Raw genomic sequence first — 71,846 nt, forward strand, 5'->3', positions numbered from 1 at the left:
TGCAATATGAAGAAAAAAAAATTCTTTCATGTTTGTCTTGATATGAGTGTTTAATGCAAACTTCGAGCTAAATTTTATTTTACCAGTTGATTACCATTGTAAGACACAAAGTCCTGTTCTTTAACAAAGATGTGCCTACTTCCTGTTAATTTCTTTTGACAAAGCTGAATGGCAAAAATGCTTGTTTCTAACTGTATAACTTTTTAACCTTTCAAAACTAAAAACTAAGTAAACATAAAATACTGAACCATCTTGTTTGAAACTGTGTGTTTGCTGTTTTCTAGTGTTATACGTAAGTGGACAAGAACTGTTACGCTCGTTTTAAAAGCAACAGCTATTACAATTATAGAAAAAGCAGCAACGTGACAAAAATGTCAGCAGATTTCCCAGCTGGCCAGGCCGGTGCACCAGCTGTGCTCGCCTGATCCGACTGACCCTTTTCCCCTCGATCTTGTGAACTCTTGCGGCAGAAAAGGAGTTCGAGATGGAACAAACCCTGATCGCGTCTTTTGTGCCCCTGTGGTGATGCGCCTCCTCTCGCATCTTCACTCAGCCTTTCCCTCCTACCACGGATGGGGATTTTCGCTTGGTATGAGTCCCTGCAGCAGGGACCAGTTTTAAACACTGCCGCCCTGCAGTTCTAAACCCTGTCTTCTCTTTCTGTTTAGGGTTTTTTTTTTGTTTGTGCTTGGGGTTTGTTTGTGCTTGGGGGAGAGGGGTTGAGGTGGTTTTTTTTTTGTTTGAGTTTTTGTTGTTCTTTTGTATCCGGCTTTTTTAATGCATTTGGGATTTCTGGAGGGTGGTGGGACTTGTTTTTGGTTTTTTTTGTTTTGGTTTTTTTTTTTGTTTTGTTTTGTTTTTTGGGGCTTTTTTTGTGTGTGTTTAGTTGTGGTGGCGGTTTTTTCCCCGTGTAAAAAGCCGTGCTTGTGAGCCTGGCTCACTGCCCCTTCCCGGCCGGAGCCGCCTCTCCGTGGTGCGTGGCTGCTGTCCCAGGGCGGTCGGCACGGGCGGCGGACATTCCCGCCGTCCCATACCTGTCCCCGGGTGACACTCGAGCACCGCGGGCGGTGGCATTCCCAGGCCCGGCTGTTTTGTCCCCTCCGGCCCGGCTCTCTACCGCTGCCGCCTACGCACAGGAGCGGGGCGGCCGCCGGGCGCCTCACGAGATCCACACGGCCCGGGCGAACTACGGCTCCCGGCTGTCCCTGCCGGGGCCACGGGCACCGCCGCTGCCCTCGCTCCTTCCTCCTCCTGCCCGATTCCTGCCGTGCCGCCCCGCCTTTCCGCTTCCTGGCGCGGCGCTTCCAGCGGGGAGAGGCGGCCGGCGGCAGCGCCAGGTACCGCCGCGGGCCTCCGGGCCCTGCGCGCCGCAGGGACAGCTCAGTGCAGCCGGTCGGGTCAGGTCTGTGTGGGGGAGTGCCGCGCTGTGCTACTGCTTTAGCTTCGAGATGAGCGAGGGGTGATTGTCCTGCTGTGTACTTAAAAGCAAAATTACCTAACTATTTAAAATGCATTCTTCCTAGTTCTCCAGATGGCTTCTTTTGGGTGGAAGAGAAAGATTGGTGAGAAGGTCTCAAAAGCTACTTCTCAGCAGTTCGAAGCAGAAGCTGCGGATGACAAGGATCTGGGTGACGATGGTGATGCTACCTGGGTGCTCGCAGCTAAGAGGAGAAAGGAAGTTCTCTTAGAAGATTGTGTAAGGAAAAGTAAGGAGCTCAAGGATGAAGGTGCAAATTTGGCTGAAAATAGGAGGTACTAATGTTGTCTTACTCTTTTTTCATTGACTGAAAAGCTGCTTCATGATATTTTAATCCTTTCTCTAAACACTAGTAATTTCCTAGTATCTGCATTGATAGTTTCCATAATTTGAAAAGTGATAATTTCTTATATTCTGCCCTTACTGTCTGGTACTAAATAAGTTTTTGTTTTTGGTGGTGTTATCAGCTGTGAAACAAAGTATATATTCCATTCTTATTTTTGCATGTTCTCATAACAGCAACAGCAAAGATTGCCACTTGGGGCATAGTGATCATGAGATTATAGAGTTCTCTATATTTGGTGAAATTAGGGGGAACATCAATAAGACTATTACATTGGACTTCTGGAGCGCAAAGTTTGGCCACTTTAGGAGACTTATCAGAGAGTTCCTTGGGAGGAAGCCCTTAAAAACAAAGGAGCCCAGGAAAGGTGAGCGTGCTTCAAAACAGAAATCTTGAGGACACAGGAACAGGCTGTCCCTGCGTGCTGAAAGATGAGTCGATGAGGCAGACATCCAGGCTGGATGGGAACTTAGGAATTAGAATTAATAATATTCCTAGGAATATAAAAATATCATCTTTGGAAGGTGGGTCAAGTCTCTCTCTCAGGAAGCATTTAAGGGACTTACTAGGGCGTGTAGAAAAAAAAATAGGCAGGTCAAAGCTCAGTTTGAACTTAATTTGGCAGCTTTTGTAAAGGATAATAAAAAAAGTTTTTACAAATATATTAATGGCAAAAAGGAAGGGCAAGACCATCCTTTGTTCTCCACTGGATGTGGGAGGGAACTTTGTTACTGCAGGTGAGGAGAAGGCAGAGGTGCTTAGCACCTTCTTTGCCTCAGTCTTTAGTGGGAAGATGGCTTGTCCTCAGGACAGCTGTCCTCCTGGGCTGGTGGATGGTGTCAGGGAGCAGAATGGTCCTCCTGTTATCCAGGAGGAGGCAGTCAGAGAACTGCTGAGCTGCTTGGATGTTCATGAATCTGTGAGACCAGATGGGATCCATCCCAGGGTGATGTGGGAGCTGGCAGATGAGCTTGCAAAGCTGCTCTCCGTAATTTACCAACCGTCCTGCCTCACTGGTGAGGTTCCAAATATCTGGAAGCTGGACAGAGTGATGCCCATTCACAAAAAAAGTTTGAAGGAGGATCCTGGTAATTATAGACCTGTTAGCCTCTCCTCAGTAGCTGGTAAGGTGATGGAGCAGTTTATATTGAGTGTGATCATGCAGCACTTAGAGGATGGGCAGGGCATCGGACCAGCCAGCATGGGTTTAGGAGGGGTAGGTTGTGTTTGACCATCCTGGTCTCCTTTTATGGCCAAGTGACCTGCCTGGTGGGTGTTGTCTATTTGGACTTCAGCAAGGCCTCTGACACTGTCTCCCACAGCACACTCCTGGAAAAGCTGGCAGCCCACGCCTTGGACAGGAGCACTCTGTGCTGGGTTAGGAACTGGCTGGATGAGCCCAGAGAACGATGGTGAGTGGTGCTGCTGCCAGCTGGCCTCGAGAAGAGGAGACTCAGGGGTGACTTTATCACTCTCTGCCACTCCCTGAAAGGTGGCTGTGGTCAGGTGGGGGTTTGGTCTCTTTCTCCAGGCAGCACTGACAGAACCAGAGGACACAGTCTTAAGCTGCACCAAGGGAAATGTAGGTTGGATGCTAGGAAAAAGTTTTTTATGGAAAGAATGATAAAGTACTGAAATGGTCTGCCCAGGGAGGTGGTGGAGTCACCATGCCTGCATGTATGTAAAAAAGGACTGGATGTGGCACTTGGTGGCATGGTTTAGTTGAGGTGTTAGGGCATGGGTTGGACTCCATGACCTTGAAGGTCTCTTCCAACCCAGTGATTCTGTGATTACAGAGGTTGAAAGATGAAAAACTGACTGGATCTGAAAGATGAAAGGGTAAATAGGATGCAGGGTAGTAAGCCATACCATAAGTAACTCTTTAGCCATTCTGGAAAAAGTCTTTTTTCCCTTACTGAGAGTAAGCCTAGTGTCCTGTGCACAGTGCCCAGGCCAATACTGCCAAGCAGCTGATGCGCTGCTAATCTGCCTAGTGCTTTGTGAAGTCAGGTACAGAGAACTGCTGTGAGTGCCCTCTGAGTACTGGGAGCTTGCCAGTTCTGGAAGGATATTGCAAGAGTGATTCCATTGTCTTCTTTTGCTTCAAGCATAAAGCCCTTTTGGAGTTGAGGTGTGTTAGAAGAGGGAGAGGTGGACTGTAAATTGTGCATCAGCTAGATAATTTGGCCAGATCTTCACTGGAGGGGGAAGAAACAGTTCTGAGAACAGTCCCTTTAAAATCTTCAGAGTTCTTTGACATGTGAATTTTTATCCTTCCTTTACTTTTAAGAGCATCTTTATTGTCCCAGATCAGAGATATTATTTTCCTGGTAGAAATATTACCAAGATGTCAGTAGTTGCTCCTGTGCTGCTAAACTTTTTGTCTTAACAAGTATCATGCTAAAAAAAGTGTTTCCTGGGTGATGTGGAAGAGAGAACAACTTGGAAGTTTAATCCAGGCAAGTTTATATATCATAATAAACATACTGTGAGTATGATTGGGTCTGATTTTAAAAAAAAGTAATAAAGAAATACAAAATCTCTTTGAGAAAAGGCTTATTTTCAAATATTTAAATACAGTTTCCTCTTTTAACTAGTCTTTTAACAGTTTCCTCTTTTAAATAGTGACACTGTTCAGTGAGTGACTTCAGTTGATTCTTTTGTGTTCCTGAGGCATGTAATTTCTGAATAAAATTTTGAAGCCTTTTAAAGTTGGGTTTAAATTAAAACCAAGTTAAACTTAATAAGTTTTAAGCATCCTGCCATTGTATTAATCAATAGATTTCATGCAGTAGTTGCATAAGTGGGTTACATTAATGTTAATAATTGAAAACTCAGAATGTACAAATTAATAGTCAATTAATATCTCTGTTTTTAACACCAGAAATAAATCACAGATTGGTCTACATAAGATAGATCTAATCTATCTTTTTGAAATACAGAGATTGCTAAATATTTTTATCTAATCTTGAATCCTTAGTACATCCTGTAATTATGTATATAAAACAGATTGATTTTTTTTTTTATTTCTGTCTTCAGTTATACATATGCCTCCCTTGTATTTAACTTTGGATGTTGTCTATCTTTTCTCTATGTTCTTTTTTGGTTTTTTTGGTGTATTTTTTAAAGTGCAGTAAGTCTCTTGACAGAGAGAGTGGCAGATATTCTGTTGTAGATGTGGTTTATGTTGGGGGCATACTGAACAGCAGGTAATTTTTGATGCTTTTGATATCTTCACTTGGTCTTAAAAACTGAGTTCTCCATTACGTGTCAGTTAGAAAACAATACAAAAGCTTCACCCATCCATAAGTAGCAATGTAAGCATTTTCTGTGAATTTAGGGAGGACTGTCTCTCATCAGAAGTGCTTATAGGAACTGCTGAGTAAGTCTCAATGGCTTACAACAGGTATGCTAAAGAAATTACCATTCATAACTGAGGCTCAACAGAAATTCCCACTTGAACTTGGAGCTTCCATCTGTTACTCCAGCACACCCTACAGTTCAGGCAGTGATGGTGCTGTTGGGGTACATAACTTTCAGACAGATTTTCTCTTTAAAAAAAAAATTCACATAAGTTTTACTCTTTCTGACAGAAAGTGGTTGCTGTGATTGTGTTCAGGCCTACACCATGTAGGTTTATTTCTTGAAATACGCATTTGTACAGCAAAAGCAGACTCATGTAAATAATTATATACTTAAGGTGGATTGTGTCCTGAAATATCAGAGTGTGCTAATAGTTAAAAAAAAAAATCTGGGTTGGATTGTGTAGCGTTCTAGAAGAAAAGCAAAGACCTAGCACTAGAAAGTAACAAAGGTAGGTTGGTTCTTGGTTGGTGTTAATTGTGGAGTGAAGGGGATCCTAGAAGAAAAACTTGTGAAGAAGCAGGGGACGGAAAAAAAAGAAAGAATGAAAGTAATAAATTAATTTCTTATGGTGGAGAGACTCTGAGGTAACTTACATGGCAGAAATTAGTATAATGAATTTTATAAGCAGACCCACTATTACTTAGCTAGAATAGTCATTACCACATTTATGTTTTATTAGTCTGCTCAGCTTACTTTTTGGGTAAGGGGAGGCAGTGATGGTGTTACAAGCTCCACCATGGTTTTGTTATTGTCTGTGTACACCGTAAAAGCCTGTTTGTGTGGAAAAGTGAGATCTCAGTTTGGTGTTTCACTGGGTTCTCAGTGCTTCTCTGGGGGAGGGAATAAAGAATGAGATTCTCAGGCACCAGAATTTATGCAGCCTGTGTTATTTGCTGTCAAAGTTGGGAGTAGCAGTGGGGGAATGTTTAGGAAGTGGTGAAAACCCTCTGTGGGTTTTCAGCTTTCATGGAACTGTTTGAGGAGTATTTGTACCTGCTGTAATGTGTGTGTGCATGAACCTGGTAAGCTGAGACAGACAAACAGAAGAAAAACAGTGATGAAGATGACAGTTTCTGATCCATATTTTGCATTTTTTGTGGGATGGAAGAAAGATTGAGTCTACCAGAAAAATGTGTTAAACTAAATTGATCATCACAGTGGGGGTGTTACTGTGAAAAACACTGCTAAGGAGATTCTGACCTAGAAATTTGATAAGTAACACAATTTGATCAGTGTTGAAGGCGGCTTGTAAATTGATTCTCTTTTCAGAGCAGCAAGAAAAGGCAGATGTGTGGAAGAAGTATCACATTTGTATGCTCTTTTGATGTGTGAGAAGGAGCAGGGAAACAAATATATACAAACATACACACAGTCTTTTGGGAACAGGCACATGGGGCTATTCTTTAGACTGTCATGTGCAGGGCAGAGAGGCGGCCTTTGATGATCCTTGTGGATCCCTGCCAACAGGGTATTCTGTGATTTCTATAAACAGAGTATTGTCTGGTGCTGGAAAGTATGGAGAATATTCTAGAGGACAATTTTTTTCCTTATAGGAAACTTGAAATACTGGTGAATTATCCATCTTGAGACACCAAATATGGATGTGCTCACATACACTGGAGTTAAAAAAAAAGACAACTGAAAGCAATACCAAAACCCAGCAACCCCAATCGAGTTTGGTGTTTTTTTTTTTTTGGTGTTGGTAGTCCTAAACTGTTTGAAATCCAATGTAAGTTCACATGTTCTGCCTTAGTATTTTGAACACAGGAACTTGCAATTGCAGTGTTATTTGACTGGGAGGGAGGAAAGCCTTTGGCTCTGGCCACACAGTTAAGAAATGGTTGAGGAGCAGGTAAACAGTGAAGTATGATGTCCTTAAACACATGGCATGTGGGAGCTAAAAGCAGGAAGAAAAACTTGTGTCAGACTTGTGTCCTGGGTTGCCTGTCCGTGCAGTGGCTCTGCCAATGTCCCTGTGCTGTTCTCAAGCCTCACACTTCTGTAGCTGCCCAGCAAGTGGCGATAGAACTCTTCTCCAGGGCCCTGAAGAGGTGCAAGTTTTCTGTTGGAAATAGATGCTGCCGGATTAAAATTCTCAATGTTTTGTGGGGTTTTTTTTTCAGTTTTGTCAAATACAAGTTAATACTGCTCTCGCTTCTGATGATGTTTATTGCGCTAAAAAAGTAAAAATTTCCATCTTGATTGGGAAGGTCATGTTTTCAGCTGGAACACTCCTATGTTAGAGCTTCCTCTATATTAAAAAAAACTTCTTTCACTTTGTCATTTGGTGCCTGGATTAGACTGATTAATAATATTTTACTTTTTATTTCCCTTAGCTTTTGCAATAGCAAATTAAACAAGGACATGTCAAAGTGCAGTGACTAGACCAGGTAGCAGGCCAGTTTTCATGAAACTGTTTACTTTTCTAGAGGGATTAATTTTTTTAGAATTGCTTAATTTTCTAATCTTGAAAAGAACGGAACTTTTCTGAAGGGTCATTTTTTCCACATTTTAGCAGCTGAGATTTTTCTCTGATGTGAATGCCAGCATGACTCCCAGATGTGTAGTTAGTGATTCTTTAGCTATATTCACTATAATTGAGTTTGTTTTTCTCACTAGACATTGTAGGTTGTCAGATGATGAGGCACACACCTTTAGAAAGTATGCTTAGTGTAGTGGTAATTTAAGTATTTACTGAAAAAATATGTCTGTCGGGTGGAGCAGATTTTAGCAGTTGCATTTGTTCCATTTACCCATGTGTTTTCAGTTTAGATTATGGTAAGTACTTGATTAAAAATCAGTTATGAATAATAAAATTGTTTTCAGATTATATTGCTAATTCATTTTGATGCAACTAAGATGGCAAAGGATACACAACATCATTGTGTTGAAATTGCCTTTCAAGTTTCAGTCAATAAAACTGATGGTACTTACATAATACCGTGTTAATAAAGAGGTTTCCCAGAAGATCCCAGCAGCTGTTTTTGGCAAAAACATTTCATCAGTTTAATCAGCTGAGTTACATTACAGAGTAGCCTAGAAAAAAGAGGTTGTGTTTGAGAGAAGAGGAATCCAGGGAGAGCAGGTAGCATTTGTTTCAAGTTTTCTCTCTAAACTCAATAGGAGTTTTTCCTGATGAAATCATGAAAAGGTAAGTAAGAGTGCTATGTGGATATGTAGGCAGCCCCTGACAAAATCCAGATCTAAAATGGAAATTTACAAGAGGTGAGGGCAGAGTTGTGTGAGCCACTTGTGTGTCTGAGTATGCAGGGGCAGGGATGAAGCCACAGCCTGTGTGGAGTTGACTCTGGGGAGGGATGTGAAGGGCAGCAAGAAGAAAGGCTTGTACAGATGTATCAGCAACAGAAGGAAAACAAGGAAGAATCTGGGTCTTCTACTGGCGGGGGTGGAGAATCTAGTGACAAAGGATGCAGAGCAAGCACTCACTGTCTGCTTTGCCTTGGTCCTTGCTGTGTTTCGTTCAGGAGCCCCACGTCCAACTGATGACAGGGAAAGTCTGGATCAAGGAAGACTTACCCTTTGTGAGTCAGACTAAAATGTTTAGATGAACCTGATGTATAGGAGTTCATGGTACCTCATGGGGTCCATCTCAGAGTACTGCAGGAGCTGGTTGGTGTCATCACAAAGAATCTGCAACTGCACTTGAAAGGTTTTGACAACAGAGCATGGTTCCTGGGAGCCTGCAGACTGATGGAGAATGGTGTTGATACTGTGCTTTGAGGAGCTGATTGGATTAGATGATCTCTGGAGTTTCATTCCAATCTTGGCCTTTTTGTAGGTATATCTCATTAAAAGTTCAGAATTTAGAACACAGAAGGTAGCTCCTGTGGCTTTTTAAATTTTGATTCACCAGTACAGGTATCTTTGGTGGAATACTTTCGGTGAGGAAACAAAAAAACTGGACTGCCTTCTTACCATCTCTGCTAACTGATCTCATTTAAAGCAAGTATGTGTTTTAAATTTAAAAAATTAAAAGGACTGATTCAGTAGATAGTCTACGAGTCTATGAACTTTAGTGTCTGGCTTCAAGAATAAAGTCTTAAGTTTCTGTTTGGCTGCTGTTACAGTATATTGGCAGCGTTGACTCTTTCATCAGAGTAATCTAAAAGCCCTACAGAGTTTGGATTTTTATGATTAGGTGTAGGAGAAATTGCTGGAAAATGCTTATAATGAAACCTGAAGTATGTAGTAAGTACTCATGCCTACTATTCCTTGTAGGCTGAAAATAACTGTTTAGTATGAGTTTGGATGTAATTTGCATACCAGGTACAATTAGCTTTTATATGTAATGCTTGCATCCTTCAGAGTGAATTACCAGTACCAGTGTTCTGCAGACAAAATGAAAAGTTTTAACATCAGTAATTATTTGATTGAGAGTTTTCTTGGGTCAGTCATGCAAAAGTGCAGAGAACATAAGTAGATTTCACACTGTAAGTCAAATTATACACTGCAAATGGGGGCTTGATTAAAACTGTCAGGAGTTCTAGTCAAAGTACTTGGTCACTTTTTAAAGTTTTTCTGTGTTTAGCATTAGTGTCTGTATTGTGTCTATATAAAACTTCCTAACTGTTACACTTCCTTAGCAATGCTGTACACATCATATGCTCACTAAAGAGACAAAGGGTGTGTAAGCTGGAAGTCCTGGGTGCAGAACACATGAGCTGAAACACAAAAGACTGAACAAGTACAGACTTTGTACCTTTGTTTTTTGGAGAAAGCATGTTACAGCTTCTCTCTTATTAGTCAGAATGTATGGATTTTTTTTCAGGCCTCATAACCTTTCTACAGAATTAAAAAAGTGCAGAGAGTGTTTTGCAGTGTTTAAAACCATCCTGTAAGCTGTTGTGTAAAGTAAGACATTCATTATTTTGTCTAAGTTAATTTTTATTGCTAGCTTTATTTTGTTCATCACTTACTGATGGAGTTGCTGCTTCCTGGTGATGCATCTAGCTGGCCCCTTTCATTGAGAAGGAAGTTCTTTGCAGACTGCCTGAGTAGTTATTCGTGTTTAAGTTGTAATTTATCTTTAAATTAGCTATTTTCTTTTCGTTCTGGGAAATGTTATTTTCCAACATCTGGTTATTATTTGTCAAAGCAGGAGTTCAGTTATGAAATTATTACTAATTTAGTGCAGATTTTTCTGAGAGTGAGTGCAAGAATTGTAGATTATTTAAGCTGTACCCAGAGTTTGAATAGTTTTGAGAGTATTTTTTTGTTAGAATTGTTGTTCCTTGAGGATATTGAAATGTGACACCATACTAGCCATCTGTGTGCATATTTATGTATGTGTGTATTTGTAAACAGAAGCAGAAGGAATATTCCAGCTGTAGACTGTAGAATCATTTATATATGTCTTTATAGATATATTTATATTTTTATTCAGAGAAAGTATAATTTATTTGGAGCCTATGTATGATCCTGTATAGCTTAGGCAGTTGTTGTCAGCCGGGACAAGAATCAGTATTTATTCTAGGTCTCTTCACAGGGTGAGGAGAAAGATGTACAGCCTGTGTGGTGACTGTATACACCTCAGGTGAGGTACCTAAACACAGGTGAAGGCGTGAAAGGAATTGGGCTTATCAGTGCTTTTTTGGAGGTGAAGGAAGGGTAATTTGTGTCACCTGCCTTTGTCTAGAGGGTCTGTTCCTTCTATGCATGAAATGTAATTTACAGAATTTTATAAATGAAAAGCTGTGTTTTTTCACTGGATATGTCTTGTGCAGTGTTTTTTTAAAGCAAATTCTTCAAAAATATGTCTGTTTACTTACCATTTCTGCTCATACTTAAATATGTAGAGAATGCTACTGGAACCAAAGAAGCATAAAAAAAAGGTTCTGATGTGTTTCATCAGTATGTATTAATTTTTCATGTATATGTTAATGTCTCTGTGTAGAGTATTCATTCTATTTTCTATCCTTTCTCTATATATATGAATGAATACTTGTCTCAGATTTTTATAGGCAGTAACTAATAGTTTCTAGATTTTAACATTATTTGCTGGTCCTCTTGTTTTGTCCCATTCCTAACATGCTTTCCTTTTGTTTATGACCCAGTAGGACAGTTGCATCTAATCCCAGAATATCTCTGTGGTACTTCTTAACTATATCACACACTGGACTGTAAATAAATTACATAAAAATATAAATATTGATATTGCATTACTTTTATTTTCGTCACTCATTATGATAATATTCTGCATTTAATTTTTATCACTCACATCATAGCTGTGCTTGAAAAATTAGAATGTGTGAATGCACATGGGCTGGCATATTTCTAGCCTTGTACAGTATACAAAAGTGGAGTAATTAACTCTACAGTTTTTTACTTAATTTGTCTGGCAGTCTGATTTTCCTTGAATCTCATGTTTATATCCACCTGCCAGTTTTTGAGATGTTTTGCCACATGAACTTTTACAACCTTCTGCTGCTTATGAGGGACAATGAGTGTACCTAGCAGAGCGCTACTGGCGCAATTTTTTTTCTCTTGCCAAGTGCTGTGTTGAGGTGAAGTGCTTCAGTGTGAGTGTATCTGACAGCTGGCTTGATTTCTGAAACTGTCTTCATTCCTTTTCTCTTCCTGCATGTTAGTGGAATAAACTGCCAGAGACAGGGATTGTCTTTTAAAATGGGTGACTTGGTGGGAGTAAAGCCAGCACTACTGCCATCCTGCAAAAATCAATTTCTGCTAGCAGGTCAGTGTTGGTAGAAGGCAGGTAGAGGTTTATGTGAGTTCTTGGATGCAAAAGTCTACCTGTCAGGTTAAAGAACATGTTTGAGCTTAGAGATTTTGCCTATAACCTCAGTTAGGAATTCTAATGATGCAGCTTTTAAATGTAGGCATTTATATTATTTATATGCCTAGCATAGTGCAATTTAGCAAAACCTAGTAATTTACATTAATAATCTAAGCAGTTTTTATAGAGAAATACAAACTGGGGCCTTTTGCACTTCCTTCATAGAGTCCCCTGTATTAATTATATCATGTATTATAACATGGATACTGTAAAATGTGGTCATATCTTTTTTTTAAGTGATGGTTTTGTTGTTTGGCTTTTTGTTCAGATCTAGTGTTAAATACATGAAATTGATTTTACTTGAATAATGAGACTTTTGTGTTTAGAAATATTTTTTTCTTAATATTATTTCTCTTCATAGGGGAAGCAGTAGGGAAAAAAATTAAGTGGTTTCCTAATTTAATAACTTTGGCCAGTTGCTCTTTAAGTCTAGTTATTGTTGCTGACAAAGATAATATCCCCCTCCACTGCCCTTGTTTTAACTGTTTCTGTTATTCATGGAAGTTAATTTTGAAATAGTAATTTAGTATCTCTTGCCCAGTCCTTACTGAACATGATGTGTACTCATTGTCAGTATCTTCCAAAATTAAAATGTACTGATTTTAAAGGATTGTAATTGCCCATTTGGTTCAGTGTTTTTCTACAGAAGCAGGATATTGCAGTGTACTTTGTTATAAGGTCTTGGTTCCTGTACACATGTCAGCTTGTCTTATAGTTCCCTAAATGTCCTCCATATCCTGTGGCATATTGTGAAAGTATCCCTAAACTAAAAATGATGCTTGGCAGTAAAGACTTAGAATCAAAACTCTCTATCAACATCTTGTTCAGCCAAGTCTTTTGAAGGGTTAACTCAAAAAGCAAATGGGGAAAATTGAGAGTCGTGTATTCTCAGTTTACATTGTAGAAATATTTGATGTTGTTAATGAATTGACTTCATAACATTAACTACTACCACAAGAATGACTGCTTGGAAGGGTCCTGTAAAGTAACATGTGGACATCAAATTTATAAATATTATTTATTGTGTATCTTGACTTCCTCTATTGTTTTTTGTCCCATTGATTTATTTATGTGGCAGTTAGCAATGCAGTAATTTTGTAGACAGTTGTTAAATAATGTCAGGGCTGAGCTAATCAAAAGCCAGGGTGATGTGTGCCTTCTCCCTAGCTTTGGTTGTTTGGAAGTACCTGGTCAAAGATTGCAGTTTTACCACTGGATAAACTGCAATCTGACTTGGGGGTCAATGTGACCCAGTTCTGCTGCTCTTTCGTTTCCACTACTTTGCCATGGTCCCATTTTTTTTTTGTTTTTACCCTGGGGGAAGCAAACTCAAAGTACCAGTTAGTCACAGCACTGCAGAGGAAGCCTGGCTGGAAAACAGTCTCTTTCTGGTTGCTGCTTCTGATCTGGTTCCTAAATGCTTTTGACAAAATAGCCAGAAAAATGGGAGTGAGTGGCCAAACAGCAGGGGAAGAGGAGAGAAGTTATTTCATTTATGCTATTATGTTGTCTAGCTGTTGTCTGTGTTACGTTGCTGTATTGCCCATAAAATTTGTAATTGTTATCTGTGAATTTGTTTGCACTTGTTACACTTACAAAACACTCATCTGTGTTCAAATGAGTCTTTTTGTCTCACTTCCATCGTTAGATTGTGAACAAGCTACTTCTAATTCCCTAAAGTCACTTAATAGGGATTTTACTAGCAGTTTTCTACAATTTTAGCAGTACAAACTGAAGTACACTTTTTTGATGTGGGGTGGGTGCAGAGAGAGTCCTAACATGACAATATGTTAAAATACATTGTCAAGACTCAGTATTTAGAGTATCATCCTCAATTTTATACTGTTGTTTTTAAATACTGAAATTCAGATGTTTTAGACAGGAACCATACCTTTCCACCTATGAATGCTGTCCAGTACACTTGTAACATATAGTGAAAGAGGTAATGCAAGCCTCCTCTCTTTCTTTTTATTCCTTTTGTTTTTTTGAAGAAGTGAAGTTTGCTATTTTGCAGTCAGTTCAAACTAATTAATAATTTTTACAGGCTGCCATTCTTATAACGAATTGGATATATTTTCGTGCCAGTCTCTGGAGTTTTACTGGCTCTAGCAACTAAATGACAAGTATTAAAGCAATTTTTTGCTTTAATAAATTTTATTAAAGCAAATAATAAAAACATAATAAAAACAAATTTTATTATGTTTTGTCTTTGACCTGTCACCTGGCAGTAGAAATCCAGTGTAGTAGACCATGCATGGCTTAAGCATTTTGTCTTCGGCAAAAATTAGGAAACTACATTTAAACAAAATGCACTTCATAGTTGTGGGTTTTTTTCAGCGACAGTCTTTGGATAAGAGATCTTGGCAGTGAATAATGGATTGTATTCAGCTGGCTCCACAGTCCTGTTTTTACTGTTAAAAATAGGAGACACCTGTTAAATATGTTGAATAGCATAGACTTATGAAAGGAGTCTGCAGCCAGGAGTTCTCTGCAGTAAGCTGTATTTGTCTGGAAGATTTAATACAAACTTTTCTTTTCCTGGGAATTGGCTCTTGTGACGATAAATCCGCCTTCAGTGAATTTGGATGTTGACATAGATGTTTTATGTTGGTTTTATTCTAGGCTGTGAGTGAAAGTAATCTGTTTGCCAGAAGGTTAACCTTTCCTGGTGTTGCTCACATAATTTATTTTCCTGGATATATTTGAAATATTGTATATTTTAAAATAGATTTAAACTGTCATTCAGTTAAGTGTTCCAATTTCCAGTCCTCAAAGAGCATTTTTGATTTGAATTTGATTAATATTTACTGAGACCTCAAAAAGAACTGAAATAGGGGCTTGATAACGAAAAGGTGTACTTATAGCATTCTAGGGGTAGGATCACATGCTGAGATTGAAATGAAAATTTTCTAGTCCAGAAAATAAATTTTGTTTTTGTCAGTGCCTGCTACACCATCTTCCTGTTGCTGTCAAATTAGAAAGTTTTTTTGCAGAGCTCTGAGTATGAAAGTGATAGGATGCTGTTTCCTAAAATGCATTTTTTTATAATGCATTGAGTTTCATTACTATCACAACAGCTGTTTTGATTGATGAAGTAATTCTGCCGTGTGATTCCAGTATAACACTCTCCAGTGCAGTTCTCCAAATGGAGAACTACACCAGGGAGCTGCCTGGTACTTTAAAACAAACTGTTGGACAGGTCATAACCTTGATTAGGCTGTTGATTTGCTTCAAGGAACCAGAGCTTTTAAACTGGTGCAAAGCAGGGACAGGAAAGTAAACTGAGGTAGGTGAGGAGAGTGCAGAACAACTTTTAAGGACTTACCAGAAGGTTGCAGAGTTGTTGGAAAACATTTGCCTTTCAGAAATATGGCAGAATTCTGATAATTCTTGATATCGTGGGTGGAATTGAATGAGTAAGATTTCAGAAATTACTTATTTTTGTAACTGATTTCTTTTGTGAGAAAAGAAAAGAGATTATTTTTCTCCCTTTTCCAAAGTGAGAAGGGAATTGCAAGCAATATTGGAAAAAATTTAGAAGTGCTGTTGGAATAAAGAAAAAAGGAAATTGATACTAAAATTGAACAAAAATAATTAAAATGTCCTAATTAATTTGCGGAATTGCTGTAATAAAAACTAAGGAAGTTTTATACAAATTAATGGTATTATTACATTAAACATTGTGTAAGTATGAAAAATCTTTAACCTGGTCCTTTTTTTCTGCGTAATTTGTTGGTTTTTATTTAATTTAACTGATTGGGAGGGTTAGTTTTGGTCTTTATTCTGATAATGAATTGAGATTGAGAGAGAAAAATCATAAATATTGAGGAAAACTGGGAAAAAACCACCAAGGTGAGGTTGTATATGTTTCAGTTAAAGAGCATTCATTGGTGCTGTTAGAGTTTGTAGAGTCATAAATTCAGGAAAAGGAATTGTAGAGATAGACTTTTGTAAGTCAGACTTAAGTATGTTCATTTTATCAGTGCAATCAACCTCACGTGTAAAGAGTATATGTTAAAGGGCATATTTTTATAATTGAGACACAGGTCTGTTGTCCAGAATGCAGGAAGCTATGAAGTTTTGCTTCCTTTTTGGTGTTTTTTTTTTTTCCCCAGAAGGGAAAAAAACCATTTTCACAACAATCTTTTGTCTGTTGCCCTGTTTGCTCTCTTGAAAGTGTCTTGTGAATCTCTTGGTGGTACTATCTTTCAGAACTCAAAATATTCCTTGTAGATGTTTCCTGCTAGGTGGAACATAGGATTTGAGTCATAAATTAAGACTAAGAGGGAGAACGGATTTTACAAGTTGGAATTCAGAAGCATGGGATAATCTGAACAAGTCACTGAAGTATTCCTATCCAGTAGTCAGCGCAGATAAAAACATCTGATATGTTCATCTTCTGTTGAATCTTTAATGTTTTATTTTGCATTGTGTGCTGTACTGTGGAAAAAACATTGAAATAGACAGTTCCAACAGTTCTTGCTGTTCCTCTTTTGACAGGCATTGCTTTATTGTGCAAAATGACAGTGCCAGCCAAAACCATCAGCCTGGTGGTAGTGCTGGTAGTGAAAAGTTGCTGCTCTTCTTCCACTTTCATGTGGATGAGTTCTTGGTTATTGTGAGATTTAGAACTGTGATAGTTTCCTTAATTCTAGGTAATGACGCCCAGTATCCATACAGTCCGTATATCTATGTATAGTATGTCCTTGCAGACAGATTGTTCTGTTCATTAGACATCTATATTTTACTTATTTCAGGAGACTTCATGGCTATTGCTGACTAGTACTTTGTAGTCATTTGAAATCAGTACTCTCTAGTAGTTTCAGCTGTGTAGGAGGTTTATAGAGCACCTGCCTACTTAACTTAGTGGAATTTTAATGAAAAAATAAAATTGCCTTTCAAGTATGAAAATACATTAGAGAAGTATACATTTCCCCTATCTTTGTATTTTTGTCTGTTTTTGTCTATAACTTTTTGTCATTATTATTCATCAGAAAACATTGTAAAGAGGCTGTAAGTAATAGAAAGAAAGAAAATGAAGCAAAATTACATTATTTAACACAGATGACAAAAGCATGTCAACTAGGTGAGATGGAACTGATCAGATTAAAATATGAACAGACTGTTGTTTTCTTGAATCATCTCTCCCAAAATATTTTGTAATGTTAATACCCTATGTTGAACATCATAATTTGGCAGTAAACAATTTTGAGAAAGATAGAGGAATGCTGGTGTTTTAAGCCCAGCATTTAATAAATTCTTTTGTTTTATTGACTCGAAGCCTTAATTTCTATGTCAGATTTCTGAGAAGTGTTAGGATCATAATGTTAAGTAAGTGAGAACTGCCTGCTATCTGTGGACAAATAATTAAAAGCTTAAAAAGAATAAATATCTTCACAGCTAACAGCGAAAGAATTGACAGCTATCATTATGGCATCTACTACTGTGTGTCTAAAGGGTATCTGAACAAGTGGTTCTCAAGACCAGAATATTGCTTCAAAGGCAGCATAACAGTTTTTTCCTTCTTGCTGCTTTCAGAGGAACTGCTGTTGAAAATATTTTGAAGAACTAAAGCTTTCTATTTAGAATTTCATTCCAGCAATAAAAATGTGTTACTTCTCTGTGAATAGTTAAAATACTACAGCTACTGCAATGTCTAATACTTGATTTATATTAATTTGCAGCTTCTGTTTAGAATACTACAATAGTGAACTGATTTTACTGAAACAATACAATTGATTCTAGTTGGAAGCTTGCAGGGTTAGGATAGTCAGTTCTTACTGCTTAGATAATGAAAATAGCAGGTTGAGGTGTAATAAAAATTGATTTCCTTCTTATATTTTCATGCTGCTCCTGTTTGTCCCTGTGAATTTGGGCTTCCTACAGAGCTCTAATCTGTGAAATGACTTTCAATACCCAATACTAATTACATTAAATTGCAAGTTTGGTCTTTAACAAAGCACTCCACATGTTCATAGATGGTGGGAAAGCATACAGCTTTTAGACCCTGTAGAGGGATTCTTAGGTGTTGTCTTTTTTACTAGCTGTGGTCTAATCTGATACTAATGTTGAACATAAAAGCATTTGTAACTGAATTTTAACTATATGAATGTAATTAATATTTATTCTTTTTAATGTTTGTAAATGAACACTATTTATACAATGTACTAACTGCATGAGAATATTTCTCAGTGGTGTGGAATGTCTTGACAATTGCTGTTCTTAAGCACTCTAATATGACTTCCAGTATGTGCATATAGCTGTTGTTTCCTCTGTATCAGCAAGTCTGTTGTTAGCACTGCCTTTCTAAATAGAAAACAGATATGTACCTAACTTGCAGCTATAGATATTGGAGAAATACAGGTAAAAGGTTTGCCTGTCTATAGAGAAGTTCTTGAATGTTGCTTGCTATCTGGTGGATTAAGATATTTCCTTGTGCATTTTTACACATCTTTGTGTTCTATTTTGTAATTGACAGTTTAGTGTTAATAGAATACAGGCAGAAATGGATTATTTCTTTTGTCTTGTCCTGAAGGTCAAACATTTATCCATACTGCACCTTCAGATTTTTACATGGTAAAAACCTAAATACTTCTCACCACAGTCTGTCTGTTAATAATTCTATAGTTAAGCAGGTATCCAGTCAATGACAGTAGTCACTTCTGATTGAAAGCTTGTGGTTTTGATGACAAAACTAAACCAGAAAAACCACTACTTAACTGAAAGAAGTATAATTTCTTGGAGTTGCTGTCCTGCACTCTGAATAATGCTCTGGTGTCTGAGTTAACAGCTTCTAGCAAGACCTTGAGATATTATTCTCACTTAAAAAGTGCAGTATCAAGTTCTCAGGACTACTGCAAATGATTAGCAGTGTATTTGTAGCCCTTCTGACACTCAGCATGATGTAATCTTATTGCAGGTAAGTAAACTCCTCTGTGTTATATAAGTTTTCTATTAAAGCCATATTTTGAGAGAAAAATATGAAGTAGCAGTGCCAAGTCCAGGATCTGCAGCAAGGTCAGAAACAAAGCTGTAGAATGTCCAGTATATAGAGTTTTGCATATGACTGGTGTCTTTTAACTAAGATTTTTTTCAGTAATATGCAAATTACTTGTTCTGTTTCCCAGAACAAAAAGGGTTTTTTAAAGGAAAAACATGTGCTTTGAACTTGCTTGTTAACCGACTATATAATTCTCTTCAGTCAGAGCTTAAGTAATGGTGTCATTTTTGAAGACTAAAGACAAGTGTAGGCACATGCATGCATGCTTCCCAAAGCCTCCCTTGGGAACAAAGCCCTGAAATTGCACACACTGATGGCCTGGGAATGAAAATTTGCATTTGTGTTGCAAATTTTCTTGTCTGCTTACAGATAAGCGAGGTATCTGAGTGGGGTGGAGCATGAAATAGTGATTGACCAGGTTGTAAAGAATGGGGTAAAGTAAGTCAAAGGCAGCAGAGCCCTCGGCTCACAATTCAGTGTGGAATGTACTTGTGAGAGACATGTTTGCTCACTCCCCATCTCGTCTGTATTTGTTGCTTTAATTATTTACTGTAATGTACCCCATCTTGTCTGTATTTGTTGCTTTAATTATTTACTGTAATGTACTCCATTCCTGTGTCTCAAGAAAGTGATTGTGAAAAAGTAATGAGTAATTTTTTTGAGATTACTTTTTCATATCATGTTTGAGGAAATTCACTGTTATTCCTGTGAGAGAGGCCATGTGTCAGAGATTGTACCAGAGTCCTGATTCTGTGGCTTTTGCTTTAGGGTACTTGATTTTTTTATATTAACTTGTTTATCTTTCTCCAGTATTGTATTTCACAATTTTTCTTTGACAAAGGTAGTTTCCAAACTGCATTTGCCTATGAGATACAGTGATAGAAATGAGCCATATTTACATTTGTGGCTGGAATTAAAATTGGGAAACTGGTGAGTGGAGCTTACATGAAAAATTTGGTCTTGTAGTTCATTGTCATGGTGGATGGTAATTGCTTTTGGCACATGATGAAATGATAATTCCTCTCTGCTTTTCTGTGGAAGTCATTGGGAGAGAGAAGTGTCTGAAATACTTGTGTAGCTATTTAATTTTATGGTATGTTCAGCTGATTCACATGTAACAGAGCTGTGTGCTCACTATATAAACCAGATGTATTTTCATTTTGAACACTGCAAGTGTCCAGGTGTTAATGTCCTGATTTTAAATGGTCTAATGTGTGCAAGAATAGTAACTCTCAATATGTGTGATTTGAAATTATGTGCTTCAGGTATGTTCATGCTGTTTTGCCCCACTGTCAATTCAGAAGAGTTTATCTTCTCAAAGGGTAGCTGCAGTGAGTTTGTTTATGTCTCCTTTACTGTGGGGTAAGACCCACATGTATGGCCTTTGAAGAATTGCATGCACCTCTTGTGTAGCCACATCTAACTGAGACTGTTAAATTAAAACACTTTGTTGAAAGGTTTAGTGGATAATAAAACAGCTGTTTTTTTCTTACCTAATCACAAGTGACCTTTGACACTTTATCACAAAATGGCCATGTTTTTGTGCTGCAGTGAGCATGTTTCACCAATAGTCGTCAGAATTGTCTGACAAAAAATTGGGAAGTTGCTAAAACTTCAGATGAAGCAAGGTAGTAAGGTGTACTAATCCTACGACTGTTATCAGGCTGTATGTGCTGTGGAAATAAATTTTCTATGTGTGTTTAAGCAAACAACTTCTTGTTGCTCATTGATGAACTGTTCTTCTGTAAATGATTCTACTAAGTGCTGTACATCTCCCTCCTCATCCCCACTAGAGGAAGTACTTTACTGTGAAAATCTGTGTTAGAGAAATATTAAGTTTTTAAACCATGTTAAACAAAAAAGCCATGTTACGTTCATTCTCCTTTTTCCTTCTTAGTTTCCACATTTACCTGTTTATATCTTTTCTCCCAGAGTCTAGGCCTGCATCATCTCCCAGGATAAAAAGGGAAGTTTATTCCTGTAATCAACTTCTGCTTTAATTTTCATTTCTGGTTTTGTGTAGTCTATATAATTACTTACTAGTGTTCTTTTCCTCTGGTTTCCAACAAATTCTGAATTTGACCCTGCATAGGTTAAAATTGTTCTAGATGGTATTGCTGGTGGCTACAGACCATTCATGTTCCTCCTCTGTGATCATTTGACAATTAGGCATATTCTTTTTAAAATTTGATGTCCCTTTTTTAGCTTTGTCTGTGTTTTTCCTCATTATCCTGTAACATTTGATTGTGGGACTATCCATCCAAGTCTAAAAGAAATCCCAGGTCTTAGGTGTCTTCATGTCTTCTCCTGACTCCGTATTCCTGTACTCTGCTTCTCTCCTGCGGATATGTCTCATTTTATCTGAATTTGATGCCATCTCCTCTTTTTACTATATTTGCAGATATTTTCAGTGTCGTTCTGATTATGTCCTGTCTCACTCTGTTCCTGAAGCATCAGCCTGTAGCAAGCCTGAGAGTAAAAATATAGAACTCTAAATCCTTCATGAGCTGTGGTGCTGCTTTTTACCATTTTATGTATGTGATTCAAAAATTGATCTCTGTGTAATCTGAATGATAGGTTTTTTACCAAGAAGCCTCAAACATTTTTTTAAATCTGTTTTAATGATCTTATTTAAGAGTTCAAGAGATCCTGTTTTTCCCATGAGTGGTGTTGAAAAAGTTAAGTGCAAGTACGAGATATTTGTTTCAAAAGTTTGGCAAGCTGTAGAAAAAGTGCCAAGTTTCTGCAGCTCCCAGATGGTCAGGAGCACATCTAAAGAGAGCAGTTCCAGTACTTTAGGGGTACTGGAGCTATGGGATTTTATGGCCTGTTAAATAAAAAATGTCTAAATCTATCAGGTCTTTTGTCCTGAAGCCATTGCAGATGTATCCAGTTGTCAGTAATTTATTTCTTTTTCAGGCTTTGCAATAAAGAAGAGCAAATGCTAATTAAATTCTGATTGTAACTGTAAAATAGTTTTTTGTAGTGAAGTATACTACTTGGCTGAAATCACTGGGTAGATAAGTATGCCGTGTCTGGGTACTCACGTAACAGGAACTCTACATTTCAAAGTATTATAGTCTTATCTTAACAATGCTTTGTATTACTGTTTAGGTGCTTAGTTATAATGAACGTATGCATCAGGGTTTTAATTTTTCTGGAAATACTGTTTTCATAACCTATTAAAAACAGGTTATGTGCATTATTAGAATTCTGTGACTTTACTGCTACAATAGATAGATTTTTATAGCCATCCCAGAGATCTAAAAATTAATGGATCTATTTTTTGTCTGTTTATGTTTTGCTTAAAATTGGTTTTCATTTAGCCAAGAGACAATAATACCATAAATCATGATCACTGATTTTGCTAATATCTTAGTGTCATAAAATCCTCGTGAACTCAAGATTTTTCTACTCTGGCTCCTGCTTGAAGCAGGGTCAACTGCAGTGAATTGCTCAGGATGTTGCGAGTTGAGTTTTGAATATCTCCAGTGATGGAGATATGCTTAAACAGAATTTTCTGTGCTTCAGTTTGTGCCTATTGCTTCTTATCTTGTCACTGGGCATGACTGAGAAGAGTCTGATTCCATTTCTGAATGCCTGCCCCACTTCCAAATTGGGTAATTTTGCACCATGGTAAGATTCCTTTGAGCCTCCCCTTAAATGACAGATGCTCCAAGGCCAAAGCAGATGTCATATTTATATCAAAGCTTTCCTTTTCAAAACTACTTCTCCTCACAATGGTGTAGTACAGTGGTAAAGCTGTACAGTTCAGCTCAAAAAAAAGATCCTGGGAAACAGTAAAATTATCTATTTTTAAAATTATTTATTTTGCAACACTACCCGTGTGTTAACTCCCGTCTTATTTCAGCCAAGGTTTATGGTTTTCATAAAACATTTCCTGGAATACTGATTTTATAATCTTATGTTATAGCCCTAGCAATCTTTTTCAGAATGGTGGTTGATATTTAATATAATCTTTTCTGTAATCTTTTCTTTCAGAAGAATAAGATAGAACATTCTTTGATTAATGGACTACCATCATATAAAGAAATTTTCCTAAATTTGCATTTCTGGAGGAAGCAACAGTGACTCATTTTTTCTTAGTAAGGACAGTATCCTTAGTTTCTCCTGGAGCTGCAATAGAAAGATTTTTTTTTTCTGAGTATTTAAAAGAATAGAGAAGACATGTTTTATCAGACCTTTTGAAGAAAATAAGTCCACTGATAAGAAGACAATTTCCCAGGCCTGTGGGTATCTGCAGACTGAAAGCTGATAGTCAGCAGTCCTGTGTAGGTGGAGCCTTTCCTTCACCAGCCCTCTGCTGATGTCTTCTTGGTCTGGGAAGTGATTCTGTCATTCTGTTCTTCCTTCTCTTGGATCACACTTTCTGAGGCTCACAGGCAGAGATACATATTTACTGTTCACACGCAGAAACACATGTAGCATAGTGTTTCTGTGAATGTACTACTTTTTCTCCCTTGTCCATCTTTATTCTCTTGGCAGACTGTTGGCAAATCAGCAGCAAAACCCAGCAGGATTTGGGGGATATTAGCTTATATTTGATCCTTCTTTCAGAGTTAGCAGATTCTTGCTTTGAGTTTTATCACATTCAGATTGGTGCTTTGAGCAATTTTGTTCCCTTCATAGAAGTAAAAACGAAGGTTCCTGAAATGCAGCTTCTTTTCTTACATCTTTTTACTTGCAGAATGCCAGTGCTGGTCTCTCCTCTCTGGTTCCTGATGTTATTACTATAATTTCTCTGTTCTCCAAAAATTTTTTGTAACTAAACTTTTTTTCTGTACTCACAATATTGCACCTTCTGCATGGCCAGGACACCACCTAACTGAGCTGAAGACCCTTATTCATGTAGGCTTTATTTGCAAATCTGTGCTAGGTCTTGAGCTAAACTATAATCTTCTTGTCCCAAAATAGTTCCCACTAAGTAAATAGCAGCATAACGCTTCTATTGAGGCATGTGGAAAATGTCATGATGTTTTCTTTAGGGTGAGCACCTGCCCATGGGACATGAACTGAGATGAAAAATGTGCAGCTGGTGCCTAAACTTGGAGGAAATGTGAAAATTTATTGAAACATCCTTTGCTTAGCATTCAAATATCACACTTATTAGCGTAATTTACAATCTAATAATACCTGAATCATAGTGAGAGTTTGACTTCAGTTGCATTGCTTTTCCAGTCTGTTTTTCTATTCTGAATTGATTCAGAAGTTTCTGAAGTCTTTGTGTGACTTCTCTGGCAAACCTGCAGCTGTAATACAGCCCAGAGGACTGAAAACTAGGGAAAGGAAAGGGAAGGAACAATGGGGAGTAGGGGAAGATAAAAACTGTTTCATATGAAGGGCGTGTGAAAATTGCTGTAGTTTTACCTATACTATATTAAAATTGAAGCATGTGTATCTCCCAAGAGTAACTGTTTTCAGATCTTTGCAGTGTAATTTATATAAATGCAGGCATTCACACACACTTCCATAATAAATGTGGATTTTGAAGTTTAGAGAATATGTGATAACCCCACAGACTCATTAATGTTGATGAAAGGCCACCTTTATTGCTGAAAGTCTGTAATTGCATTTCACTATTCTTATACAGTTCTTCATTGTGGTTCAAGTTTTACCGGTTTGCTCAAGACTACTTTTTATTGGTTTTAGTTAACTCTTCTGTTTTGTTCTTTCTCCTAGGAAAGAGCAACATGGTATATGCTCTCCCAAAAAGTGATTTCAGTATAGCTGTTTACTATCCACTTCCTTCTTACAGTTGTACACCAAAGTTGTTTATATGTCTTTAGAATCTTACATTATCTTACAGTGCAGAAATGTAGGCTTTTAAGAATGGAAAAGAAGTTTTAAATTATGACTGTATCATGGCATGTTGAGTTCAGAATATATTTTTTATGCCTGGCTAAGGGTGATTTTGACAGTGAGGGAAATTGGACTCAGTTCAAGATTTGTAGTTTTAAGTCATTAAGCTTTATCTCAGGTTCCAGTGTTCCAATGTTCACTTGAGGTCGGTTCTGTAGTAATACTTAGTATCCATTTGATCAGAACAGAAAATACCCAGTTCCTGAAAACAGTTCTTATGGGCAAGTAATTAGAAAAATTATTAATGCTAATCATATTCCATGGCACTTTCTTAAGGACAATGTCAGGATATAAAAAGAAATATCCAGTCCCTTTAAATATGCTGACATTGTAATATTGTTTTAACTACAGGTACAGAGAGGCTCTTGTCAAGTGGGATGAAGCACTTCAGTTAACTCCAGAGGATGCTACACTTTATGAGATGAAATCACAGGTAAGACATGACAATTCTTTGCCAGTTTAGAAATTAGAAAAGAAAACATTGTGCTTGTGAGCAAGTACTGGGCAGTGTTATTTAGTTGTTGTGCGCAGGAACTGCAACACAATTTGGGTATTTCATTTTTACCAACTAACAGGGTGTCTTTTAACAGAAATTGGAATAATGCTGTTATCCCAGCCAGCTAGAGTAAACATCTTTGTTGGGTTGGAATTGGATTGCTGCATTGCAGAGAAAAAAATTATATTGGAGGGAGGGATCAAGGAGAGCCTTAGTGTGATAGATTAGCAAATCTGACCATTAAAAATCTGCCTGCTCTTTCTAAAGATTGGGTTTAATACTATCTACTGTCAGTATTAAACATGGGTACTGTGTGCAAATGGTTTGCTTCAATCTGGTTTTGTATTAAGTGTTACATAGATAAATCAGTCGTGTAAAATACTTCATAGTATCTCCTCTAAACCTGCCCTTTTTCAGTTGGAAGCTGTTCCCCCTTGTCCTATCACTACATGCCCTTGTAAAAGTCCCACTCCAGCTTTCTTGTGACTCCCATAGGCACCCTCTGGATTGTAGGAAGCATCTCAAGAGGCCCCATAAGCTGTGCCTCTTGAGTTTCAGCAAATGGTATTGAAAAGCTAATTGTTTGGGAGAGAGGAAAAGAGAAAAAAAAATTGGTGAATGTGTTTTGTAACTTTTAGGAAGTTTGCTGTACTGTTTAGTTTTAAAATCTTTGTAGTTACTCTAATTCTTTATTGTGTAAAACCCCCAATCAGGACGCTAACACCCCTACTTCCCCAAAAAAGAAGCCAAAAAACCCAAACCCCAACAGCCCCCAAGAACCAATGCTGGTTTTTTTCCAAGGTGTGGTGGCTGCTTTCTCTGATGGGTATTACCACATTTGCTCCTCACAGTCATCTTGTCTGGTGAAGAAAGCTTGATTCTGCAAAAGAATTAATAGAATAATCATGACTTCATTTCAAGACAATGCATTCTGAAGGATGCTTTTGCTTTATGTAGCTGCAGAAGGTTTAGCTCTTACTAGGTTATGTTTTTGGTTTGAGAGATTCTTATGGCTTAAGGGTTTTTCTTTAACACATTTTGGGAGAAGTATTTTACACAACCATAAGTGTTAGTGTAAGTGAAAGATCTGTCTAGACTAGTGGAATGGCTGGAAAAGAGCTGCCCAAATGGCATGAACATGTAGCAATACTACTCTCCTGATCCTTTTCCCAGGCTCCAGCAAGCTTTGGCCTGGGACTTCTCTGTGTTTAGAAGTGCTTGAAAATTTTTCTTCAACAAATTTGTTTCAATGCTTTCTGTTCATGTGTCAATTTCTAGTATCTGCAGAGCTATGTATTAAGGAATTTCAAATCCGGATTATGCATTATTGGAAGACACAGGATAATGCAATTCTGCTTTAATTAGCAGCACTCCAGATTGCTCTAAAGGGTGTTAACTTACATAGCTGTTCCTTTATAAGTTTAAGTTTTAACTTTACTAGTAAAGAAGGTCTTCACATCTGCTAGGATGTGAAGATGGTATTGGTAAATTTTATCATAGTTTAAAGTTTTAACTCTGTTTTGAATAAACAGAAAGCTGTTAAAAATTTCAGAGCAGTTCTGCTCAGCAGGATAAATTAGTCAAAAGCTCCCTTGTAACTGTTTTTATTATGGTCTTATGTGAACGCAAGAATTTAAGATAGGTCTCCAAAAGCATTCTGTTTAATTGAAATTACACCAAAAGTAAGTATTTTCACATTGAAAATAGTAGGACAGCTGTGACGTGTGTAAGCTTACCTGGACTGAAGCTATGATGCAGTGAATTATCCAAAGAGGTGAGTGCTACAATGTGGTTCAATCTGTGCTCCAGATGATAGTTCTGAGGGGTTGTTGGTTACTTGGCTCCCCAGTCCCTGTACTTCAGCAAAATGGCAAAGGTGAGTTAGAGACACACAGCTTTTCTGCCGACCAAGAGGAACTGAGAAACAGCTCTGTTACTGTGATTCATCTTGTGAGTTATCTGTTCTTGTCTAATGATACAAGTGGAGAATAATGAAAGCTGAAAAAAAACGCTGAAGGAGCCCAGCCCTCTCTTCTGCCATACCTTTGCTTTCTTTCTGGAAAAAGAGCAATTCTTAGCAGTTGCACCATTTCTTTTTGATTTCACTTTCTTGTATTGTGAGTACTTTGATTGTACTTTCTTGTTACATGTGAATGAGAACACAAGAAAAGCTTGTGTACAAAATACACATTTATAAAACTATTTCTTGAATCTTTTTAATAAAACATGTAATGTTTCAGTTGGTAACGTCTCTTTCATACATGCAAATAATTATTGCAGATTTTTTTTTGCAGTATGACTTATGCTTACTGGAAGCTGTTTAGTAGAATGTGTAATTTGATACCTTTGTATTTCTAAAAGCATTGATGTGAGCTGTAGAAATCCACTTTTGCCAAAACAGAAATGCGTAATTCATTCAAAAAATATTGTGGCCAGTATTCAAGAGATACAGTCTTAGAGCTGACTGTGTTGTTCCAGTCCAGCATACCAGCACAAATACTGCAGCTATTACAGTGTAGCTCAGTGAAAATGTTTTGGAGGAACTGTACAGCAGCGTCAGAAATGCCTGACCAGCTCTGGGTCTGTAAAAATCCCCCTGTCTTGATATGTGTGTCACATACTAGAGGAGGAGATTCATGTTAGGAAAGACTTTGTGCAATATGCAAAGATTCCTTATGGTCTGTATTAATTTTCTATCAGCGAGAAAATGTTATGAAGAAAATCTGTTGGAGAATTAGCATTGGAGGATGAAGTGGATTTTGTTTTGCACAGGCTTGAGTATCTCTTATGCCCTTACATTTATTAGGATAACCTTATGTTGGGTATTTCCTTTCTCAACAGCAAACTTAACATTTTCAATACTGCAGCTCAGATAAATATGATAATGGCACTGTAGGAATCTGTAAATGTTTGTGGTAAGTTCTCAAAGACCTTATTAAAGTATTTTAACAGATGTAGGACAAATGTCTTTCAGTACTTCTGAAGAGCAGAAATAGTGTTTAAAGTTCCTAGTTGTCAAAGTTATTTGAAGTAAGTGTATTTCCAGAAAATCACATGGATCACTGTGGAATTGCTCAATTGCTTAAAAAAACCATAGAATTTGATGAGATTTTTTTCTGTTGCTCTCAGCTACTCTTTGATCCATTTAAAAAGTTTTTTATGGTTTTTGAGAGGTTAGGGGTCCACTTTTCTTTGCATGCAAGATCTGTCACTTTACATACTTGATACTTCATCACCAGCCTTAGCTGTTTCCCCATTGCAAGAGCAATGACTGGAAAGTAAATGTTTATGCTCGTTCATTTCTGCATTTTTGTTGAAAAACAAAAATCTTGAAAAAGACCCAACAACAGCAGCCTAATATAAATAGTATTGTAAGTATATTCAAAGGAATATATAAAGACTGCCTATGTTAATGCAGCCACTAAGACTGCTTGAAATTAATTGTGGACTGAATTTCTTAAATATTGACTGGATTATATTGTTACTGCTTTGAACTACAAAGATGGAGGAGCAGACTTTGGCATACTCTGATTTTTTATCTTAATGTTTGGTGACTGGACCATGTGGGACATTTTTGGATGAAGAGAGATATCAAAAGACTTGATACATTGTGATGTTATACAACAAACTGTCTTGGGAGCCAGACTTGCTGCTGTTTAGTACTACTCCTGAGAATTCACCTGGTTCATGTTGCTTATCTCGTGACACTTGCACCTCAGATCTCAGATAACTATGCAACTATGACAGAATTTTTAAAGTAGTAAAAAGCAAATTTTTATATATATTTTTAGAAACAAGTAAATTCAAATGTAAACTGTCAAGTTAAGTTCCTTTTTATAATTTTTTGGATGTTTTGTCGTCAGCTGTATGAGCATCCAGTTTCCTTCAATGCTACATCCTCAATTTGCATTCATTTAAACAGGACCAGACTATGAGATACGTGTCACTTCTTTGTTTTTGTATACGAAACCCATAATCTTCAAATCATTCCATTTCCCCTCTTCTAAAGGCTATCTTAATGTTGAACTCAGTGAAGAAATAATATCTACTTCTATCTCTCTTCCTACTTAAGAAATTACAAGGTTTCTAAGACATGACCAGACTTAGAATTCCAAGTTTAGATTATAAGAAGCCAGCTAGTAAGTGCTGATTATTTTAAATTTGTTTTTCTTGAATTGGGATGTGTACAGAGAAGAGTAAACTGTCAAAAAATTAGTGTGAACTCCAGAAATCTAAATTGCAATAAAGCATTTCTGTATGGTGCAATGGTAATAGCTTTAGAGCATGAGTAAATGTAAACTACTTATAAGTAGGATGAATTTTATTAATCTGTGTTTTGAAATGGGTTACTGGATGGAAAAAGGAATTGGGTCATTTTCACTTGAAGTGGAATGTATCTATATATAGTGATTCAGCCTCAATCCACTGAGCTCAGTAAAAACCAAAACTTACTCAGATTCATAGCACTTCCAAAATATTGTGGGCAGAACATGATGGATCACTCCGCTGCCTGGATTTCTAATACTTGGTCAGTCTGCTGATGAGAGTTGCTCTGTTTAATTGGTTTTTTGCCACTGAGTTCTTCTAATTCTTCTAATTTATCTTGTATGACTTTTTCTAAAAGTCTGATAAATGAAGTTATTATAGGACATGGATGTTTTTGTTTTAAAACGTGTAATAAAGATAAATTTCTTTGAGTAAAGCAAGTCCTGAAAATCCACTTACTGAATATCTTTAAAAGACATTTCCCTCCAGTCACTTTTGACACATACATATGTGTGTGTGTATGTGTGTGCCCGCAATGAGAGTCTTGAGATATTTTTTCTGCTTCATAAATTTTTTTCCTAATTTTTTTATTAGTTTTAAGAATGTTTTCTAATAGAGTATTATCACTATACATATATATCACTATATATATACGCATCACTTCATATGTACACTGTAAATATATTATGAGAATGTGTGTGTATGTATACACACATACTTGACGTGGCTGCACGTTGAGCATGTGACAGGCACGCTGTGTGACAAGGAGGCTACAGCACATGTGGTTCCTGTTTGGCTTTGTCTTGCCCATGTGTCTGTACCCCAGAAGGACTGAGCACTGCTTGTCAAATCTGTGCACAGGAAATCTTTGTGCTGGCAGTGTTTTTTATTCCTTGTTCAGTGTGGTTTTTTGGGTGTGGAATAGCTGGTTTGCTGGTTCAGTTTCCAAGTAACATACAGAGATGTTTTATTAAAGTGATAATGATATAATTATAATGAGTAGATAATGATTATCTACTCATGATAGATTGGAGCAGAGTAAGCCAAGACGAGGCTGCACACATTTATGTCTGCCATTGTAGGTTCATTTTGATGACCTCTTCACCTGAAAAAAAAAGTGTAGGAAAATAGTGTGCATTAATAAGTATATTCATTATACTGATTGACGACTGTACCTGAGTAATTTTATTAATAACTAAAAAAACTACCTGTGTCGGATAAAAATGCATATACATTCAAATGTGTGTTTGTTTGAATGTACTTGGAGAATCTAATGCCAAAGTTATTAGGAGCAAAGTAATTACTACATGATCTGGAAGAACATTTTTAAAGCAGCTGTTTGTGCTGGTGCACACAATACTCATAAATAGATGAAAGTGGAATAACTGCCTTTATTAGTAAAGTAATAATTCAGTAAACAAACCAGTAAGATTCATTAAATACCACAAATGATTTCCTAAGCACTTGCACAGATGTTTTGTAATTAGTTTGCAGTAGAAAGTACTGGTAGGAAATACGGAGTACTTGGGATACATAAAAATGTTCCTGTAAATGTATACTTGGATTTGTTTTCTCTTATGAGAATAAATACATTAAGACACTAATGTAGAAGATAGCTGATGCAGAATCCCTTCATCTTGGTAGAATGTACGCTTCTCTACTAGTAACAGTTTGCTTCACTTCACACATCTGCTGCAAATAGGGGAAACTGCCCATTGAAATGTAATTCATCTGAAAGTTTTGGAAAACACATAACATTTATCATAGACTTTGATACAAAATGCAGACATTGAGGAAAAAGAGGGAAGATGATATAGTGCTGTAGATTGTTTTTCTGAAGATTTTTTAGATACTTCTGAATTCTAAGGTACAGTCCATTGATGGAATTAAAGTGAAGCCATGAGACTAGTCTTTAGAAAAGTTTAGTCACAGAACAGCAGAAGCATCAATCCAAAGGGTTGTTTAGAAGCCATGTTTGTGATGTTTCTTGGGTTTTTTTCAGTCCAGGGTTGCTTTCTGTATTAAATCTTTGCGTTATCCTTTCCCTCTTCCTCTTTTGTTCAGTGTACTGCTCACCTCTATGCTGTGCATGTACTATTTGTTAATTAGGGTAAATACTCAAGAGCATAACATTTTCTTCTCTACTTCACACTCATATTTATCTATTTAATATATCATAGAACAGTAAGGTTAAATAAATCTTTTTTGAACTTCAGCAATAGTCCTAACATGTTCTAGTATTCATCATAGTTATGGTCAGTTGGGATGAAAGTGGTTGCCCACACATGAGTCTAACTCTTGTGGTTGACATTCTCATCATACTGCAAGAATGCAGTTTTCATTTGTTTCTTACACTGGTATCTATCACCATAGCATGTGGGTGTCTGAAATCATGATCTCAGAGTGATGCAGGTCTTCAGGTGATGTGCCAATCTCATGGTGGTATTGGAAACATAAGGCAAACTTTGAGCCACACTGTGTTTTGCTAACTGTGATTTATTGTCTTAGTTATGGAGATTCAATGCAAGGAGAATAATCCTGTGGTAACTGCTGAGTAACAGAGATTTTCACATTCAGAAACCACTTTTTTCTTTACTTAATGTAGGTGACTTCACGTTTAAGGCTCTGCAGAATGCTTGTTCTCTAAATTCAGCAGTCATTGTTAAGGTCTGTTTCCATGCTGAGTTACAGGGATTGTTTCTATAATTATATCATGTGCACTGCACTGTTTCTGGTAGACTACAGCTCTCTATTAAAAAGAATAAGTGCAGTCCAGGAGTTTTTCAACAGTACTTGCACATTTATTATGTTTAGCTCTCCAGGTGTTTGTCCTTCTGACTATTCTGTTATGCTTCTATAAACTGTGGGGTTTGTTGACAAGGAGAGACCTGTTCAGAAGCAGTTAATCTACTTCTAATGGCATTGCTTAAATAATTTGGGTGAATTATCCTCTAGCATGCCCGTTTCTCTCTGTGGGGATTGACATGAGTCTGGGTGACTATCTGAGGTCAGACAAGCAACTTTTAACTAAAAAAAGCTAGGTAAGATGAATCTTAGTTATTGAAACAGTGGTTGTTGCCTGGGTAATCCCAGAAAAGTTAAATTTATTTTCAGTTTTTCTTATTTTTCTTCCTCTTCTTTTTCTATTTCCGATACAGGTCTTGATGTCTTTACATGAAATGTTTCCAGCAGTGCATGCAGCAGAAATGGCCGTCCAGAGAAACCCACGTTCCTGGGATGCCTGGCAGACTTTGGGACGTGCCCAGCTTGGATTAGGAGAGATAGCACTGGTAGGATAACAGAATTAATTGTGTGTGAGAAGGAAAGTACAGAAATGCCAAGGTTGCTGTGTATCCTTATGGTAACTTGAACACAGACAAGGAGAAAGGTCATTATTATTTGTCTCCAGTGTTCCCTCTGCTTTATTGTGTTTCACAAATGCCTCATGTGTGGTTTTGTTGTTGGACTTGTGGAAGACCAGTCTAGCTCGAAGACTTTTGTGTCATATACTATATTTATGTGGTGGCTTTATGCAATAGAAGAATTATGCTGACGTAACTGCACATACTACATTCTGTGTGTTGTACTGCTACAGTGCAGCTCACCATAATTTAAAGATGAGGGTAATGTGAAGTTCAAGGATCAGCTTATTATTTGGGCTTAGTTTTTACACATGCTTGCTGATAAATTTCTAGTGTCTTGTTATTCTTGTGTCCTGCTTATGCAGCAAATAATGTGTCCTCATCCCTGCCTTCCTCTGGCTCCCTGACCTCAAATGTTGGCTGTGGGTGCTTCTTCATTTAGTAAGAGAGCAAAAAGCCAGGGATTCTCTGCAGTAGCTGAAGTGCATCTTTTTTTCTGGGGTATAATAATTTTTTGCGAGTTTCTGTGAAAACACAACAGGTGAACTTTCAAATTCAGACACATTCCCAGAGGTCTATTAGAAAAACATTGCATCATGACCTCTTAGATGAAAAAAGATACTGGTTGTATTTTGAATAGAAGTAGCTGTGTGCTGTTTTGATACAAATAATTTTGTTGGCAATTTAGAGTGGTTTTGCAAAGTTACAACGTCTGAAAATTTTCAAGAATTAAAAAATGATGGGTTTTTTTCTATGGAGGTTAACCATTAATACAAAACAAATTTTTAAAATGTAGTAAGGAGCAGTGTTAAAAACCCCAAACCAACCAAAACAAATGCAAACTATGTGAATCACATAGAGTAACAGAACTTTTTGGCTTGGAGGGAGACTTGAAGATCATCTAATTCCAACCTCATCCAGCCTGGCCTTGAATATTCCCCATCTCTGGGGAATATCCACAGCTTCTTTGGGCAACCTGTTCCAGATTCTCAGCACTTTCACAGTACAGATATCTTCCTAAATTTCCCCCATTTCAGTTTGTTCCTGTAACTGCCTGTCACTACATTCCTTGACAAAGAGTCCCCCTCCAGCTCCCCTATATTCCCTCTTCAGATACCAGCAGCTTGCATGAGGTCTCCACACAACCTTCTCTTCTCCAGGCTGAACAGCCCCAACTTGTTCAGCCCATCCTCAGTGGGGAGGTGCTCCAGTCCTGTTAGACAAAACCTAAGACAAAACCTGTGTGCTACAGATGTGCAGTGTGCACCCTTTGTTGGTGCAGTATCATAATATGAAATATCTCAAATAAATCCCTGCATATCTGCATTTCAGCAGTGGTGACATTCCATGGTTTTTGTGGTGTAGAAGGTTAGGGTTGATGGTCTGGTCTGTCTGGATCTTTTCCTTTTAAGTGTATGAAACTGTCACTGTAAATTATGCCTGAGAATATTAAATGCACTCAGAAAAATTAGAGCTTTATTTCTTTCAAGGACTGATGCTGTTTATTCTGTAAAAAGTGATACAGTTGCTGTAATATCAGTATAAATAGTAATGTACCTGTACTAGATATATCCAGCAGTCTGATTCATCAGATCCTGTAAGCTTTTTCTACACAGACAAGTCATGAAGCACCAGTGGGACTGGATATCTGGTGTGCTGGGGACCTAGTGTTCATATTATTTTAATTTTGTCTTATTTTAGAGTAGCACTTCAGAGTTCTCTTAGAGTGCACTGTTGAGCTTAATCAGAAAGGGATCTCATTTATCTATATGACACTATTCAGTGATTCAAAGCAAAGCATTTTAAGTGGGAACAATCAGAGATTTTCATCAAAGCACTTCATCTGAAACACTACTGTAGGTGCTCCTGTAATTGTTAAATTGACCTTACTGTGATCAGGAGGGAGGGAAAGGGGGTTATCTCAGGTAGTTTGCCCTCTTAGTTTCTGATTGTCTCTGAGCAGGGAGCCTGTTGGTGTCCCCAGTGCTGTGGTACTGTGTGTTCACACTTCATTGCCTTCTGTCTGTAGGTTGAATTGCCTTCTGATAAATATGTTTTCATATACAGAGAAGCTGGGGAGTTCTTCTAAAATGCAAATAATGTTCACTATTTTTTTTTGAACCAAGTGATTTTTAAGGAATCTTAAGATGCTAAGACTAATCTAGTTTTAAAATAAGAAGTGAATTCATAGTTACTGAACTTCTGGAGTCCTCTAGACCAAGTGGTTTAAGTCATAATTATCCTTTTTCCATTAGTCTTTCATTGCCATGATTTTCTGGTTTTCCCTGTGTCATATTTTTTACAAAGAAAAGTTAATAAAGCATAAATATCAAGGCTTTTTTAGAATTTTTTTTTTTTAGATTTGGGAGTTACTATCCTTCTAAAGAATTGCTTCTTCTGCTTTGTTTCATTTCTCCCCCACCAACATCTGTCTTCATTACCCACATCCTGCCAAATGTTCTGTTGTGAATACTTTTATTGCTTCACAATGAATGATGCATTTTTTTTCTTAGGAAAAAACCAATTTACTCTATTTTAATTTGAAGTTTCCCAGGTCTAAAATGCTGCTTCCAAACAAATCTGTATATTATGTGTAATAATAAAAAAAATAAATATTTTCTTGGATATAGTTTTTGTCAAACTTGTGACAAAAAGAATGAGATAAATTAGTCCCTTTTTATTTAGCTTTTATGAAAGTAGTTTACTCTTTTTTCCCCCTTGAATTTACTAAATAGGGTAATTCAACAGTATTACTTAAATGTGAGCAAGGAAAACTTTTATTTCTGTAAAGGCAGAAATTCCTTAAATTCTACAAATCATTGTGCAGAGCACCCCTGAGTAAACCTGCAATGTGAATGTAGTAACTGTAGAAATATAGCCAGGGTGGCAGTATTTCTCTCATTTCATTGCAAATACTTGGTTTTACAAAGTAAATATATACAAATATTTTATAAATATTGGTTTTACAAATTGAATTTCCTGTACTGCTGATAACATCTTAACTAGTTAACAATTTTGCACTAACTGTTCATTACAACAGTTCCTCCTGTGAGACAGGGTGAGCCCCATGCTTTGATTAATCAAGAGGACAAAAAAAAAGAAAACCAAACAAAAGCAATATTAAAAAGAAAACCAAACCTAATCACAAGAAAATCAAGGACCGAATGAAAGCCCTGATTCTCCCACCATGGAGAAATTAATCAGTCCTGTGACATGGTCATGGGCAGCCAGCTCAGGTGGCCCTGCTTGAGCAGGGCTTGGCCCAGGTGACCTCAGAAGGTCCTGGCCACCATCAGCCATTCTGAGGTTCTGTGACTTCAGCTTTAGCCCATTCTGGGTCCCTGGCAAACCTGGGGACTGAGGATCACAAAGTTGAGAGGGAAGATCTGTAAATATGCACCAGTTGTGCATGGGTTTTGTTTGATGTTTTGAAGGATGTGGTTTCCTGTATTCCTCCTAAGTAGTTAGTGCTTTAGCAGTCTTTTAAGTGTGACACAACATTTTGTCAAAAGAATCATGCCTTGGCAATATGAATCCTCAGGTCAGCCCTTTCCTTTCATCTCTCTTGAAAGAAATAGTTTTTGGTCTTTTAGATAATGATGGGAGTTTTATACTCCCAAAGAGACAAATGTCTGTCTTTTATTGGAATGCGGCTAATTAACATAACTAATCTGAATTTGAGATAATTTTTCAACATTTTACAAATGTTAGCATTTAGAAACATAGACTATTTTGGTAATAAAAAGGAAATTGGTGGTTGGCCTTCCACTGAAAAGTCGAAGTATTTAAGAAGTTAATAAGTTAAGAGAGAAAGTACCGTGCTTTTTCATTTAAAGTAGGGTTCTGTTAAATTTTTTCAACAGCTTTAAACAGTCCTACTGAGTTATTGAGGTAATAGTCAGTAATATAAGCTTCCCCAGGAAGGTCTTTTGTTAATCCTGCCCTCTCCATCTACTACAGAGTAACCCCTTTTCTTTTTTAACCACTGTTGGAAATTGTAAATATATTTTGTGATAGTGATTGTTAAAGCACAAAAAGATCTTCTAGTCAAAGGTGATTTTCTGTTTTCTGTCAGGAAAGCTGAAGGGCAAACAAGTCTCCAAAAGTTTAAATGCCCGTTTCAGCTCCACTTCTGCCAGGGGTACGCAGTTTCTGTAAAAAACTGATTGTGGCTGATTTAGCTGGCGCCTACCTTTGTCAGATGCTCAGGACTTTCGAGTAATGCATTTCTCAACGTTGAGATCTTATAATTGAACGTTTTAGCTAAATCAGATGCACAGGGTAAGACAAACAGGGATGTTGAACAAAGTTCATTTCACCATTGTTTTAAAATTCCTGTAATAAATTTGGCAGTATAATTTGGTAATAAAGAGGTAAATGTGTTCCTGGATTTTCCTGATTTGTCAGGTGAAAATACTGATTACAACTGAGCTTTATTTTCTTAGGCTTTGTCAGTTTCTAGGATGGGTTTGATTTTTGTGGTTGTTGTTTCCTTGGCCCTCTTGTATCCTTGTGTCTGGTAGAGCACAGTGTAAGAGGTCTGTGTGGTGGAGGCAGCCTGAGGCAGTGACTTTCAGCAGAGCATCAGCAGCCTTGCAGGGGTGTGCACCGAGGGCAGAAGGGTGGTAAATGTGAGGAAATGACTTGGTGCAAAGTGACACCTGTGAAATCTATCACCAGAGCAAAAGAAAGTACAGGAGGGGGATAAGGAGGATGCAAACTTCTTCAAAAAGAGAAGAAGGAAGGTGTGGAAGTAAGGATATCTCACACACATCTACCAGATGGAAACAAAGATTCTTATGCATTTGGAATTTTATCAAATCCCAGTAAGCATAAGTCAAAAATAGTCTTTCACATCTGGAAAATTGCTATATTTCAAGTACTTTCTCCAGAACACGAGAGTTCCAGAAACTTTGAATAAAATGGTTTTGGAAATGTAAGAAGTGCAAAATTTTATGTTCACCTGATATGGTAAGACACCAGAATTGCTTTTGATGAAATTTTCAGGGAGAATTTCTTTATTGAAAAGCAGAAATAATCTGAACAGAAAGTTACACAGAAAAGTTCAATATGACAGTTTAAAGTAAAAAAAAAATTTAAAAAATCTGCCATTCAGATTATACCATAGAAACTATTAAACTAATTAAACTAGAGTGAAAATACCTGAAAGGATGGGACTTTTTTTCTTGTTTGAAGGAGAGAAATGTCATGAGGAGTCTTTAACTATACTAAAATGTCTTATTTCCCTATTTTCTACATTACTGTGATAAATGCTTCAGTAAAAATTAGTTATTTATGTTCATGGTGAGTAGTACAAAAGTAAGACTCAAATTCCAGTAATATATTGTCATAGAATCACAGAAAGCTTTTGTTTGGAAGGGACCTGTAAGTCCAACTCACTGCAATCAGCCAAGATACCTTCAGGTAGATCAGGTTGCTCAGATCCCTGTCCAGCCTGGCCTTAAATGTTTCCAGGGATGAGGCATTAACCATCTCTCTGGGCAACCTCTTCCTAAATACCATCCCAATCCATATCATCAGTAAATCACTGTAAACAGTATCTTCCTTACATCTAGCCTGAATCTTCCCTTTTTCAGTTTAAAGTCATCATCCCCTGTTCTATCACTGCATGTCCTTGTAAAAATCCTTCTCCAGGTCTTTTGTGAGTCCTTACAGGTACTGGGAGGCTGCTGCAAGGTGTCACTGAACCCTTCTTTCCCCAGGCTCAGCAGCCCAAATGCTCCCAAAGTGTCCTCACAGGAGTTGTGCTCCAGCCCCCTGATTCTCTTTGTTGCCTCCTGCGGGCTCACCCCAGCCGGTCCCTGTCCCTGCTGTGCTGGGAGCCCAGGGCTGGATGCAGTGCTCCAGGTGTGTCTCAGCAGAGCAGAGCAGAGGGGCAGAATCCCCTCCCTGCCCTGCTGCCCACGGGGCTCTGGGTGCAGCCCAGGACACGTTTGGCTCTCTGGGCTGGGAGTGCCATGGCTGGGCCATGTGCAGCTTTTCCTTCATCAGAACCCCCAAGGACTATGCTGAGTGCTGTAAAAACACACAAACAAAAAAAATCCATATTAAAGATCATTTAACACAGAAAAAGATTACTTACTTCACTGATAGACATCCTTTGAAACAGGTCAGAAAGTGTCTGCCTAGTGTAACATAAAGGTCTGCCACATGCTTTGGTGGCAGATGCAATCTCTTAAAATACTGGCTTTTCTGGGTGTTTATATATAGTGGCAGTTACTAAATCTATATGTTTAAAAAAAGTGCAATCTGATCAGAATTGCCCTTCACACTTGAAGGGTGTGCAAAGCAGCAGAAGAGACTGCTCAAGGGACATATGGAAGACTTTTTGCTACAGAATACTATTTAGTGAGACAAAATGTAAGATACTTCAAAAGTACAGATTTTTCAAATACGGTAATTCCACAAGGAAGAATGTATTGCAGAAGGTTTTACATTGCACTTCCTTACAGAAGCAAAAGCAGATACATGACTGTACTGATAAAAAATCCTATAGTCCTTATATGCAGGTCTCTAAAATCACAGCTCCTCTTTAAAATGAGGCTAGAAATATTGATTTTATGTAGTGTCACTGTGTTTTCCTACAATGCAACAGGAAATTTGAGAAGGAGATTTACATCTCCATTAGGGGAAGAATTAAAAATACCACTGTTATTTTCTTTTTTCATAATAGAAATTACTTGCTTTGGGCACTATTCCAGTGGCAACATAAAATTTCAAATGGATGACAAGTGTGTATTTTTCAGTTTTACATCGCTGCTTTAAAATAATCCCTCTGATCTTTTGCATCACTTAAAACTTACTTTAATATTTTGTTATTTCTTTGTAAAAATATCAAGCACAAAAACTCTTTTCTAATAGATTTACTAAGATGATCTTTTTATGCTGTATTGTATGAATCATCAAAGCAGCTTTGACGCTTCCCAAATGTTATTTATTGTGCATGAACATAACTATATAGACAGGTTTTATTTAGGGGACGTCTTTCATGGAAAGCTTAAAAGCAGATGGTCTGTGTTTATAGTTTGTTTTCAACAGAAATACAAAAATAAGCATTTAGTGTTTACTTGTTTTTCATGTGTCCCTGAAAATTAAAAGCTAGCAAAGTTGAATAAAATGACACTGTTTTACAAGAACTAAACTTCAGTTCTTCTTCTCTTTAAAGTTCAGCATGCTCCTGCACATCAGAGCTGGCTGTGGACCAATAATCAAGCTTTTTTTTTCTCTCTGGAATTGAAAAGCTGCCTCTTACAACAGCAGTAATACTGATAGTATCTTAAATCTGATTTTGTATCTCTTTCTTCTGAGTTCCCATCGTATGGAGTCCATATATTCATCTGTGCCATCAGAAGCATGAGCCATTAGTTTCTGTCAGTGCAGAAGAAAAGTTGTGATTTTCCAAATTATTTGGCATGCTGAAGTGTTTATAAACTACAACAGAATAAGTAAACTGTGATTTACCATATGTCTTTAGGGTTTTAATATTCAAGTTGCCAGAACTCTTCCCAAATACCATCCCAATCCATATCATCACAGTTTTCTCATCTTACAGGGATGCTTTTGTACCTGTCAGAAAAGAGTTTTGTCAGTAAGGTGACCCATTTTCATAACTGACTGTACAGTCATAAATGTGAAATACACTCATGCTTTTGTGTACATGTACGTAAGTTTTGAGGAGGTAGGTTCAGCCTTGACCACTGTTAAGATAACTGAAAGACAATACAGTTGTAATTCTTGGTGTAGCTTTTTTCTAGTATTGTAGCAACCTCTTATTTTTGATGGTCTCATTTCTTTGTTTTTAAATTCACAGCTTCTCTGTTGAGGATTTGTATTTGTGAATATTTTCCCAGTTGAATTGAAAGAAAGGAGAAGCCTCACTAAGTGCACTTACTTCTACTAGTATTATGTTGTTTATAAGATTATAATCTATATAATCTATAGATTATAGAAGTTCTTTCTTAGAGCAGCTCTCAAAGTTTGGAGTTCATTTGGCTCCTTCTGTGCATTTATTTATGTGTTTTTATAACCATATGCCTATTACAGAAACTCTTTACCATGTGGCTAGTATTAGTGTATTGTTAAGTCTGTATGTGAAACAGCTGCATTCTAATTTAAAGGCAGCAATACCAGTGATGCTTCAAATTCCAGTCATCCCTTTTCTGTATTTCCTTAAACCATTTCTGTCTGCTTTTGCCTTATGTACATCTGACGATGAGAGAAAAGTGGAATAGGAAACCATCCAAAAAATTGTTTTTCATTTTACCTTTTTAATAACAACATTGTTTTTCATATATGAACTCTCTATTTGTGCCCTTGTTGCCAGGTTCCTAGTTTATTAATGCATTTTTGTCATTTCAGACACAATTGTTTGGGGGTCAGTCTGCTATTGAACCAAGATAAGGGAGGATTCCTCCAAAAAAGACAGGAGTAAAATGGCTTTTGGCTTTGCTCAAATGATATATGTAATTTTGTTTGTTGTTGTCAATTTTTATGAAAAAGGAAGGCTTTAAAATGTCGCATCTTTGTTTCTTCCTTTTTCTGCTTATAGGCAATCCGAAGCTTCCAGGTATCCTTACACATCTTTCCAATGAACCCTGAAGTATGGAAAGAAGACCTTTCCTGGGCAAGAAAACTACAGGAACAGCAGAAGGCCACAAAGACTGAGTCAGTGCAAGCCCTGGCAAAAGAGCTTGTACAAGAGTCAATCCCAGACTATGACTTCGAAAGTGATGAAATTGTGGCAGTCTGTGCTGCCATTGCAGAGAAGGAGAAAGCTCTTTCAGCAGCTAAAACGATGGTGATTGTGTCTGCTTCAGGCACAGTAGAGACTGTTACTGAGCAGGACAATTGTTCTGCAACTCCTGATGAAACCCTTTTCATCAGGGCCCGGTAGGGCAGCCTCATGAGTTGTCATACCCATAATTTTAAGAACTGCTGTTATTTATTGTATTTTGCTTGCTTTGTTTTTGTTCTTTTTTTATTAAATGGTAGGATAGCCTACAAAAGTTAAAGAACTGAAGCTATTTTTCTTTCCTTAATTAAAAAAGCAATGACCTGAGTTGTTGTTCCATCTGTATTTGTGAAAAAGAAACCCAAGAGTTGATTCTAAAAATTCTAAATTCCTATGAACAAATGTAATGTTGAAATGCTTAACTGCATTCTAACAGCTGCTTCATCTTTGTGTATTTCATAATTTTACAAGTTAATGTGTACATTTTCCCAGTAATTAGGAAAGTTTTATTTAAACTGTAAAAGTGCTGTGGTTTATCCCTAGCTGGCAATTCAGCCCCACTCAGCTGACTGCCTCCTGGTGGCATGGGGAGGAGAATTGGAAGAGTAAAAGTGAAAGAACTTGTGGGCTTAGATGGAGACAGCCTAATAGGGAAAGCAAAAGCTGCATGTGCAAGCAAAGCAAAACAAGGGATTCACCCACCAGTTCCCATGGGCAGGCAGGCATTCAGGTATCCCCAGGAAAGCAAGGCTACATCACGTGTGACTCGGGAAGACCCTCAGAATGCCCTCCCCTCCCCTACCTCCTTCTTTCCCCAGTTCTGTGTGTTGTGCTGTGAGATTGAATATCCCTATTGTCAGCTGGGGTCAGCTGTTCTGGCTTGTCTCCCCCCAGCTTCTTGTGCACCCCCAGTCTTCTCACTGGTGGGGTGGGATGAGGAGCAGCAGAAGGTCTTGACCCTGTGCAAGCACTGCTCAGCAGTAATAAAAACAAATGTGTGTTACCAATATTTGCTGGCACAAATCAAACCTAGCCCCCTACTTGCAACTCTGAAGAAAATTAACTCTATCCCAGTCAAAACCAGCACAAAAAGAAAAAGGGATGTTTAAAAATGATTTTAATCACTATTAATTAACATTATTTTCTTCCAGTAAAAGTGTGAACTCTTTTCTGTTATTGACAGTCTTTGTTTTCATTAAGATTATTTGTTCTATGAGAAAGTTTCCTATGAAGCAGAGATGGATTATTATTTTGTAGAAACCTTTATGTTGCTTTCCTCGGTGTGTGGGTTAAACACTTCTGATTAGATGAAAGGAAATGCTTTACCAACCAAAGCCCTGAATGCTTAGTTACAACTAAATGTTTCACCAGAAGAAAGAAAAGAAGAAAGTCACTGTTTGTGACTGAAACTGGCCTTTTCTTGTCTTGTGTGCTGTGTTACAGACATCACCAAAAGTAGAATGGTGGGAGTAGGAAATATGACTGAATTGTATTGTGTTTGGGGCTTTTCTTTCCTAGTGAGGCTAATCTGATAAAAGGAGTCAATTTGCTTTTCCTAATTCTTATGACCTGCCATTGAAAGTATACTCTTAGGGGAAAGAATGAGTTTTGCAGGACAGTGCTGCTGGAGTCTTCCTTTTTATCCCATTTGGATTTTGGATGCAGTGGTGGGTAATGAGGCATACCCTAGGAAATTTTTTTAATGTTGATTTTTTTTCAGGGGAAGGTGGCAATTGGCTCCTCACACAGGAAATTCAAAGAAGTGAAATCAGGCTGTTTCTTTGATGTGCTCTGTGCTGAGATTGTTCTCATTTCATTGTTTTGGAGATGTCGTAGAGATGATCACATCCTAACAGTATTGGAAAAAATGGTCAGCTGAGGAATTCCTGAAGAATTCAGTTTGGGAACATGTAATTTTTTACTTGATTTTGATAAAATTTTGTATGATAATAGATACTTTTGTAGACAAGTGAAACTTCTGAAATCAGTCATCTGCACTTTTCAAGTCCATTTCCTAATTTCAAAATAACACATTTTAAAAGAAAATTATGTTGCTTGAGAAGTATAGTGTTTTTGCAGTGGAAAATGCATTGTAGAAATATCAAATCATACTTTCTGTTTATCTGGTATCAGAGTATCTGTATTTAAGAGGATATGTACAGTTTTTAAAAAAGACTTAATTGCCCTGTTGTACTAAGTTTTCATTAAGTTTTGCAAGAGTCCCCCAAAATGTTTTTTGTATTTGTGAATTTTTAGATCTGTACTTGCATGAGCACACATTCACACAAAATCACACCTTTTACTATCTTCTGAGTCTTGAAAATAATTAGAACTACAGTGGCATAAATATATTAGGAATGTAAACCATCATCGTGCTACATTTTTATTTCTTCATTATCTTCAGAATTATTTTAAATGCTTACTGGATAGGCACTTGATCAAGATATGGTTTGATAGTTTAAATTATTAGAGTTGAAGGATTTCTTAATCTTTCTTCTATCAACTTAATACAATCTAGAAAGAGTTAGCATGAGAGGGATTTGGACAGATTTCTTCAAAGAAGAGATCTTCTCTGGCTGGAAAAGGAGATGTGTGAGATGCTCTAGGGTACGTTTTCATTTTGATGGAGCTTGGCTGTATCCACCTCATCTTTTCTTTCTTTGCGCTTTGTACTTGCGTCAGCGTTCTGTCTTTTCTCATACAGGAAAGACTGCTGCCCTTCTCTCAGAGGCCTGTGTTATCACAGAATCTGTTTCCACTGAAATGATTCACAAAGTTCCTATTGACTTCAGCACTGCAGGGCCAGACTGCTGGAGGGGTGTACATCTGCACCGTCAGGCTGTGCCGGGCTCAAGGGGTGGTGGTTTCCATCTCATATACTAAATGTATTTTCCTTTGATTAGCTTGGTTATGAATTCTAGGTATTGTCAGAACTGTAGTGTTTTGTAGAGCAGTTAAGTTCCTGGGGCACTCTTTTCAAACTGGGGAAAAGTTCAAATATTGATGATTTCAACACTGGTTTTGTACAGCATGCCATGTTTTGCATGTATGTTATTTTCTGGATCGGTTTGCGGTTTGAATAAAATCCTGACTTCTGCTGCTTAGTGATGCCTGTTTGTTCTTTGGGTTATAACAAAAATAAGTGTTATTTCCCATTCTTGAATGTTCCTCATTTAATAATTGGCTTTTGTCTCTGGTGAACATGTTAATTTGTTTTAGTAAAAAAGAAAAGAAGACATCTTGGGGAAAAATATATAACAAAAAGTGATGATCAGAGCTTTTAAGTCCTTCAGGGATATCCACATGAGATGGAGCAAAAGGAGATGTTATGCAAAACAGGATATTAGTGAAATACAATCCTTCTTTGACTTAAATTATGTTTAAAAAAATTATTATCTGTCATCATTAGTGGCAGTGACTGCAGCAGCTTTCATGTGTTTGCCTTCCATATGAATCACATACTAAAATGCTCAACTGTTGCTTTCAAGAAGAAAGCTCAAGAACAACACTGGGTTAGATGGATTCATTTTGTTTGATTTTAAAAACTACAGTAAAACATTCAGATATAATTTTCCCTTTGAGTCCCTTTCTATACAGTGGAAAGAAATACACAGCCTCACAGGGCCACTCATTTTCCTTGTGTTAGATAAGGATCAGAATGGGTTGAATGAGCCTCCCAAGGTGCCTAATTATTTCCCTTGACTACAGAGGAAGCTCAAGGTGACTGACTGGCATAACCTAAAATGCTGAAACCAGGCATGTGACTTCCACTCTCTTAGACAGAGATAAATACCTTTAAATACCTTAAATGTACTGAAAGAGAAAGAAATCCTTTCTGACAATACTAGAGGGTAAAAAAGGAATAAGGATCAGGTAACACAACAGTGACTCCTACTTGATAATACTGTAAGATAGTGGGTTTTAAAAGTAGTCATGGAGAGGGATAAAAACCAAATCGAGCAGTTTACTCTGGGTTTAGAGATCAAGATCAGAGAGCACTGGAAACTTGCTTGCATACACAAGGTAAGTTCCCTCTCAATCCTAAAACCAAGGGAAAGGAGGCAAAATACTAGCATTGAGATGCTATCTTTAATTTTTTGAGTTCACAGAATAGCTATAAAACTATGACTGTTTTTCAGTTAGGACTGGGGCACAGGGAAGCAGAAGCATGGTGGCTTGGTTTGTTTGCAGACTGCAGGAGCTATGTGTTTACTGTCAGTCACTGTCAAGTTAACATGGTGTTCCCAGATGTGCTGGAGTCCTTGGGCTGTCCTATCTCCAGAAGGGCTGGTTCTGGAGCAGGAGGGGCTGATGGGCATGGGTGACTGCGTTCAGGGCTGATTGCCTAAGAGCCACAAGGCTAGGAGCTGTAAGGGTTGTAAAGGATAAATAATCAAAAGGAATGATTAGATGTGGGGATTGAGCTACCTTTGGTTTCATAAAGCAGGAGATTCACTGAGTTTCTAGGTCTGTAAAGTTGGCAGGCCTAGAGGAGGGCCTGGAGTGCGAAGGCCTGGTGGTATTTGGTAGCTCTAATATTAAATCTGCCTTAAGTGGGCCAGGTTTGCTGTTCTGTCTGGCAGCAAAATAAAACCTCAAAAGCTTCCTGACTTAGGATGTTGGCTGTGCCATTTGAAGACAGCAGATTACACTGATCCTGTTAGTGCATTGGCACTAGGCCTGTAGCGCCAGTTCAGGTCAGGCAGCACGGGTGTTCCCGACATCAGGAATGTGTGAGCCTGATTTAAAACAGCCCAAGCCCTTTGACAGTACATCCTACACCCTTAACCGTTCATAAGGATAACTTACCATGGATCAGAGATTCAAATTAATCACAGATCTTCACAGAAACCACTGTCTGGTACAGATATGGGCTCTCATCCTGCCTGTGGTGGGTGGATCCTACAAGCCCTGCTACAGGACAGGGGCTTAAATTGAGTTTGGGCTGGGGTTTGGGGTGTGGTTGCAGGGCTGGAGGTCCAGCAGTGTCCCTGTGAAGGGTTCAGCAAAGCGGAGATCTGGGATGTGTGGGCAGGGCACTGCTGGAAGTGAGGGAGGGGCACTGCCTGTCACAGGACTAGCAAGGTGGACAGAGTCTGAGAGATACAAGTTTGCTATGACAAAGTTGTTGAATCAGTACATTTTCTGTGAACACAGAGGACTGGGGAACATGGATGGAGTTCTGATCCACAGAAATGCTGTTTTGAGGGGATATGGACCTCTGGGGTTTGGGAACATAAGGGAAATATTGATGTGTGAGAAAGGAAACACTTTTGTATATATGGAAACTACTCCTAATACCTAGCAAGAAAATAACCTTTTAACCTCCATGTGGCAAATTAGACTCTTCAAACTTGTAGCCTTATTTTAGACATCTTAAACTCAGGGAGGCTGAGGAATGTATCCAGTAATGTGTCTGTGGTCTGCACTGGAGGAAGGTGCTAAACCGGAGTGGGACCGTGGGGCAGGTGAATGAGATGTCACTACTGTCACCCTATAAAAAGGCACACTTGCCCAGTTCTCCTGCACAACTGCTCCTGAACACTTATCTGTGTTGGCAACTAGGCAACAGAGGTGCTCTGACTTTGCTTTTGTGCACTGCCACGGGGCTGTGGCAGGCAATTCCAGTGCTGCTCAGAAGACTCAGTGGGGCTGTTTGGGAATCATGGAGCTAATTTCTGAGGGAGTTCATGTTGACAATGAATCTTGTCCACTACTGATACACTGTGAACCCTGGGGGCAGGCGGACCGCAGGCCTATCCCATTTGCTAAGGGAAGCTACTTAAGATGGTCTATTCTTGCTTAAAATTCTTTCACACCACATGTAGTTCTCATCAGTAATGATGACAAGGAGTAATAAAGGCATATTAATGAAATAATTTTTAAAATAGCGAGGCCTTGCTTATTTAAATACTTACACACTGTAGATATTCAACTCTGTCACTGCATAAAGTACCAATAATTTTGATGTGCTGCCGTGGGCCAGCTGCAAAGGTGTGGCTGCATATTGGTAAATGTGGTGTTACCTGCCAGTGGCAGTCCCACCTTCCTGCTCTGCCAGGTGCTATTTCCTGCTTTAGGAAGTATGGCGAGTCTGTGCTATTTGTTGGTCACTAGTAAGCAACAGACCACAGTGAGGTGGTTTAATTACAAGGAATTCAGGCAGATCTTTTATCTGTAGATCTGTATCAAATCTGTAGCTGCAGTAGGAGCTTGGGCAATACTGTTCTCCAGCTTAACTGGTGTAAAGTGGCCGCTGCTGCTGCTGCAAATATTTGTGTAGAAATTTAACTTCAGTTTCTATATGTATGAAGCCAAACAAGCTCAACTCCTCCCCTGTCAAAGGGAAATGTCTTTGTTGAAAAAAAGATTTTTTGTGGCTCTATGTCAGTGCACTTGGGGATAGTTTTGAAGACAGCTGCTTCTTGCTGATGGTGATCATGCTGTGGTGTTTTGGAAACTTGCAGGACAAAGTATGTTTTGGCAGTAGCTGAGTGCAAAGCATTCCAAGATGGGAGGCTTGTTAAGGCAAGGAGTTGGCACTGAATGGCACTCATGTAGACATCTGAGATCAAGCAGAACATTTCCATTTAATTGTGATCCCCAAAGTTGCTTTGGTCGGTACAACTACTTAAACATATCAACATAAGGCTCAAGATTTTCATTACAATGTAGCATTCACATCTAAAACACTTTAAGCAACATAACATGCTTTGTATTTGACAAAACATCCCCCAAATATCTGTACAGAATTATTTTGATACACAGTATTTCTGGAACAAGATCTAACCCTTACAACATAAAACACAAAACTCCTTTTTGTCAGTGGTTAACAGCTGGTTTTGGTGATGTGTTTGTCATCAAAACTCTAGCAACAAATGCTTTTCAAGGTGTTTAAGACTGCGATATAGGTCTATATAATCTATATTTTAAATGAAGATTCTGCTTCCATGGTTTCATACACTTATTTGATGGAGTATCAGATTACACAGTCATAAAATTCTATTTACTATTTAAAGTAAAATGATAAATGTTATGAAAAAATACCTTTATTACATCAGTGATGCTTTAACTAAAGTGAATATTAAGACTATTAACCAGGAGTTGAAAGTTTCAGGCCCTGATATTGAAAGCACTTCTATATGTCCTTAACTTTACATGTAAGGAGTATCCCTGGCAGCAGAGGCACCGCTCTGATGGGCAATGTTAAGTGTGTGCCTAAGGTGTGCAGACTGTGGGCCAAAGTACTCAGACAGGCGCGCATGTGTTACACAGAAAAACATTCTCAGAGCATAAATAAAATCGGATTTTTTTTAGTATATACATATATGGAAAACTAATATTCTTAACTGGAAGGATGTGTTTTCTTTTTCTCTCTTAGAAAGGCATATATTCCCATTTCACTCAGAAAGTGCTTATGTATTCTCAGCTCAAGAATTATCTCATCAGCTGTGAATCTAGCATGAACAACAAATCTAAGCTAAGAATGCCTTATCAGCAGGAAATACTGAGGGAAGAGAAGGCTGGCAATCATTTCTATATACCTTGTATTCATAACAAGCCTTCTCATAGAGAAGAATACACTTTTAAATATTTTCAATCCTGATATATATACAATGATAAAAATTCACATTTTCATGCTTTAGTGAGACACTTTAAAATCCTACTGCAGGCAGCTCTCAAAGTAGCTGTGTCCAGTAACTAGCAGCTGCCTCAGATTCAGCTCTAGTACCAGAAGCGCAAACTCTTGATAGCTGAGCAGCCACGGGAAAGGAGCAATAACAATTCTACCAGACTTGGAAAGGGAAAGAAAAAAAGAAAAAAAAGCAAGTGATGGGGTCTTTCTATTTCCACAGGCACAGTAGCTCCCCTGTGTCCTACAAGACAAGGCAGTACATGTTTCCAGTCCCATCAGACCTGCTTTGTACCATTTCCGATGGAGGGCCCAAGTGCAATGTCTGTTCCACACAGTCCTCAGTAGTCTAAAGGAAACATACCCATCACACAGCAAGACAAAAATAGCCCTTTGAGGCACAGCTGAACCCCTCCTCCCACGAATAGGCAGAACACCTATCTATTGCACCAGTTTTTCCAATGTACCAGGAAGTATCCCCAGGGTTGATGCCTGTCACGGCTATCTATATGCACTTTTCTGACAAATTCAATGTCTCTGTGGGGAAGGTGACCTGCAGAGGGCCACTCTTGGGCGCAGAGCTGGCCCCGCCGCCAGAGCTGGCTTCGCTCACCAGGCAGACGCTCTCGGAGTCGTGTCCCTGTGAGGAGTCCGAGGTGTCGGAGCTGCGCAGCGTCCGTACGGACGTGGTGTCGGACTGCGCCGAGCTGGCGCTGGGGCCCGGCAGCAGCGCACGGCCCCCGGTGCCGCTCTCGCTCAGCTCCGGGGGGTACAGCAGCGTCTGCGAGGTGCTGCTGATCTCCCTCAGCTCGCGGGAGATGAACGAGGGCGACTGGCTGGACACGGCCGACGAGGTCCTGCGCCCGTCCACGCAGTTGAAGTTGCCCCCCGAGTGCTGCCTCCGAGCCCCCCCGATGCGGCAGAAGAGGCATTTGATCTTCTCGATGGCTTTGCTGAGCACAGTCTTGCGGAGGAGGATGTAGATCCACGGGTCCAAAATGGGGTTCACCGAGGCAATGCGGATAGCCTGCAGGTCAGGGTTTTGCCTGATATCTTCCACCGATTGCGGCTGGTACAGCTGGTTCACGAAGACACGGACCTACCCAAGGAGAAGGGGGGAAAGGAAGACAAAATTATGTAATTGCATCAGGATAGAAAAGCTTACACTTCAAAGCAGAGATCTAGATTCGCAGGTGTAACCTACAACAGAAGAGCAGGCTGGCAAAGTTAGGCATCTCAGATTGGCAACCATGAATTCATCTATGGAAATAGCAAAATAAAACCAGATGAAAATTGTAACATGGCCGTTACATGTAGAAAAAGACTGGCTTTTTTTTCTCTCCTTCACCTCATATTTAATTACCTCCAAATTTTGGCTGGCATCTTTAAAATTTCCCAGGAACAAAGACATAGACCTGTATCCTGCTTCCTTGGTATACCTCAAATCTCATGCAACCTGCAAAGAGGTAAGTGACTGGGGAGACCTGACCAGTTCCTCTAACAATAATCATTTAGAAATGAACTGAAACACACATGATAATCCAAGTACACCAGACTCTGTAGGCAAGTCCTGAGTTGTCGATTCCCAAGTTTAGAAATGTATTTTCCTGTCACCTGTCCTTACTGGAACTGTTTATATAACCACAAGTGTTTGCTTGCTGCAGCATGGTTTAGAAAAATAGAAACGTAAAAAAGGAAAAGGAGGGAAAAAACGCCAAAAAGACAACTCACCCAGCTAGGAAATTTTTAACTGGCCAAGATAATGAGATTATTTCAGCACTGGACTAGAGTACACTTTTCTCCTATACAGCCAGCATTTTGGTTTTACTTACAAAAATACTGATGAAATGGTCAAGAGTTTAAGAGTTGAAGTTGATGTATGAAGTGACTATTTAATTAGCAATTCTAGTTAATCATGTACAAATTTTAAAACTGAAGGGCCCTGTTTTCTACATAGAAATGTATTCTTCAGCTTACTCTGTTAGTTTTTCTTCAGCTGTCTCTCTCCTTGTTAAGAAGCCACTTTTAAAAATGCTGCTGTAAGGTACAGTCCACAATGGCATCACAGGAATTTGTTGTGTTGACTAGTCTCAAATAGCTGTTCTCCATTTTAGCAAGACCTAAGCGGCGTCCAGTTAGAGAAAGGCTTAGGAAAGACACTGGAAAGTTAATAATGGAAGATTCTCTTTTCTTCAGGCTCCTTCAGGTTAGTCAAAATAGATCCCTTAATTATATATGTATCTGATACAGTAAAAATCTAGTAGCAAAATTACAAGGTTTTTAGAATCTTATCCTTGGCTCCTGAAATGAATCAAGGCCTGCCTAGTGATGAGGTTACAGTCATGGAGGCAAGCAAGAATTTAAATAAATGAGCCAAATTAGCTCAGCTCTCACAAGTAATTTTTTTTTACAAGTCCTCCATGTGAAGTCATCCAAGTCTGGTGGAAAATTTCTCAATTCTTGAGAAATTTTCTTGCAGGAGGGCAATGTGGTGGCATTCAGCCTTGTCAGTATTCAGAGATGGGATAGTCTCCAAAGCTATCAATGGTATGCTTAGAATAATGCAGAGTCCCTCTGTGGAAGCCCTGCACCTACAGTCTCTCTCAAACAGACTGTCAAACTGATGATTGAGTGTATTTCCTTTCTCAGTACTTTTCCCTAGGTTTATGGGTAACCTAGTGAACTCAAGATATAGGAAAATCTTTAATTTATAAAGCAATATAGTGATGCCAGTTTTATCTACAGTTACTTTTATAATGATTTATCACGCTGCAGATGTCTTTCTGACTAATTTCTTTTTCTTATTGATCTGTTAGGCCAAACATGCCCTTCAGGTGCTTCAAAGGGTATTCCTATGCATGATTAACCTATTTTTATGGCTTTTGAAAAAAATTTTGTTAAAAAACTCTCCTCCTTCTTTTAATATTTGACTTTGTTTTAAACTATTTCAGACAATATAAATTACATTCAGAAAAAAATTTTACTTTTCATTATTAATTTTAATTATAATTTTATTTATAAGATCTTAATTTTATTATGTTATTTAAGACTTTGACTGTTTGTTCTGTAAGCAGCTTTTCCTATTTATGCTGTGAATAGAGGATTATTAAATAAATTACTGACAAATAAGTTGTTGCTCCCAGGCAACACCGCTAGATGGCGCGGCTGCCCCGCGGCGGGTGTGGGTCTTTGTACAACATTTGTGTACATGCATAAAATGTGAATATATGTATGGGGTGCGTGTGTACACATGTTTAATATGTATGTGTTTATGTGTGTAAAGTGTAGACACGTATAATGTGCATGTGTATATGTGCAATATGTGTGTGTGTATGTGTATAAAGTGTAGATATGTAAAATGTATGGGTCCATAGGTACAATATGTGTGTGTATATATAATGTGCAGAGATGTATAATGTATACGTGAGTATATGCCTAATGTGTATAGCAAATCCACTCACACCACACAAAAACCAGAAGGCACACTTTGAAGACAGCTGAAGAAATATAAAGTTCAATTCAACCTGGAGACTTAGCTTACATTTTTTTTTCTTAAACTCAGAGCTATCGTTACACATCAGTGATTTAATAGTCGGATTGTTCTTTTGATAAGCAGCACGTGAAATTGAGGTGCCTATTCCACCTCTTTCTGCTACCTGGCAGATTTTATGGAAAGACGAAAATGTCTCCCAATGTTCACTCTCTGGCTGAAAAGGATGGCTGAAAAGGATTATTGCTAACGGTACAGGACAGCTTTTTTATGCTATCTCTGCTAGCTGTATTTCCTTTTGACAGCTAAGCAGCATGTGGAGGTTAACGATTCACAGAGTGGACCTAGTCAGTGAAAACTCTGATTGTACAAAACTGTTTCTACTTCCCAGAAGAGTTCCATAGAAAATGGATTCCCCAGAATGTCATATGCATTTATCAGTTAGGACCTATTGTTGTCTTACATTAGTCACAATAGAGTAAAAATTTATCTGTGTAGGAACGTCTCATCCTTCTTTACTTACTGGTGAAACAACATTTAGTAAAGGATCACTTAAAATTACAGCAAGAGATGTACCCTCTTTTGGCTACAAGTCCTCTGCTGCAGGATGCAGCACAATAAAAGATATTGCCTGTCATTTTCTAAGCAAGTGACAAGTAAGTGGAATGCGCTGCTAAATAAATTGTCTAATCTGATGCTTGGATTTGTGCAATTTGAAATCCTAGTTAAAAAAGGAAGCAAACTAGAACAATTCAGATCTCTAAAAAAGAGGGTTTGTATATTAAGTTTGCAGCTGTAGAATTCAGACAATATATCTTAAGAGTAATAGCAGTTTATTTGCAATTAAGAACTACACAGCTCGAAGGTATCTCAAGTTTATGCTCCAGACAGGCACTTGTAGGATCAGAGTCCTTGTGCTGTTTGCGCTTTTCCTTTTTACTAACTACAGATGCAAGTCATGATTCCTAATCCCATGAAGCATTACAAAGTGACTTTTATAGTTACAGTCACACTTGTAATTGTTTCCACAGCTTCCACCTGCCCTCAAAATCTCCCCACATGCTGATTTGATAAATTAAAAAAACATAAGATAGTAAGCAGGAACAAGTTTTGCAGCTCCACAAGCCAATAACCTTTGCCCTTCAAGATTTTACTGTCTGCTTGGTGACTACTCTGCTGCCAAAAAATCATGCCTGACACCTTGCAGTTGGTCATGGACAGTCCCTGATATTCAAAAGTTGAAACCAGCCAAGCCAAGCCAATTAGATCAATTAAACATCAAGTTAGAAAATCCTAAACATTTAATGCAGTCAACAAGATGTACACCCTGAAATATTATGTTTTATTTTTCATATCACCATAACTCAACAACAATGTTCAGTGGTCAGAATGAGAAGAAGATCACACACTTAAAAATTTTAAGAGTATTTGACAGACTGCTGGAATGAATTCCAGACTTTGAGTAGTGTGTGCCTATTTACTCTTGAAACAGCCTGGTGTTTTCAGAAAGGCCAGATAAAACTTTCTGCTCTCTTCTTGACAAAATCCCTCATAATATAGCTTATTCCCTACATTTTACACTATGCAATTCTAACTTCTAAAAAGCTCAAAATATTTTAAGAGATTACATAAGCTGTGTGGAGTCAAGACACGAGTCAGCACATAAGTTACGTGCTTTTCTTACTTGATTTTTAAACTACTGTCAGATTCATGTCTTTCACATCCCCTTCTGCACACTGAGAACACACCAGTTTATGTAAAGTTTCCCTCACAAATCTATTTTTCATTCATCTTTTTTTACTTGATATATTTATTCAGCCTTCTCAAGTTCATTCAGCATTTTGCATAGCCCCCTATAATTTTGTTACAGCACATGTTACTTTAAACTTTTGCAGTTTTTATGAATAATCACTAAAACTCTAAATTACCCTACGTGGAAATCATATGCTGAAGCATCTCATTATTAAAATCTGCTGTTATCTCTGACTCAGTTATTTCAGGGCTGTTTAATACTTCAGGTCTTGAAATTTTTTTCTATCAAACCATAACAAGTGACTCCTGTTAGATTGACCCTATCTCCTATCTTACTATCTTAGAAAGTGTTTGTTCTAAAATGTTAAAAGTTTATGTGTCTCTTTCAGAAGTTGCTTTTCTTTGACTTACTTGATGGTTTATTGAGCTGAAATCATCAGCGCAAAGTCAGCTCATCAAAAGAAAAACCTAAGTCACAAAGCACCCTCTGAGCCTGCTTTGTGTATCTGAATCATGCTGGCATCGCTTTTATGGTTCTTGATGACTGCCAGGCTGACCTGAGGACTCCTTAAAACTCCTCCGAGTCATGAAAATGTAAGTCCATTAGTACGTATTAGTCTATTAGTCTGTATTAGTAATCTACCTACCTCGCCTAGTGGCTCTTTCTAGGGATTTATACTATAAAGGTGTCACTTTTCTGAGTTTCCCCATTTTTAACCTCAGTGTCCGTGCATCCTGAGGGCTTAACACACCAGCATACCTGGCAGTTCACCATGGCACAAAGCAGCACAAGTGGCTGTGGCTTATTCCCACAGAGGGAGACAAAAGACTTAAAAAAGCTACTTAACAATGAGGAAATTTAACCACACTGGACACTGTGATGATGTGTATATATGTGGTTATTTGGGTTTGTTTTTTTTAGAAAAAGCTTCCTTTTATTTTTAGTCATTCATCTAAATGAAATGAGTTTCTTACGTCATTTTAGATAGAGAAAATACATACTGCTTTACCAGGTAAAAGCCAACTTATGTGAACATTCCCAAGGTAACACTGCCTTTGTATGAAGTGAAATCAAGGTCTGGGAGAGCTATACAACTTTATCTCCGGCACCTTCACATACTTCTGCTATATGCAAGTTTTTCACTAGCTACTGTTTAAATAACAAACCTTTTGCCCTACCCAGGCTCATTAATTTTAACTCTCAACAATCCAGTTCACTCTCTGGTAAACCCTCCCTCTTGATTCCTGCCCCACCCTCCTTTTTTTTTTCTAAATTATTACTTAAAAGACTGCCTAGGTGCAAATGAATATAAATTATTTCATTTTGCATTTCACATTCAGACTTCTCAGCACTTCTCTTGCTGCTTTGCTACAGGATAAGGCTTAGTTTGTTTTCTGAAGCTGCTTAAGTCCATCACATCATGACAATGTATTTAATTCAGAGAACTCATTCTCTGTATTTACCAAGCACCTCTTTTAAAAATGCAATATTGTTCTCTTGTGAAGTAGCTGTTTTGATGCTAGATTAATCAAATTAAGTACTGTTTCTCTGCAGTACTGTCGGGGTTTTGGCCACCTGATACATCCTGGTGCCGCGAGTCAGCTTAGCCCCGCCGTTTCTGGAGCTGGACTGCAGGGCAGGCTGGCACAGTTCCTCTGCCTAAGGCATGTGCTCCTCCCGGGGACACCCTGTGTGCATCTCAGGCAGCACCTCTCCACCTCCTCTGGATGTCAGGCAAGGAACACACGGCACCATGCTCGGTCACACCTAGCCACACACAAGTGACAAGGCCGAAGGAGAGGAGATGGCCTCTGGCAACGGCCGGGACCCTGGTGCTGCAGCACAGCACACTGCACTGGCTCCTGTTTGTCAGCAATGTGGCAGCTCTGACCAACCCTTGTCATTACAGCTCCTCTGAGCAGGGGCACAGACTCGCTGACACCGAGTCCTGTTCACATGCCCTTCTCCAAACTTCCTCACAGTGATATTCACTGTTTTGCATCTCCAGCTGGCCAGCTCTATTTGACATAAATGGCACCCCCTCTCTATGACAGAGGAATCACCCTACTGACAAGAAACCTCCTTAAAAAAGTCCTTCTAAAAACACCTTCTGTCTGACAGCCACTGCTTTAGTCCCTACACTGTGTTTTGTAAGATGGCAAATAAGGCAAGCCAACTATTTGTTTAATGTCTCTGAGCCAGAGTAGGACAGGATTTTTTAGAAGCTTTATGATGGCTATTGGCAAGTAAGAGCTCTGCCTTTAGCTGGTGGATTTGAGTTTTTTGTCTTTCCTGAAGATAAGGTGGAAGAATAGAAAAAAGTGGATCCTGTGTGTTTAATTTAATAACACTATTGTATCAGCCTTTTCAGAAAATGAGTACACAGTTAGTTGTAATGTCGTCTGACATTTCAGCGTGATCTCAAGGCTTATGGGGGCCAGATTCCTCCAACACTCATTTCAGTGAGCAACACACCGACAGGTGGTTCCACTGAGTTCACTCCTCCCACTGTGCGGGGAACTCCTGAAAGGATGCCTGTGGGATCTACCACAGAGATGGGCAGGAATCCCCGAGGAGTGGAAGTTTAGCTTAGGTTTTGGTTGTGAAAAGCTCTGTATGTTGCTCGTGCCAAGTGAACACAACTCTGTCCTCCTTCTGCACATCAGGGACTCTTGCACCCTAGAGCAACAGCATGCACATTTTAAAAGCACACTGAACAGCCAGGCCAGCCCCAAGCCTCACTTATCACAAATTAATTTTGCAGGTGAACTTTAAAGTGTCATTAGCACTCAGGGTTTTACTATGTGGATTCCAGTTAAACAGTGAAACGATTATTGAGATTTTTGGCACTCTATTTTAATCAAGTAAAAGGTAAAGGACTCCAGGTCTTGGGATAAGCAGGTTTCTTTTTGTGTAAATGTAAACCTACTCAACTTTCTCATACCACGCATGTATGCTAGCAGCCATTGAGTTATTGTAACAATTTGTGACACCAACTGTAGGTGCCACAAATAAGCACCTAATCCAACAAGAATCTGTTTGACAAACACAGACTAGGAGAAGAAAATATTCTGAAGTAAGGGTGATGGAACAGAAGAAGGGTTGCATGATGTTACTCACCACCAGAGGAATGGAGCAGATGACCACGACCAGGGAAGTGGCAATGAGCAGAATAACCATCTGGATTTCTGCTCCAGCCATCCGACGGAAGCTCCGGCGCCTGCGAAAGTCAGATAAGCGGCTGGAGGTGGTGTCTGTCCCCAAGGACGTGCGTCGCATGAACTGGCGGTGCATGCGAATGAGGGCCACGCACACCAGGATGTTGCAGATCACAGTCACCATGATCAGGAAGGAGCTGAAGCCCGCGTACATGTAGGAATATGCTGCATGGGTGGACACGTTTGTTCGCCAGTCTATGAAACACCAAGTGCAAGGGTACTGCAAACGAGATCTGCCGAGCCCCATGCTGGGCAGGGCGCAGAACAGCACGTTGGAAGCGTAGATGGCAAAGAGTGTGAGCCCTGCCAGCTTCTTGTCTACGTAATGGTTGTAGAAATAGGCATGGTTGATGGCCAGGTACCTCTCTATAGACATGGCACAGATAATGCTGAGGCCAGAGAGACCAAAGAAGAGAAGGATGAAGGAGCTGTACTCACACAATGCCTCTCCTCCTGGCCATCGGTTCTGCAGGTAAGTGGCAATTGTGACCGGACTCACCAGGCAGGTCCCCAAGAGATCTGTGACTGCCAGTCCGCAGACCAGCGTGTAGAAAGTGGTCTCCTTCTGCTCCTTCCTGGACTTGCAGAGCACCACGATGGCTATGAGGTTGCCCACCACGCCGAAGATGAACATGACAGTGGGGATAGTGGGGGGCTTCCCGCCTTCGGCCCCGCTGGCGGTCTCGTTGGCGGAGCCGTTCGTAGGTGACATGGTGGTGGTGGGGTCGAATGACATGATGCTCACGCTGCAGCTGGCGAGCTGAGAGACGGCAAGATCGGGTCCGAAAAGGAGAAGCCGAGAAAGGCACGGGAGAGGGTTGTATAGTGGGAAAGCAAAAATTCAAATGCGCGAGAAGTTATTAAAGAAAAAAAAAAAAGAAAAAGTGGTTTGTTTCAGGTAAAGAAAGAAAGAAAAAAAAAGGTCCTAAAATGAGTTCGAACCGGGGTGCCGTCCGTCAACCACCGACCGCAGCCGAGGGAGCCGGGGCTGCCTCTTCCTGCCGCAGCGCTCCGCGCCCAGCCCGGAGGGGGATCGGGGCGGCCCGAGCCGAGCCGAGCGGAGCCGCCTCACCGCCTCTCGCTCGCACCGACGCCGGGGAGGGCTCAGCGCGGCGCTGGGGCGGCGGCTCCAGGTGCCCTCGGGGCGGCGAGAGAAGGTGCCGGAGCGCGGTGAGCGCGGCTCATCCCCCGCCGCCGGCCGGCGGTGCGCTGTGCTGCGCTGCGCTGCGCGGAGCGGTGCGGGCCGTGCGGGGCGCGGGCACCGTCTCAGCCCCCGCGGCGCTCCCGCCGAGTTTCGCCGCGGAGGGCGGGGGCGGCCCGGGCCGCTCCGCCGCCGCTCCCCGCCCTCTCGCCCCATTGGCCGCGCCGGGCAGGGCAGGGCAGGGCAGGTTGCGCGGGGCGGGCGGGGGCCGGGCCGGGCCGGGCCGGGGGCGGTGGGGCACCTGTGCGAGCGGGCGGCCCGTGTGCCCCGCGGTGCCAGCGCGGGTTGCTCCGCCTAAAGGGCCGCTCCCGGACGGCGTTTGCCGCCGAGCGGGGCTGCCGCTTGCCCGGCCTGCCGCGCTCCAGCGTAGGAGCCGGGGAGCAGTCCCGCTGTCCGTGTGCTGGCCCCAGCCCGTGTCATCCCGGGCTGCCCGGCCGCGCAGCGCAGAGAGGGGCGCGGTGCGACAGTGAGACACCGCACAGGGCGGGCGGCAGCCGAGGCACCGGCACCGGGGCGGCGTGTCCCGCTGCCAAGGGGAAGATCTGCTGTACTGCCTGTTCCTGGCCTCTGTTAGTGTGGGTACCCGGCACGGAAGTGTACGTTCAAGGCATGCATTTGTGTGTCTGTACCGAGAATTTGTTCGGTCTTGACTGTGAGACGATCGTGTGTGAATTGGAAGTAGGGTTACACTTGCTGGCTGAGCCTTGCGATTATAGCCAGTCTTATCTGGGCTGATGGAAGAACAGCAGTCGCGTTATGCAGTGCCTGTGTGCAGCTTTCACCCGAGCGGTGATGGTGGTGGTGTAGTCCCTAGTCCAGAAATGTCCATACAAGACCTACAACCACAAGTATGGCCATGGGAGTTTCTGTGCTAGTGACCTGTGCTCTCACTTCTGGCTCAGGGATGAAGCTTCACATAGTCATGCTGGATTTCACACCTGCTGGTCTATTGCCCTTGTACACTTGGTGACATTAGTTGCCACAAAGAGCACAAAACCTCTGTCCCAAAACACAACATTTGTATCCTTAGAAGAATCTCTTCTTTGGTGCAAAGGCAAAATGTATTACAAAAGTCTATTATTTGTCAGTCTTATCATCTTCCATCTCTTTTATTTCCTTTAAGCCTATGAAAATGATGCCTGTGGACTTGCTATCAGTAAAGTCATGATAACATCATAATATGCTGATGACAGAAGTACTGACAGAACAAAATATATGAGGACAAGTTTGCACTATGGGAAATAGAATTAAGAGTTTCAGTTTTCAGTGCTATATGGGCAGACATGAAGAAAAAAACCCTGGTTTTTATTTGATCAGCTTTTTATTTAGTGTTGTTATCTAACTGTTTTGAAAACTAAAATGAAGTTTTAGAAAAAACCTTGATTTTTACTTAAAATGTATAGGGATAAATAAACTATAGCAGTGGTGGTGATCTGGTCTGGTCAGAGAAAACAAACAGCACTTTTGCTTACATTTTGGTGGCTCTTTATTTTTTACAAAATTAGAAAGTCATTCTGTCACAAGCACAGAGGAGTGGGAGTAGAGGTTGACCAGTTACATTTGCCTAACTATCAGAAGCAAATTAGAAGTACTTCAAGAGAATTTCCATAGTAAATGCAGCACAAAGGTTGTTTTTGCTTTTAAACAATTTCTGACTGTTGCAGGGATGCTGACCCAGATGCAGAGCAAGCTCTGAATTCAGGAGGTGTAATTGCATGTGCTTTCTCAACAGTCCTTTTTTCATACACCAGGACTTCGGAGTTCTGGCAATAGAGACCACTATCTGGGATTAATTTGACACATGTTCAGCAATATTTACCAGTATGGAAAAAGAACTTTCTTGCTTCCCTGAAGCAGTGCAAAACTTTTGCATGACTAAAGGCAGAGGAAATTATTTTTGTTTCTTTGTCGCTGCCTTTTTTTTCACTTACTTTCTCATCTTCACATCCCATCTTATAAGGTATTTTGCCCATCTCATAACAGATGGTGTATCTTAACAAGGCTTAGTCTATAGCAGAGGTTGCCCAGGCCCTTCTGTGTGTGTGTGTGTGTGTGTACATGAATGTGGGTGTGAAAGAGTGAATGCTATCTTTTGTTCTATAAGGTCTGTCTTATAAAGGATGTGCCCTAAGAACTAACTAAAAAGTGCAGGAAAGTCAGGAAAATCAATGAGGAAGCAACATTAAAAAAACAAAACCACAACCCACAAAAGCTTCAGAGAACTGTACAAAAAAGTGTGGCTTTGAGTGCGAGGATAGTATGATCAGTTTTGTGGAACTGATAGTGTTAGTTCTTTAATTAGAGAATAGGATAGAAATCAGTCACAAAGCTGTGGGATGGGTTTCTGGGGATGTGAGCTTTCTGTGTCTACCTGTTGTCTAGCTTTCAGAGTTATTAGAAAAATACAGTAACTTTTGGGGGTTTCCCACTGAACGAATGGTTTTGATATATAGAACTCCTAGTCAAGATGAAAAACATAATCACGTGAAATCCTTATTCTTCAGAGCAAAGCGGATACTGTGGAACTGAAGTGGAACTGAAAAAATGAAGAAATTCCACTTGTAACACGAGTTGTCATCCTCTCATAGTAGAAATGTCACACGTTGTAGCATTGAGTAACCACCAAAGAACTTCTGTTTGTGAGGAAACCACTTACGTGAGAAGTCAAAATATCACAAATTAAAAATAAAAGCTTCAAAAAGTAATCATACATGGAAAAAACCTCCAATGAATTTCAAAAATCCTAGATTAGAAAATATTAGGACTCTTAATTGTCTCCAAATAAACTTTTTCTGATGATAATGCTGCAGTTTTTAGAAGGTTATTTGTGACACACGAGTCAACTACTGTAGCTTGATCAGTTGAGATATATAAATAGCTGTGGTCATATTTCTAGCTAGATGAAAGATTTTAATTAAAATATTTGACTTCTTTTCTTCCATGACATATTTATTCAGCATGTCTCAGCTGCCACGTGGTATCCCTTGTTTCTCCTTTAGCTGGCTGAGGGTTCTAAAACCTTACCTGCATTGCTCAGGGGCAGCTGGAACACAGCCAAAAAATAACTAAGGAAAGCGCTTTCTGCTGTTTGCAGCTGTGATTTTAATACTGAAAGGGCCATGTAGACATTTGAATTGATGGATATTTTCTGGCAGTGCTTCTATGAGCTTCACTTCCAGAGGAGTGATGTCTTCAGCAGGCAGTGGAAGTGTGTATACAGCCAATGTTGGAAACCTGGGACTGCTCTTAGCGTGCTGCAGGCCTGAAAAGCATTTTGCTTGTTAAACTCCCATTGCATATTTGGAGTTCAGTAACATTCTTGACTTACTGAAGAATTTGTCAGCCTTTCTCCTTTCATAGAAAGTTTGGCTGTGGGAAAACTTTATTTCTGGGGGTTTTTTGCTTAATTTTTTGTTGTCATGCTTTTGACACATGAAGTTTTTTTCAGGAAAAAAACCAACTGTTAGAGTAAATTCTGTCTGTATGCCAAAATAAAATAATTATTAATAGACAATGGAGATAGACTGAACCAAATGTTGCACAACAGTCTTTAATTAATAATTGGAAGAGAAAAATTAAGCAAGGAGTAAGCTGAAAAACTATTTCAGAGGAATTGGGGAATTCTGTAATGCCACTTGAACAGAAGTAGCATTCCAAGTCAATAAAAACATAGAGTATTTTCCTGCCCTCATACTTTTGTATAAAATCATCACAGATGGTAACAGTTTGGTTTGTCTTGGTTTTTTTTTTTTTTAGTTGTTTTAGGGTTTTTTAAAGAATTCTAGTTATTACTAATATTACTAGAATTATTACTAGCACTTCTGGCACTTTTCCACTGTGATGAGTGGGGTCTTTTCCAGGGCGGGGAGTGAGATCAGTCCTGTCCCATTCCTGCTGCATGCCTGTCCAGGAGAGAGGAGCTGCAAATGCCACTGCCAGGGGACCCAGGGGTGCACCCCCGGGGGACACTGCCTGTGACACTGCTCTGTAATTCACTCCACAGTCATGTGTTCCATATTAGTCAATCATGCTACTGAAGTTTGGGGGTTTTTTTGACTGTGTAAATGATGCTGTTAATCTTTTAATCTTTGCAGCACACTGGGTTTTTCCTCTGTAATAACGTCCATAACTGTGCTAGTTCACAATTCTATTTTAGCAGTTATGAAGTCTACATTAGTTGCTAAAACACTTAAAATACTTAAATTTGGCTTTTTAATATGTTTATTTGGAACAGAGTATGTTAAAATAGATTATCCTTCAACTGTTTCTTATGCTGTCTTATTTATTTATTTATTTATTTATTTATTTATTTATTTATTTATTTATTTTTAAGTTGGCAGTTTTTACTTGCCTTTCAGAGGCCAACAGCAGAAATGCGAAGTTCATAGAAGAGCACTGATAAATAGCTGCCAACATAATTTCTTTTTTTACAGCCCTTAAAGTACTTTTGACTGTTTCAGGCATTACCTGATGTGTTATATGTAGCCAGCTAAGCCAAATCCTATGCGGAAAAAGATGTTTCGAGTTAAATTCCACTTTGGCACAAACTGTTACCTTTGCTGAAGAAACTCGTATTTTAGAATATATGCTGGATGAGTTGCATGGGTGCTTTAGAATATGCTTTGTTAGTATTAGCAACTGGAATTGTTTTGTATTTTTTAAACTTTCCGTGGCTGATGCTGTGTGCTGTTTCATTTTGTTGTGAGGAGGTCCTGTGGCTGGCAGCTGTGGTGGAAGCAGAAACAGCCCAGCACTGCACAGTCTAGCTGTTCTGCACATTTTCCATGAGAGATTGTAGGACTGAAGACGCTCTCCAAAGGTCCTGACTGCAGTTCTGTGACAGTATCTGTGTGCCAGAAAATTAAGCAAAGTATCAGGTTTTCTCATGGTTATTTTTGGGGGGTTTTTTTGGTGGTGTGATAGCATCATGTCAGGGTGTGATATACACCCATCTTCTATGGATTTGAAGAAAGAAACAGAGCTTTGCATTTCTGTTTGAAAGTTGAAACTTTTATTGGGTATTAAAAACTGTGTACCAAAGACACCTGCGATGAAATCAATGGACCTGTGATTTTTGCAGCTGGTTTAACAGTCATGGAAGTGGTTAACTCATTATATGGTTTTGTAGAATTCCTTTCTCTGTTGTCATACTTGGCTTCGTTTTTGTACAACACCTCCATGTAAAATAAACTGTAGTTTCTATGGAAAATATATTGCCTGTGTACAAATTGTGTTCTGTGTCTATCCTGGTGAAGTGGTCCAAGAAGATGGTCAGTAATTTTGAGGTGAAATTACCTTCCATGAAGGTACTGGGACCATTTTGGAAAGAGGGCAGAAACCTTCAGTATTATGTGCTGAGTCTGTGGTACCTTTACAGTATGAGGGCTGGCTTGGGCATATGATTTGAGGATAGATGTGAGTTACAACCAGCTGAAAGTTTAAAAGAAGTTTCTTCTTGTACTATCCTGCCCATTGTGGGACTGGATTTGAAAGTGTTTCCAGCTGTCAGGATACACTGGCAGCTAGTAGTAAAGTGCAATGGCCCTTCTGTTACCTGATGGAAGAATTATCTGGATAAATTCTAAGTCTGGGCTCCTTGGGGAAGATTTATTTCTTTTCTTTAATGCTTGCTATTGCAGTTCAAGAAGGGTTTGTACACTGTGTAACTACTGTGTGTGATCAACTCTTGCGTGGGGTGAATTATGTTACATTAAGGTTGAATTCTGAAAGATTCCAGGACCAAGAAAAATAATAGAAACCAGGAAGTTAGTGGATATTATCCATTACTCAGCAGCTTGGTTCTTAGAAAAATCTACTAAAGCTGCCTGAAAAAAAGGCTAATTTTGTGGGAATGATTCATGTATTAGGTGAGTCAGTTATCTTTCACTAAGAGGACACTGGCTGCAAAATCACTGGAATAAGCTCTGGTTTTAGTAAGTCTGCAACAAGTGACGAACTGTATTTGCAGCAGAATGTTTTTAAGAAGGTCCAAAAGAAGTTTTCAAGGAAATGTTTTCATGCCTGTAAATTCTCTGTTATTCCAGCAGAGGGTAGTTTATCCTCTAGGAAGCTAGGTGTGTTGAAGGAATGATTGGGAAAGGTAACTTAATGATTCCCATTTCCTCTTGTTTTAGATAGGGCAATAAAAATTAACTTCAATAGACTGACCTCATCAGATTAACAAATACTAAAACATATTGTTAGGCTATGGTATGTTCTTAGGCTGGGACTGGAAAAGGCAGCCAAATTCAACAGGAGTCCCATTTCTGTCCTGCTACCAAGGGCTTCATTTGCCCTTCAAGAATTACTGAAGTTTGCTTGTGCTGAGAACAGTTGCATTATCAGCTTAAGAGCTATTTCACTTTCATTTGTCAGCTAGTGAAGTAGCTACAACATGAAGCATTTTTTTATTTCAAATACATAAAATCACTCTAGTTGAAGAGTGTTTGGCTTGTTTACAGTTTCTTAAAAGCCCTTCCTTCTGCCACTGTACTCACTGGTGCTGTAGCTATTGTTGAGGAGAATGTTTGTGTGCAGTTTGTCATGGTAATATCCACCTGCAGCAGCAGCTCCCTGCTCTGCTCACTGGCAGTGGGTATGGACTGGGGGATGCTCTTTCTGTGGTCTTCTCTTCTGTGATATTTTATTTCACATCAGTCATCAGGAAGCAGTCCTGAAGTGGCTTTTGTGGCTGTCAGTCCTGAGGTGCAGCAGAAACTCTTCTGACAAGAGAGCATGAGTGAGAGCTGAATATTTGAAAGGATAGCAGAAGAGATGTGAGGATCCACAGTTGTTCAGTTGCTATGTTTCAATGAAGGCCTGTTACTCAGAATTTGTTTCCATTCAAAGCAGTGTTTCAGTTCTTCATGGATATTGGCTTTTTTGCCTGTTTTCTAAAAAGAATATACTAATATTTATCTTCTTATTTATCTTAGCAAGAAGTGTAATATGATTAATACTATGCTGTATATTTTAATCTTAAATTTCTGTATAATTTGCATTTAAAAAAAAAATCATAAAAGGAGCATTCCTGTAAGAAACCTGTGAATATGGTCAGTGCCAATCATGTCTGTGCTTCCATGGCTAGCTTGATCTTGGCATTACTATTGCTTGGAGCTTTCCCTGTGGTGCTCCAGGGAAGCACAGGGAGCTTCACAGGTCTTCTATCTTTCTTGCTTTCTTTCTTGCTTTCTTTCTTGCTTTCTTTCCTGCTTTCTTGCTTTCTGATAAGTCTGTAATTCACATCTAGCTGTCTCCCTCTGTGTTACAGAGTTTCCCCTCCTTTTCTAGTTTTGAATTTCAGAAATGACACATTTTTGGTTTCTACTTATAATTTTCTATTTCTTGGGTAAAAATGCCCTAACTATATGATGGATGAATAATGTGTCTGAATTCTTTATTTTGGAGCAATACGGGTATTACCAAAATTAAATTGCTTCTGTTTTTTACGCCAATATTCTACATGATCAAAGGAATATAGAAAAAGCTTTGCATGGGTCTGGAGAAGACATGTCGTGCTGTCTACCAATTATACAAGAAGACTAAGCAATTAATCTCTTAGTGCAGGCAGTTTGGTAAGCTATTTTGCTAATATGGGATGATTCCAGACCTGAATACCAATCCAAGATCGCTTTTGTCTAAACATTGGACAGACAAAAGAAGGAGGAGGAATCCAGGGCAGCTTTTCCAAAGTCATACATAGTGTTTGTGCCAGATTTGCCACTTGCCAGGCCCTTCTGATGTCGTGGGCTTTGTTACCTTTCAAAGGGGAAATAACTTTGAAGGAGAAAGACCCATTAATAGTTGATTTAAAGTATTTAGTTTGTACTTTTTGTTGTTTCACTGGTAAGAAATTTGCAAAGCGATAACGCTGGTTAATTGACACTGTAAGCTTGTCACACAGATGAGGAATGTCAATTAATATTTTTTAAATATAAGTAAGCTTTGTACCTCTGCTCTCCATAACAACAGTTATTATTAAAGATATGTATTAGTTTAGTAATATTTTGAGATATTTTAAGTGAATATTCATATAGATGCTTCTTAAATTTATATATCTTATTCATTATTCTGACATTTGGCTATGGTAGAGGTACAGACTGGAACAAAAAATGAACTTCATTCTCTTTAGAAATGTAGATAGATAATAGTTTTAAATAATACACACGTTGAATTCCTGATGCTGTTTTCTTCACCAGCTGGAAAGCCTCTCACTGTCGGAAAGGCATTCAGTATGTTTGACATTAAGGGTGGGGGAATGTTTGTGTAATTATAAATGTTAGACTTGCAAATACGCCTTTTGATTGCAACAGCCTGAACTTCCACATGTCAACAGGAATTTTAACTTCACAAGATAATCCTTGGCTTATGTACCTTGGCACCTTTCTCTTTCCATATAATTTCAATGCGTATATCACCAAACTGTAGCTGAATTTTACATGTGTGCACATGAGATATTTGGATACTGTAAGTACTCTTGACTAAACGTTGGGTTGCTCCAGCTACTGTGTGCAGCTGTAACAGTTTTGGGATTGTGATGAAAGCTGAAATCTCACAGCATGTGAGTTATTACCTGTGATCTTACGGGCTTGTGATACCTTGTGCAGGGCTGCTGAGCCTGGTATTAATTCTAGAAAGGCTGCTGGTTGCTGAGGTCTGAACATTTTCAAGGAGCTCTCCGTGATTATTTTCTAGTTATGTAGCACAAAAACTGCAGTGCCTTACAGTGTCTCCACAGTGCTTCACAGTTGGGGTATTTTTAATGTGGTGATATTATTTTTTTCTTTCAGCTGAAGAAATTATTTAAGAACCTGATCATGGTTTCAGGAAGCAGAGTGGCTGCAGCTTTCATCTGATCTGAGAGGGAAGAAAGAAAGAAGACTGAAGCTGCAACCATGTCATGAAGGATTGCACTTTAGGACTGTTAGCTTTAGGATGGAGTATCTGTGTGCTTCCCATCCTTTCATAGATAAACTGAATTTCACATGCATGACATGTGCTGTTGAATTCTGGGAATGATCTCAGAAAAGGTTGATCTCTGAGGTTATCGTAAGTATTTTTGTGGTATAAGAGACCCCTTGAGACATGCTGGCAAGAAAGAAAAAGGAGAAAAATGCAAAGGAACAATATTTCTTGTTGGATGGTGAAGACCTCTGGAGATCTCAAAGGTTTATGCCATCTCTTTTGTAATTTCTTCCTGCATGTGTATCTGAGATGTGCTTACTGCAGTAGCGCTGCAGCCTCGCCCACCTGAGCAGGTGCAGACACAGCAGGGCTGTGGGACACCCTCTCTGACATGGCAGATCTCACAGGAATGTGTGTGATGTATCACTCAGCTCATGGACATGTGTGCCATGTGGAGAGAGCATTCCTGCATAATGTCTTGATGCATATTAATTAGGCAAGCACAATACTCATGTGATGTAAATCAAATTCTTTCTTGGAGATGTGCTGCTTCATATTTCAAGTGAGAATCTACCCCAGTATGCCCAGTATGTCAGAAATAACTGTCTGTTTTACAAATATCCTAAACTACTTTTTGGTATGTTCAGGGAGAGAGAGTGTTTTATTTTAGTGATTAATGGTTAATCATGACAATTTTATTAGTGTGATGAGAGAAGGAATATTATCTGTAAAGGCTGTAGAAAGATGGTAGCTTTCAAGAGAATTGGTGTGGCACACAAATTGTAGGAGGCTTGGTGATAAAACTGTAAATGTTGGAAGAGAGGAACATAATGGGAGCACGTGGAGGAGTGGAGTTGGGAAGACTTGTTTTGTAGGTGCACTTCTTTTTCTTGGAGCCTAATTATTTGTATATCCTAAAGTTTGTCATCACTCTATTTCCTCAAGACTTTCTGTTGGATTACAGTGAATGCTCTCAGTCTGGGCTGCTCACTCTGTTGTCTTGTGTGCACCCAGAGTCGTGCCGACTCCAAGTGATTGGGGTATGCTCCCACTCTGGCAGAGACACTGTGCTTCTTGATCTCTTCTCTAAGTTGCTGGGCACCACACTCACAAAGAAAAGCATGAAAAGTTGCTGCAGCTTCATGCTTTGCCGTACCTAGGTGCGCGGCGTTTCTGAATTTGCGTCATTAAGGTTAGGTTAGGAAGCCTCTAGGAAAAGTTAGTTAAATGGCAAATCCCAGCAAGCTGAATGGAGACCTGCTTGGGAGAGATCTTCAAAAAAGGGAGCAGCATCATTGCCTGGGACTAATGTCCGTCAAGACGGGCTCCCTTTCCTGAAATCAACCATATGGCCTTTTTTGTTCAAAAGCTCTTAGTGTTCTGTTGCTTGCCTGCCACTCCCAACGTGTGCTATGCACTACCTCAGCAGTTAAAAGGCAGCAGGCTTGCATTCAGCTCCTTCCTCTGCCTGAGGGAGCTCTAATCAGCATCTCCTATCTTCCAGGAAAGTATCCTGGCTATAAAATACTGAGGCAGGATAGTTGCAGTGTCTTCTCTTGAAGGTGTTTTGCTGTGTGTGGAATAATTAAATATTAATTGGGAGTGTGAAAGAAGATCAGTTTGCAGATTAGCTCGCTCTGGGAGCAGAGAGACAGGAGTTTTAAGTCCTAGCTCCAGAGAGGGCTTGTTGTTAGTCCTGCCTGGTTTTAGTGCCACCCAGGCCCCTTCAGCCTGGTTTTCTGAGGATGTCCTTGATTTTAATGCCACAGTTAAGGGAAGCAGAATGTGGAACTATACATAGATATGAACAGAAGTGAAACTAATTAAAATTAAAATAGTACTAAAGATGTCAGCTCTCTTGAGCAATAGCAGCTGAGTGTGCTGATAGGCAGGTTTAACTAACAGGGATGATGCTGAGCATCTAATTCGAAACTTAAGCACCAAATTAAACATCTAAATCCCACCTCTAGTGTACTTATACAGATCTAACCATAAATGTCAATGCATGCTGAAAATGTAAGGTATTTTTGCAGTCCCATGCAGCCTCTTGTGCTGGTATCACTGCTTTGCTCCTTTTTGTCTTGTATGTATCTCTCAAACCTCCTCCTTGTGTATCTTGCTCTCACAGCTTTCCATTTCCTTTTGTTCTATCAAGAATCCCTCAGTCCCTTTTTGCTAGATTCCATGTCTGAAATTGCTTCTTCAAATACACAGTGCCATGTATCAAAGCTGATTTTCTTGCCAGTGGCTCCTGCAGGTTGTTTTTGTATGGCAGTGATGGTATCTATGCTCTTTCTGCTAACTTTTTTGTTACAGGAACTAATCTATGTATTGTATCTGAATTACTATCCTAGATGAATATTTTACTGGTTAGTCATTGGTAATCACCTTTTGAGAGATAAATGGTTCACGCAGTATCTTATAAAAATATATAAAGATATAAATAGTAGAAATTCTCTGTGCTAATAATATGTTATCAGTGATTTAATCTCTTCCAGTGTTTAGGGACTGTGCAGTTTATAGGATTTTGTTCTATTTCCCTAATAAGTATGACCATCAAGAAAATGAGGTGCTTTTTCAGTTTCAGTTTCAAAATAAAATTATCATCCCAGTTTCATTACTGGTTCAGAAGGAACTGGGATGATAATTGTATTTTCAAGATGTAATCTGATGTACTTTTAGTTATCAAGTACTAAGTGTAGTAAAAAAGCCTTCTGTTTTCAAGTTGTGATGGATGTTAAAGTTAGCACTTTACTGCAAACTAATTTTTTTTAGCAGAACCCAGTCAAGAACACTAAACTGGTTGTGGTAGTTTGCTTTCACTGTCACTGGCTTTGCTAACACATAGTGTGCTTGTTAGACTCTTGCAGTAGCTAAGAGAGTGCCAAATAATAAAATACTTCAGAAATATCTGTAATAAAATATGTGACATCTGTAAACTCTACTGTCTTGAAATTATTAATATAAAAGATGATGTTGTAGACATCAATTTTTGGAGTCATTCCTATTCAGGAAGTTTAAATGCCAGAAGCAGCTGTTCTGAATATTTTGAAAAAAAAGAGTATTTTGAAAAAGTGTGTCTGTTCTTTCTTGCAGGACCTTACTGGAAGTTCTGAGCATTGTGTTTTGTCTGGGAGTGAGAAGAGAATGCGTTAGAGCAATACCTAAGCTCCTACAAACTAGAAAACCTGATATCAAGTGCTTTTTAATAGTAACCAAAACCTGTTTAGCTGTATGAAATATCTAATGGCGTGGCAGATAAATGAGTATTTTAATGATATACGGAGAACTGCAGTATCCATTTTAGCAGACCAATGTGAGCTTTTAAAAATACAATTTGTTTTATCTGAAGGACATACAGATATTAGTATCATTCCATTTTAAAGGAAGAGGATCATAATGACATTTTGAGAGCACCAGTAGAGGTAATTTGACTAAATGATCGAAAAGCACAGTGCATTTTCATTCAGCCCCAACATAAAGTACCTATGTCTTTTATCTATGCAGAGACAGAGTGAGAGGTATATTTACTTTTAATACTTTTGTTAATGTTTGCACAGTTAATTTAATTTTTTTTTTTCTGTGCCCTGCTTTATGCCAGCTAATTGCAAATATGGTTTTCATTCAGGGGGATGAACTCAGTTACTGTACTCAAGGCGTTTAGCCTTGCAATAATTTCTGACATCATAATTCAGATCTGAATTAACTGCTTCTACACTTTTTTATTCTCCATCTCCCAAATAATTTAGTATTAATGATAAAACCTGTTTCTCCTTGTGAACTTACCAATAAAGCAGTTATGATGCTGGTCTAAGGGGAAAAAGTATGCAGATATGCTTGGAATTGCCCAATTAGTCATGTCTTTCTAATTTCCCTGTAGCAGGGAAGTAG

The 71,846-nt window shown here is 38.9% G+C and overlaps 2 protein-coding genes across 3 annotated transcripts; one reads left to right on the forward strand and one right to left on the reverse strand.

Annotated features, from left to right (window-relative positions):
- The first annotated feature begins 1,300 nt into the window (after positions 1-1,300).
- Positions 1,301-44,860, forward strand: TTC33 (tetratricopeptide repeat domain 33). Of its 2 annotated transcripts, none has more exons than XM_054283480.1 (5): positions 1,301-1,337; positions 1,524-1,752; positions 25,232-25,313; positions 32,801-32,932; positions 41,574-44,860. In XM_054283480.1, the coding sequence occupies exons 2-5, from the start codon at positions 1,532-1,534 to the stop codon at positions 41,916-41,918; spliced, it is 780 nt and encodes a 259-aa protein (XP_054139455.1). In that variant the 5' UTR covers positions 1,301-1,337; positions 1,524-1,531; the 3' UTR covers positions 41,919-44,860. The 2 variants fall into 2 exon arrangements, with proteins under 2 accessions (XP_054139455.1, XP_054139454.1); XM_054283479.1 differs by having other exon boundaries at positions 1,303-1,402.
- Positions 44,861-48,363: 3,503 nt separating this feature from the next.
- PTGER4 (prostaglandin E receptor 4) lies at positions 48,364-58,660 on the reverse strand. The gene is made up of 2 exons (XM_054283459.1): positions 57,753-58,660; positions 48,364-50,488 (listed from the first exon to the last, which is right to left on the reverse strand). The coding sequence occupies exons 1-2, from the start codon at positions 58,584-58,586 to the stop codon at positions 49,895-49,897; spliced, it is 1,428 nt and encodes a 475-aa protein (XP_054139434.1). The 5' UTR covers positions 58,587-58,660; the 3' UTR covers positions 48,364-49,894.
- Positions 58,661-71,846: the final 13,186 nt, after the last annotated feature.

Source organism: Melozone crissalis, unplaced genomic scaffold (assembly GCF_028551555.1).
Source record: "Melozone crissalis strain CALT ecotype California unplaced genomic scaffold, PUWL_Pcris_2 ptg000036l_1, whole genome shotgun sequence".
Classification (NCBI taxonomy): Eukaryota; Metazoa; Chordata; class Aves; order Passeriformes; family Passerellidae; genus Melozone; species Melozone crissalis.

Bases quoted from the DNA above. Each gene is read 5' to 3' on its own strand.
- TTC33 (XM_054283480.1), top strand. From the start codon at position 1,532: ATGGCTTCTTTTGGGTGGAAGAGAAAGATTGGTGAGAAGGTCTCAAAA. The intron at 1,753-25,231 runs GTACTAATGTTG...TTTTAACTACAG, and splicing joins AATTTGGCTGAAAATAGGAG to GTACAGAGAGGCTCTTGTCA. The intron at 25,314-32,800 runs GTAAGACATGAC...TTTCCGATACAG, and splicing joins TTTATGAGATGAAATCACAG to GTCTTGATGTCTTTACATGA.
- PTGER4 (XM_054283459.1), bottom strand. From the start codon at position 58,586: ATGTCATTCGACCCCACCACCACCATGTCACCTACGAACGGCTCCGCC. The intron at 50,489-57,752 runs GTGAGTAACATC...CTCCTTGGGTAG, and splicing joins TCTGCTCCATTCCTCTGGTG to GTCCGTGTCTTCGTGAACCA.